Here is a 66689-nt window from a genome sequence, read left to right on the forward strand (position 1 = left end):
TTTGCGGCAGCACTTCTCATGTGGAACATTGTATGGGGGGCGGAGACATGGTCACCATGGAGACAGCAGTGTTTTCGAGAGTGACCGGTTACCTAAGTGACGAAACGCGTCCGCCAGTGGCTGAAGGTTGCCCACTTGGATCCGTCGTGAGGATAGAAAGAGAGCGTGCTGTTTTATTTCTCTCACTCTTTTTCTTCTTTTGTTCCCGATCAATACGCGGGATGTCAGATGGCTCGTGGAAATGCTTACCAGATCAATGAAGCGTTCCACACTTAGTAAGTAGGCACTGTAACTGATGGACTCGTTGCAATACGTCACCGAAACCATAATGTTCCCGACGGGTATATAACCCCCAGTGGGTCAGTGTGTTACGTAATAATGGCAGTCTTGGACCAGCTGAAGAGGATGACACCAATGTCTTAGAGACAGACCATGGCATCATCATTACGCTGTCCGCCGATATCTGTGTGGGATAACCGGCACCCTTCTTTTCCACCAGACAGGCGTCATGGTTGAATGTGGAACTCTATCGGTTCCTATGAAGGTAGGTCTCGCATTCTTTCAGTTTTGTATATCCGGAAACACCCCAGACAGTAACATTACATAGCTACTAATCCGAGGAAATGGCCACCATGTTTTGTTATTGTCTAACCCCATCGGTAACACAAAATTTGCATCTTGCGCGAGCGTCTCTTTCTCCTGGACAAATTCAGGCAATACAAATCTTCCGGGGTACATTGTCTCTGATTCAACTAGAAATATGTGCACTTTTTTTTGACAGTAGTGTATAATAGGCTGATTTCACTTTTGAGCAGGATTAATTGTTAATTAATCTGAAGAGTGGATAAACTCTATCGGTAATACTCCTAACAATAAGGCCAATTTAAAATCTTTTAAAATGTAAATTTGAATATGTAAGTTTGAAAACATTTTAAAAAGTACACTATACTTTTAATTGGAGAAGCACCAATCAATGAACGTCATCTCAGTTTAACTTAAAACGCTTTCGCACTTTGTGTGGTCCATCATCATCATCGGATTGTTAATTTAACCAAGGGTGGAAAGCGGAAATGTGCAAAGATTCGAGATTTTTATTCCAAGTAGAAAAATCTGATCTTGTTTACTTCTAATTACTGAATGTTGGTGTTTGTTTTAGAGCAGTTGTTGAGTACCCAACCAACGCGAGTTAATTTCCCTAACTGAAAATTAAAACATCAAAAATAACATTTTTAAATCGACGAAGGAACTGTCTCTGAAGGAGCATCTTTTTGGGATAAAATGAAACTAAAATAACATCTTAAAGCGGTGATGGGCAACCTTCGGTCCCCGGGCAGCGTGTGGTGGCCCTTGAGAGACACTTTAGTTTTTATCTAAGGATATTTTCCAAAAAAAAAAAAAAAACTGCAAATATTGACTCTTAAATTGTAAAAAAAAATAAAAGTTTAACTCATAGAAGTACGAAGGTGAATCCAGTGAAAACTGAAATTACTTTTTTTTGTCAGTAGCTAGTATTTATTAAAAAAAAAAACAAAAATACACCACCACAATTTAGTCCTTGTGTAATCTGTACACACCGGGTTTTCATAGCTTGCTATTATAAAAGTTTTTTGGTTGCTGTTGGGTACCATGTTTCGATAATGCACAATTCTCATTATAATGGACATCCTACCAATCATTTTTTCAGTCTTCCAAAAGCATGAAAATCTCAAGGCGATAAATGCGATACTCAATTATACCTCAGTACACCTTCTAGATGGTTGCTTTAATGTATTGAGTTGGTTGGTAACAAAAGGACACCATCGGTCAAATATCCGGAGTCTTGATGGCACGCGGTAAATCAACTCTGGAGATTCGTGTACTTTTATGTGTTGACTTTCGTCTCTATATGTGAAATGGCGCATCTATTTTGCACGTGTTAAGTACCTACACTACTTCTCATCAGGTTATTATGAGATCCATTTATGAGATTTTTTTTTTTTTTTTTGTAATTTTACAATTTTGAAATTTTTCCTGCGCATGACATAAAAAAAAATAAAATAAATAATTCTATTTACATGTTCGTAAAATATTTCTTTTTTGATTCAATCAATTCAGCGAGCGCAGTTGCGAGTGCTGCCCAAACATGGGGAAATTCCGACTTACGTAGCGTTTCGCGGAACGCAACCCTTACGTAAGTCAGGGAGTTCCTGTTTAGTATTATAAACAAAAGAAGTGTAAAATTATCAGGGTACGTTATGCTAAACTGGAGTCCAATTTTTAAATTTCAACTCTTGGATTTTTTAAAAGCTAAAACTGCCTTTGTGAGGGGCTCGGAAAGTCCACAAAGATCTCAATGCAGCCCCAACAAAAACGTTTCTTTTTCTTATCCTGTTTTAGAGTCCAAGTAACTGAGTCCACGATGGGTCAACATAGCGTTTCTGTAAATTGCGTAGCTTCTGTGGATTGCTTGAGGGATGAAAAATCCCTTTCTTCAGATCGACCAACTCAGCCACAGTATAAAAAAAAGCTCTGAAAAGTTCCTGCTGTCCTGATAGAATCGAACCCAGACTTTTGCCATCCGCGGTCGGTTTCATCTGTTTTGCAGGATGAAATCAAGACAAGAAATTAACTGGTGGATAAAATGCTGAAAATTCTATTGTGGTGAAAAAAAAGATTTGCAAAGATCATCACATACAGGTTGGAGCAGATATGGGATGTGATTAGATCATTGTTTTCTACGGGTGATATTGCAACAGAACCCTTATGATCTAAAAGAAGTGGAGGTTGTAGAAATACAGCAGAAGATACGACTGCTATTTGGACTCAAGGAAAGTTTTCTACAGTTACCGTTTCAAAATTACTTTTTGAATTTTCATAATGTCGAACAACATGTTGTGCAGGTGGAAAAGGAAACGGGACATTTCGATTCAGTTGATATGCGTTATTCTCTTATCAAAAGGACGCGGCATATTTTTTAAAGAGAGGAAGTTTGGATAAACTTTTTTCCGACAGAAGTTTAAAGGATGGGACAAGGAAAAGGTTTACGCAATGAATTAATTTGAAATACAATGGGTGTTTGAAAAGTTCGTGGTCTGAGTATGAAGGGTTTATTGGAGGAGTCTGGTAACATGGTACTTTCCAATATATTCCCCTTTACACTCAATACACTTTTGCTAACGATGCTGCAATGAGTTGATTCCAGCTCCGAAAATTCTCCTGGGCCTCCAAGAATGCATCCATTGCAGCAATGACATCACTATCAGTGGAAAATGGATTCGGGCTCATTAGTACCAGGATTACCTGGTACTAATGGGCCTACAATATTTCTTTTCAACAAAATACTTTATACAGAAGCTTTTCTGGCAGAAAACACGGCATGTTGAAAGACAATATTTGTGGATGCCACAAATCGATTGGAGGGGTATCTCCAAGAAAGAAAAGGCCAGGTTTTATCAGCCCTTGCGGTTGCTGACTAAAGACCACCACCAGTTGCAGAGCTCTCATTAGGAAGAAACAACTCATTTTGTTCCACCAGAGCACCGCTATAATGACACTGGTTTAGTTATTACTGTGCATGGTTTATTTTATGTAACTGCATTTTTTTTTATGTGCGTGATGACGTAAAAGGAAATCTTAATAATCAGTTGCCATAATTTATTTTGTGTACCGAATGACTGAATGCTTATTTACCGATCTTCAGGAACGTGCTGTCTGATTTATGTTGGTTTGTTTACTTAGCATAGACAGTTGTTTTAACTCATCAAGGAGATAATTGCAAAGAAATGTTCAGTTTTGTTTCTTTATCGTTGGTCCCTTACACTTCCGATGTTTGATAAGAATTAAACAGTTGGAGCACAACGAAATTTTTATTTAAACCAAATACAAAATTTAATTTATGAAATTTTGTCAACTGTTCAAACTTATCTTTCTACCAAGACAACGCGCTGCTTCAATGATAACAAATATCCTGGAGGATATGAAATGGGAGATGTTTCTTCGATACCCTTCATAGTCCAGTCTTGTCATGTTGTCAGTTTATTAGGGGAGTTTCAAACAGTTTTCCGTTTGCTCGACAAAAAACCCGAGTTTCCGGGAGTGAAATCCTTACAAGGCTATGTATGTAGACGAATATACAGAAGCAAGGTTGGAAGAAACCTCAGAAGAAAGATTGGAGTCACTTGCTGCTTAACTTTGCAATATACGACGATCTTAGGGTGAAGCTCCGGACTGACGATTCAGATCTCTCTCTAGGGCGGAGGAGTTGCTTCTGCAGAATAAAAACCATCTTTCAGCTCTTCAGAACTTTCCCTCCGAGGTCTTTGCTCACAGAAAGAGAATCAACACCGAAGTAGCGAACCAAAACAGTCCACCATATGCGGCTGTGTGAGTGGGACAACAGTTGCCCCTTTGCTATCCTGGATGACAAAACATGTACTTTCAGAGGACACTCAGAGATTTATGTGTGGTGTTGGGCTGCTCGTGAATTAAGCGTAGCTGCACCAAAATTAGCTATATTTTCTTCTATGGTTCATATTCACAAAAATTGTCATTGCACTGATCTTAAAGGACATCAGTTCGACTTCTGAATTGTCCTGGATGCTAAAACAAGAGTTCTTATTGAAGACTACTTTTTTATTTTATTTTTTTTTTTATTTTTAGTAACCAGCACCACGGGGTTTTTTTTTTTTTTTTTTTTTTTAACTGTGGAATGGGCCCCAGAGAATCCTGGCCCACCTAGCAACATTAACTTGCTCACTCTCCTTTGAGACGGTACGTGCTCAACTGGGACTGGCCCATCTTCCCGTGGCGTGGACGAGTACCCAGAATCATCTCTTCAGGTGACTGATGCTTCTGGGCCAAGTGACCACAACAACAGAATATGCACATCACTCGCATAAACCTACACTAATCACATTTCTGGCCCTTTTACTGTTCATTCTGTTCTTCACAGAGACACGAGGGGGAGTTGAACAGACGTTCTAGGTCCTGCTCTATACACATGTCCACATTTTCAACAGTCACCAGACAAAACGACATTACGCCAACCTCTCAATACACTTCTGCAGGCCACTTTTGTAGAATTCCTCTGACTGTCCTTCAAACCACGCCTCAGCAGCAGAAATAACCTCATCATCAACAGTTGTTCCCATGAAGAAAGGACTTCGGGGCAGAAATACGAGGGTGAAAGGTCGGGTGAATAAGCACGATGCAGCAATACCCCATCTTTTTTTCTTTTATAGCAGTACGTAGCTTTATGGGGAGGTCGGTATAATACTTCACCGTCACAGTACAGACCTTTTGAAGGTAAGTTAGTGTCACACCATGTTGATCCCAACAAACTGATAAAGTCTGATTCAGTGTCCCATCGTGTTTGCCATTTGTTTATGATTTCATTAAAGACACGCTTTCTGTCACTATTAATACTAGTAAAATTATTAAGCAGCAGCCATTATCAACCCACTGCAGGATGGAATCCTGCAGTGGGTTGATAATGGCTGCTCCTGAACAATTCATGCTGAGAGAAATGGACCATAGTCTGCCACGTTGATCCAGTGTGGGTTGGCAGATCGATCGTATTTAGCAGTCAGGGGCTTGAACGCCGGTCTACTCAAAGAGGGTGTACTACTGCACTCCCGTTCCTGACCACTCGGCTACGGAGTGGGTATCTGTCTCTTTATACAATAACACAATCCACGGTATACATGAAACAAGTCCAACGGAATCTCTCCGGCCAAGACTTGCACAGCAGCTGTTGAAACTGTTCGACCTCCTCTCAAAATACTACGAGTATCAACCGTTGAATTGAATTTAACTTAGTTTGTATCCTTACAATCCTAGCCCAGTAAAACCAGGCTCCAGCTGCATACATTGTCAAGGGGAGGAAAACTGCTGTGTAGTACAAAAAAAAAAGTCTTCCGACAAACCGAAATCTGCTTTAGACACCCTAATAATTGCACTGGAGAATTTCCTTACTTTATTACTAAGATATTGTAAATGTGTATTGTAATTGTAAACGTTAATTAACAAGCCCAAATATTTAGCTTCCTTCACAAGTGGTATTTGTCGTCCGTTAAGCTTAATTTGCGGAGGTTGGTTGAAATCCAGACTATATTTAAAAAGCATTATCATTTAAAAAGTCTTAGTAGGACTTGTAGTCAGCTCGTAATTTTTTGCCCAGGAGTACAAATTATTCAATACCATATTAGCCTTATTCTCCAGATCAATTCTTGATCTACCAGCAATTATTATTGTTAAGTCATCTGCAAAAGGAAAGACTGAACTAACCAATTGTGCAATACTATATTCCAAACAAGGGGTCCCAACATTGATCCTTGCGGACACCCTCGCAATACCTGCATTTTAACATAATATTGTGATTTTACCACCACATATCTGTTTGTGAAATCACTTCTAAACAACTTATATAGTTGCAAGGGGCAGTCAGCAACTCTTACTTGTTCAAGGGCAGACTACCACCATAGGGAGTCAAAAGCTCCCTCAAAATCCATGTAAATCGTTAGTTCGTACTTAGACGTAGAACCTCTAATATGTGTTATAAAGTCGACCAGAGCATCCTCACACGATCTGCCAGGTGTAAATCCGTACTGACGCGTAGGAACCATGTCACAAGCTGTCATTAACTCAGAGACACGAAATGCCATAAGCCGTTCTAAGACCTTACCAAATTTAGCTGGTTTTCATCACTGGTTTTCTAATTAACTTCAATAGGCCAACTTTCCATTCGTCAGGAAAATATCCCTGAACTAAACACTTATATGCCAGAAGCAAATGTGGAAACAATTTATGAAACCTGAGTAGGAAAGCGTTTTCAATGAGATCCATACCAGGACATTTAGTAACATTAACTTCCTTCAAAACGTTTGTTAATTCTTCAGAGGTAAACTGAGCCGAACTGTTTGAGTTCGATATATTTCATTATCCATACGAATAGCTGACTGGTCATACGTATCTTTCTGAACATCATCTGTTGGAAACAATTTAGTCAATATTACGTCAACGGTATCTTCCCAGCCTATCGTCTCTTGAGAATGTAAATGACCCAAATACGTCCGAAGAATGCAACTTGTTCCTGGAAATTTTATACAACAACCCTCATGGGTTTTGAATTCCTGATTCTTTGACGAATACCCTCCAAGTTTTTCGTTTACGTGCCGCTATGGCTCTACAATAAGTGAACAATACAATGATATTAGTTAAAATGTCATTGATTTAAATGTAATCATCACCCAGGTGGCATTAACTATTACAACATCTATGTCTCTGTTTACCACCGCAATTCCTGTTTTAGATCCTTCCTGCACAGGCTGAACAACACGAGGAGATAAAGAATAAACCAATATCTGAACAGATTGATCAGACCGAACTTTGGCACAGTACGGTTCTTGCAGCGATAGTATACCTAATTGACTCTCCTCAGCCGAACCTCATCTGCAACTAGTCTTGGTCTTTGCCCGTTAATTTTTAATATCCTAATACTTTTCATATCAGCAGAAGCAATAACAGATACTGTAACACTCTCCACAGAGTCACAAACTAGATTCTGGTTGGATACACTGTTCATAAGCAGTTCTATCTTTTGCTAATTCAAGTGCTCGTTGATATTCTGGACACCGTATGTCTTTCACAGAAGGTTGATAATCCCTCTTCCTACGTTTACAGTTGATACAACGGGGTTCCTGTTCTTTGTTGGGGCAGTCCGCATGCACATGGCTCCCAGTTGCACAGTGACCACAGGATGGTGAATTATGAGAACAAAATTCGGTTGTATGGCCATATCCTAAACTGTTTCGAGTAGAACTCCCTTATTACGAATCAACCTTAAGGTTTTGACTTCTACTGTTTTAAAATATGATTTCAATGTACTTGTAACAACGTTTCTAACGTCCGAACTTGTTTTGAGATCACTGTTGTCCAAAGCTCTCAGGATCATGACATGATCTCCCGAGTTTCTTTAGTCTTAAGCTGAGTCTGTACAATAGCCGCGTTATGTGCGCGTGACGTCAGTGGTCGCGACTGAATACATTCGTGCTCAACCATACTTTCCCCTCCTCCAGATGTTAAAAACTCTCAAGAGGCTTAGTATACTCTGTATGTCTAACAGGGGGAGTGAAAAATGTCTGTATGATAGTCTCTAAAAGTTGTGCAACTTCATCAGTAATTGCCTTCAACCTTTCATTCTCGATTAACAAGGATATTCCCTTACAATGATAATTATACCGACGAGATGTGAGCAAAGATTGGGATCGTAAGGTTTAAAACAATAATCCAAACCAAGAAAAAAAGAAGAATAGAAATCTCGCAGATCATCCCAACTCTCATTCCTGTAATGCCAAACAACGCGAGGCCGAGAAGGGCTCCATTACAGAAAAGATCATCTCCAAGTCGTGATCTGAGTTGCGTGAGTGTATAATCAAAATTAATTGGGCACTTCGAAGGGTTTTGATGAAGAAATAATCAAGGGTGCTGGATCATCCGGTAGGTAAATGAACAAGCTGAGTGAGGTCATTAGTAATCGTAAAATTCTTGCAACTAGCAATTTGAAGTCAGTTGGAGCTGTGAACATTAAAATCACCAAGGAACGTAACGTCACTTTACTGTTGTTCGATTTGAAAAAATCGATTTCAAAGCAAAGAAATCAAAGTGCTGGCTGATTTTTAGGGTTGGGAGAGCGATAGAAGCAAAAGGTGAATTTTACAGGATGGGTAGAGAGAGATTTTAAGCCAGGGGAGATCAAAAAGGAGTTCAATTTTAGGAAGTCTGACAAGGAATATCTTACTTATCCACCTTTCAAGCGAAAGGTGGTACTTGAGATGGTCCAAAGAAGTAAGCGAGGTTTGAAAGACTGTAGGTGTGTTTGGCAGTAACAGAATACAAGTTCGGAAACCAAGGTAATCAGATCTCACACGCAATGATCGTTTACTGTGTGAAAGAAATCACAAGTAGTGAACAGAAAAAATTGCGTGTCGATCCCTGATTACGTAGGGTGAAACCTTGAAATATTCAAAAAATGTTTGTGGCCATTTTGAACAGTATATAACATACTCAAATTGTCTTGGTGGTATTTATCTAAAAATTACCACGTGATAAATATTACTCTTACCTACTGTAAACTGTTTAATGGCTAGGCTAGAAAGGTTAGCTTTCTCAACCCATAACATAATCTTGTGAAAATTAACCACGTAAAGAATTAGCGGATACTCCAAATATTCTTAGAGCCCCAACACTTTTTCGGGCCCGCTCTGCAGAGGTTCTGCACCAACACAGATGAACAAGGTTGAGATGGGCAAATGCCTAGGAGCCACCAGCGATACCACAGTGGTATCGTCACCGTCCTCCCCACACCGGGTGGAAAAGGCCCAAGTTCGAATCCCGTCGATGACGGGATTCGAACTTGGGCCTTTACTCTTTCACTCCGTAGCTGAGTTAGTCGGTTTCAGGCGTAGATAGCAAGGTTCCCCCCCCACCCAGAAACTGGGGTTTTTCGTCCAGCAAAATAGACAAATCGACCATAGAACACACGCAATTAACAGACATAAGACACAGCCCCACGGCAGATGAATTTAATTATTCGGGTTACTAACTAACTATTAAATATAATAGTTAGTTAGTTACTCCAAATATAACTTAAACCTACGACTTGTTCCTAAGAGAAAAGTCAATGTAATTAAATACAAAAATAAACCGCTGAAGTTGTATCCAGATGTCAGCGATGTTGACTTTCATGGTCCTGAATCTTCTCCTCCACCGTTTAGTGCAGTGGAGGAGAAGCAGCTCGAGACCTGAAAATGAGTTCGAAACAATTCTCCTGTTTATTCTACTCTCCAGAACACGACGTTCTAAACACTCCACACCCTACTTGCTAAATTACTAGTTTGCTTATTTCAGCCACTTCGACTTGAAAATTTGCAATCATTAAAAGTTTTTGTTTATTTGGTCTCTCTTCTGAAGAGTCTTTAATTTTTCCAGCTTCTTTTCAACTTTTCCTCTCATTATTACGTCTTCTGAGTTTGTTGTGTTCTTTTGAATCAGTCCTCTTTCTTCTCTTCTGTCAATTCTTTTTCAATCGCTTTTATCTTGCTCCTTACGAAACCCAACTCTTTCTTCCCCAGGATCAATATTTTCCTTTATTCGCCTGTTTGTTGCTATTGAAGCCTGAGAAGTTATTTCTTTTCTTCTACCTCCTTCCCCATAGAATGAAGAGCCTTAATGGGGGCAGCTTTATAATGACTTAAGACCGTAATACAGCAGTACGAAAGCGAAACAGACTCTCTCAATGGATACATCCCAAACAACAATAGGTGGAGCCTAATGGTTCTTGTAGTAAATATAAACAGCCATCTTACAGTTCAGCTATTATCCTTGTTACTAGATCAGCAACATACTCGCCATTTCGCTCGACGTCAAAGCGATATTAATCTTTTGTTATCACTGACTGGAACGTCATTTTGGATCGCGTGCACCAATCATCCCTCCAACAAAATCTGCAAACTCAGACTCAGCGATTATCCGACAACGTTCAACTATTTTTGATGTCTTCCACCAGTACAGTAAAGAAATATTTCTTATTCTTCGTATTCTTTTTAATCGAAGCAGACGGGTTGCCAGACTGCTGACAAAAGACTTCAACTTGAAATTTGCTATCGATAGTTTTCGAATAAAAAAAGGATTCTTGTAACATCAATTCGAGTACTGGAACAAACTTTCCAAGAAATAGTCATTTGACATTAAGGGAAAACTTGTACTAAGTTTTGATTCCATCGAGTGTCTGTGGGATCAGATTGAAGTATACGATGTAACTCCATCCCTGCCATTGTGGGATGCTCAGTAGACACCAAAGCTGGTCATATCACGGGTTATCCACATCTCTACGCTTTTAAGCAGTTGTTGTGCTCGGGAAAACCCAACGTAGTGGTGATTCTAATTTTATGGCTACTGCGTACAGTCAACTGAGAAATTAGCAGAATACTAAGAGATAAAGTATTTATTTGGAGTAAGTTTTCGTTTTTGTTAAACCATGAAATGGCGTTTCCTTCGGAAAAAAGTCTCATAATGGTCAGGGCTTTCTGGCAATCGTCAATCATTAGCGTGCAAGCGGAATAAACAAACACACCATTGGCCTTCATAAAGGAAAAAAGTTGTATAATTTAAATCTTGCACGAATGGAACAATACACCTCCATAGATTTATGTTCCTCTCAATGCTTATCGCATGAATTCTAGATATTAAATCGAAGAGAAAACTGAGCTGTCAAGGATACAGCGTACATGTGCGTTTTGCCCACTGACGTATTACCCTCGCTTAACCCTCCCCCCCATATTTGCGCTGCACAAACATTTCAAGATTAGTGTCAGAAAAACCAGCACTTGGCAGCTCGATTTAAAACCGAAATGGACTGATTTGTAAACGGATATTTTAAACACTTCAAGTGAAGTGTTGATCTTCATGGGTACGTAATATTGAGTAGAGAAAGAATACTGCCACACTCTGTAGCTAGAAATGTTACATCTTGGAACGAATCTATTTGTTTTTTTAAATTACAAGACACTTTGTATCTCCTTATTTATACTGCGTGGAAAATTTAATGTCTGACTGGTGTCTTCTCCGTCCTGGACCACTTGTAACTCTACTGCCTCTACCTTGTAAGTTACTCCTGGATTTCTGTCCCCAGAGGACAATTCTTACATTCAGCAGCATTAAAACTTCAAGTGGAATTTTTCGGATCATTTGTGTTAAGTGATTTCGAAGCCAAAGGCTTGCTTCTGATAGTTAACCACTCTTCCTTCCTTTAAATCATCAGAAAATTTTGACAACCACTCTTGCACTCCATCAGTGCCATCAAGGAAGATAAGAGACAGAGATGTCCCCTAATACTAATCCCTGAAGAACTGAGGTCTTTCCATTTATGACTAGAAATGAGCCCCCTCTCTCTTGAGCCTTAGTTAATTGAACCATTACGAAGAATGGTTCAATTAACGAGTGTCCTACTTTTCTGAGAGATGCAAGGCGGCGTGGTCACTATGTGCGTGCAATAACTCTCTATTGTTGCTCGCGTGTGGCACTGCTTGGATAACAGCACTCGTACGCACAAATCTCTCTAAGCGAATTCAAGGAATCGGCGAGTTGGTTTATCGACTGTCCCAGGAAGAGCATTGTCAACAATTTCCATTTTACAACCGATTTGGGAATATAAGGAAGGGCACATTCAGTTGTTGAAGGATATGGGATCAACGCGTACCCTCAAGACATATGTCCATGAATCGCATATAGAAATGACCATCTTTTATTGCGGGATAGATGATTATAAATTGTTGTTCTCTTTAAGAGTAGTCCACAGTTGTGCCTCTTCTACTTGAATGGAGTTAGGCTTCAGGCGGTGAGTGTTAAAATCAACTGACCCTTTTAATTATACTTACCCCGAAACTCTTTATCTCACTCCTACAAATATATTAAGTTCCTGTTTTAGGGTTCGGGTAGCTCGTCATTCAGAAGATTATCTCCTGCGTTGTAAGAATTTTTGTTTATTTCGACTACAAACTGGAATCAAATTTCAGGGATCCCATCTGCTTAACTTTGTAGAACGAACAATACGAAGGCGGCGTCCTTTATTAGGTGTCAACGTATTGTGTTTGAAAACTATGTACACTATGATTGGTTTGACTCTCTCATCCTGTCTGGTGTGGGCAGCCAGGGGGTAGTGGTGATGGTTCCCAATGGTATTGCACTCCATCCCTTGGAGTGCAATACCATTGCAACCCAATACCAAAGAGGTGGGCAATGGCCTGTTTTTTTTTTTTTTTTTTTAGATTTAATTTAATACAGAATATATGGTGTAGATGGACACTTGTCTAGTTGCCACCATGGGCAATTATATACAATGTCAATGACTCTCATCCGATGAAATAAAAAAAGCTATGCAACCATTGATTGCGTGAGACCAACTAACTCGGCCACAGTGCTGAATAGTCCATAAAGATAATTTTCCATGTAGATGGCCTCCAACCCAATTTCTACTTGGTGGGGAAAGAACAAAGATCATTTTTAAATTTCTTTTTCTTCCCCCGGATCGTTATATTCATTTGGAATTTTCTTACAGTTGTTCAGTAACATAATGCGGTCGACCTTTTCTGGACTTGCCCATTTATTATCAACGGAAGCATTTTGTCCTCAGAATGAAGGACAAAAGGAGATATCTTTCTGTCGTATCGGACCAATTGCACTCTCCAATGCTTCATTTTTATTCGAAGTGCGATGATTTCTTCCAAGACAACGCAACTATCCATCTTGCAAAAGATGGATCTAAACGGATCGAGTAACGTTTCCAAGATTTCCAACATCAACCGTGGCCCTTAATTCTCCAGCTCTAAATCCAATGGCGAATGTCTGAGATAAGCTGGAAATGGAAGTTTGGAGTCGCAGTTTTCTACCAACCGCAATATAGCAGCTGACGAATATCCTGATGGAAGAATGGTCAAAATATGTAAATGGGCTCTCTCAGACACCTAGTAAATCCATACCCCAACGCTTAGGGGCTGTAATTTGAGCCAATGATGGCCCTACTAGGTACTGAATAACAGTTTATAATTTTTTGTCAAAACGTTTTATAGTCCACAGTTTTAAGTTTCCAAGAACTCAAATCGACCGCTCTTTTATGTTTACACCATCCATCTTCCATAAAATAGAAAATTACTTCGATATTCATGGACTTCTATTTTTGGATATTTATTCATCAAACATTTCAAAGGAAATCCATTGAGTTAACACAGGAGAAGCATTATTGGCATCTCTCTATTATGTATAACGTACGCTCTTATTGGCGTTCCGTATAAACGCCAGCTCTGTCGAAAGTCATTCGTATGTGCGAACATAAAGCACGTGATAATTTATCGTGTCCATTTTAGGATCCTAGATGGAGCTTGCTCTCTATTGAAGGGTCACCTGATTGTCCCGATTCGCTGGTATGGGAGTGTCCGCTCTATATGAACAACTTCTTTTTCAAAGGTTTATAAAAAGGCAAAACACCAAAGCCATACAAAAATGAAAAGATCTTTCTGTGGTTGGACAATATCTGAATTCATTGGTAAACGCCAGTCGTACGAAAGGTCATTTAAGATAAAAGAAAATTACTTCGACACGCTATGAAGCAGAAATTGGACTTTTACTAAAGCGTTCAAAGTGGTGCACTTAAAGGGAGGGAAGGCAAATCCAGGTGGGTGGACGGAAGAGATATTTCTAAGTGTCTGGATGTAGTGACTCTGGGCTGAATGCTTTTAAGAACTCAATAAAACTTTGTTGTTTCTAAAAGAGCGAAGAAAGATGGCATGAAAACAGCGTGCGAATTAATAAGTCACTTGACTCGAATGACCCTCATTCACATCTCAGTGGGATGAACTTAATATACAGGGGTTCAACTCCGTTTATAAGAGGGAAGGAACCTTTATTGATCCAGCCAGAAGGAAAGATCTCGGGAGGTGGGTGAGGAAGGACCTGCAGTTCCTTTAAGAAAGTGGTAAACGAAGTGATGTATTTCTTCGAATGAAAGTCGCAAATGTTTTAACAGGTCTCGTGAATCGTTAGGTCACTGATGCAGCCTCCAGATGTCTGCGGGTGTCCTTGGCAGTTGTCATAACAACGCCAGCCGGGTAAGTTGTTCGTGACCCGTATGCGCAGAAAAGGTTCGCTTCTTCCTCGTGACCAGAGGAAAGGTTAGCATTTTCACTGCTCATAAAAATCGGCGTTGTCAGTCACACTTCATCTTGCATATCCACGGGGGGGGGGGGTCCTTTTTTTTTCTTTATATCCGTCCCGAAGGTCAACTATTTTAACTTTGCCATCGATCATTCGCAGCTAATGGGCCGAATACGGCTGGCTGCCATAACTGATTTGTAACGTATCTGACCACTGACATCTCTGATGAATACAGATACTCTAGAAATCCGCTTTACGTGCAGTTCGCTAACGGGAGGTAATACTCTAACGAAGTGCGCGTGCGTGTTGGTAGTATCGGTGATGAAATAGTTGCCAGTCTTGGCGTTTAATACGTTTGTGCGCTCGTGCATGTGTGTGCGTTTCGTGTGACCATTGAGATGTCAACTGCAGGGTGGCTTAAACAACTGTAAACAAGTCGCCGTACTTACTGAAATGGTTGCCAAAGAAACCACAATAAACATTACAGATGTATACTAGAGTGCACAAAGATATTGTACAAACACCCGCCAAGAACTCGTATATTGCGCGTTGTGTAATCATTAGGAATAACCAATGACTTAGAAATTAGTTCCTAAGCCATTCAGAAGGTTTGTTTGCTTTTGAGCTAGGGGGACTAAGGCCATGAGGATCAGTATATCGTGTTCGTGATTATAGCAGTGGTTACGATTACCTCCATGAATTATTCGGGCGGTTTTCAGCCCGCACAATGTCTAAACCAGCCGTTGAACACACTTATTCGAAATAAAGTTGAAAAGTTCTTCATATTACACGAGACTGTGGAAGCACAATCTTAACCACTGAGCTAGCTGCGACGACATGTAAGAAGATACTTCTTATAACTGAGGACATGGCCATAATATTACTAAAGCAATAACAAAGACTCCAAAGAAGACTTATTCTTAAGTAGACAAGCAATTATAAACAGTAAGATTTGCATCAAGTGATGTTCTCTGTTACAAAGTGTTCAGTAGTTTCATTAATTGTATTTTGTTACGAAGTTCAATGTTACCCTCTCCTAAAAGCCCCAAGAGTGGTAGAGTTTTTCATCTCTGATGGCCACCGATAACTTAAACTTATTTCTGTTTCAGGTGTCTACACCTGCAGCTGTTGTGCACGACCACACTGGCTCATCTGCTCTCTGCCTGGTACTTCTGGTGAGTAATATAGTTTCTTTTTCGAAATAGTCCTATTGAGTTCAACATTACGCTCAACTACAAAGAACTGCGTACTCAACATCTGATTCTTTTTAAAACTTTTCTTTAATCCTTCCAAAACGACAATAAATTCGCCTCATAACTGAGGATAAAGAGCATCGAACAATATTTAAACAGTTAACCCTTTCTTTTCTTGTTCCAGGATTGCTTTGCTGGTGGTGGTGTGTCTTCTCGTGGTACTTATAATTGTCTGCGTCATGTGTTGTCGAAAACCTCGCAAAGGAGTGATGGCGCATCTCGTTCATCCGCTGCCGAAAACGGTGTTACGAACAGGTAAGTATCAACCTGCCCCCTGCTCGTTCCCCCATAAGGTTTAGGCATGTAGAAACACTAAAAGAATTTATTTGTTTCCCTCCAGGATACACACGACAATAACGCTCAGATTTCATAAAATAGACTGCTGTATAAAAGTAATTATTTAGCGAATCTTTCTGAGAAAGATCTTCACCCAAAATGGACTCTGACCTCAACATTTTTCTTTCTTTCCCACAGCTCAAGATCCCCAAGGAATCATCCAACCAGACGTGATGTTTTACAAGCGCTGTCCAATGGAAGCTGCTGTCATGGCAACATTTCCACCTCCTGTAGCTACTTTGCGAGTTTCTACCCCGATCAAACCACTCACACCGGCCTACGAACCAACTCAACCGGTGTCCATAACGACAACCCATGTGACCCCCGCCACCAGCAGTAACGAACTGACTCTCCCTCCTGGTTACGTGGTACCTCGTGACCCCAAGTATCGATGATAACGGTTGTCACCCACATTTGTAACGACTAATGAAAGTGTCGGAACTGTATCACAGTGACAAAAACGGCCAGGAGTGGGCGCCATCTAGTGGTAGCTACCTGAACTCTTAAGATGACGCGAACAGATTTCAATTTAAACAAACTGCTCAGTCTAACGAGTTAATTTCGTAAGTGTTCATTCAAGTTAAGAGTACTGAAATCAAGAGAATGACGTAGAGACAGTGCTTTTAACAGGTACCATCTTTAATCTATTTTGGAAAAGTGCAAAAGACACCAACTAAACACTTATGTGCCTTAAGTGTATTATAAATGACGTTTGTTGAATAAAAAATACATTGTATTAGATACGTAATTAGGGTTAGCTACATTTCGTCAGGATTAACGAGGTACAGCAACCACCAGTAAACAAACTGATGGAAATAATTAGGTTTACATTTAAGGCATCGCCTTTCAAGCATTGTTACGAGGCTAAGCCTCGCGGAGTGACACTACACAGTAGATATTATGGCCACTTGTGGCCTTGGCACGCAATCTGATTCTTATGCACATCTTGGAGAAGCGGTGACCTTGTTATTTTTGCCACCCTCTGTAGGGAGAGAGAGATCTGTTTACAATGCATGTTCTCCAGAGGCAAGCCTCGAGGAATTCTATTTTTGAAATGTAACACGTTGTCACGTACATGTTGTTTATCTCGTGTTATTAACATAGCTAATAGCGTACAATACAGTTCGAGTACAGCGTTGTTTTAAGCGTACAGCAATTTTACCGTTTCTGTAAAAGTCACTGTTTCTAATCTGGAAAGAAATATTTATTTTTGAAACGTGTCGTACCGTATTTCATTATTGTTGTAATACTCTGTTTTACGCACTCAAGGGATAAGCCAAAAGACGTGTAAAATTTAAAAAAATAAAAATGATAATAATCTATTTGTCAACAAATTAATGTGATGGCATTGTTTACAAGGATAGAACTTCACTTCTTTACGTAACAATGAACTTTTAACAGATTGCAACATTCAGTCACTATTATTATTGTTGTAACACGTGCACACATAAAAAGAAAATAAAATATGTTTTAGTAATATCGTCTGCTTCCAATATCTAACAATTGTTGCAAAATATGTATTTAGTAATATCGTCTGCTTCTATTGTTGCAAAATATGTTTTTAGTAATATCGTCTGCTTCTAATATCTAACAATTGTTGCAAAATATGTTTTTAATAATATCATCTGCTTCCAATTTTTAACAATTGTTGCAAAATATAGACTGCTTTTGGTAGTACGTTTCAAGAACTGATTTTAGAATTATTTGATTTTGTTTACGTCCATTTTTTCCTACCACATTACATGCGAAGGCAGTTATCAAACTATTAACTTAAACGAGATCAATGTTATGCACCGCGATGATGCAATCTTCTTCGCTTTATTACCCGCAATACAATAATTTATTCATTTGCGAAGACCCCAATTGATATATTATGCCCACGTAGCTATTAATATCTTCAGCCAATGGGAGGGTGGGTGCCTACAGCCTTGATACCTATCTCAGTGTCGTAAAAGGGTTTTCATACAAAAGAAAAAGCTGCTGATTGATTTTCTAAAGATATTTGATGTTACTGTAGATGCTGCCATCTATCGGGAAAACGAAGTAGTCTGTAGAGGACTTAACGAACCTAGGGAGTAGTCTGCCACGTCGATAACCGCGTTTATTGATATATATTCAATAATATTGCGCACGCGCAATCGATCCTGCCTTAAATCAATCAAGGGAGGCAACGTTTTCCTCCCGAGATTTAAGATTCGCTGACTGAAAATGTTAAAGACTGCGACATTCCTCAAGTCAGCCGACATACCACCCACCAACATCGATCACTTTGATAAATGATGCGTCACCTGGCGAACGCCGAAATATCAGAGGAATCGTAAAGGTCACCAAGAAGCCCAAAGGGAAGTTGGTTCCATTACATCAAGAAAAATGATATTTGCTCTCACAAGTTTGTTTCATTCTGTTCAGATGTTCTTACCTGTATCAGGCAATGTCATAAGCCATTCGTGTTAAAAATAATAAATAAATAAATAAACTTAATGCTGATTGAGCCAGAAATTGAACTGATCATTGAGCAACAATTGATATTTTAATAATCTAAATAGGAGAGGGATTAAATTTCTTTTTAAACAGGAATGAAAACGAAAAGTCTCGAATGTGTTCGAGAGGCAGGAAATTCAATTTCTGGTTCTCCAGACTGCACTAACCTGCCTTTTCAAGGTCTAACAGTTACCCTACTCTTTGAGGCACCCGAAAATGTACCAGTGAGGACTCTAAACTGGTCTTTGTAGAGTTAACGACTACTTTCAAGGGCTTGTAATGGCCATTACAAACTATTGATTTTCTTGAACTTCGACCAAAAATACGCAATTTTCAAAACACTGTTTATTAACACGATTCCATTAAAATGCCAGTATTTTCTGAATTATTCATCAATCAGCAAAACATCGTTTGTTTTTTTTTTTTCTGTTGGCAATGTAAAGTTCTTTAAAGCAATTTCTTTTTGCTCATGCTCTTTTGGGTACATTGCTCAATGATTCCTTCGTGGTACGAGGTCAGTTCAATAAAGAATTATCATAATGTTTCACGAACAACCGTACTGCTTCCTATTTCTAGCTGAGTTGCGGAATTTAAGACCAGACCAAGCTACATGACATAGCAATTGCGCAATTCACTCATGCGCACGATGTGATCTTGGCGGTCAGTCAGGTTTGTCGCCGTTCCAAGACTGTCACACCTGAGCAACAGCAAGTTCGCATTGAGATTTGTCAGGAGCTGCAACGGATGGTTACTGAAGATGGTAAGGTTCTGCACAAGGTAATAATGGCTTCATCGTTTCGACCCAGAGAGAGCAACACCGAAAAAAGGCAAAAGTTATGGTTTCTGCAGGAAAGGTTATGGACATCTCTCTTTTCTACATTCAACGAATGGTTTACCAGGTTTAACATTCCAAGGAATGGTTTTATTGGTTGTGCTACATTATACGACTGTTACGGGATCTTACTACAGAGCTGTACTGCACAGCGGGATCGCATTCGTCACACACGACCACAACTGCATTCAAGTGGGTGGATGCCTGCACCATGACAATGAGAGACCTCACATTGCTCATACTCTCATCGAGTACTTAGCCATCATTCATGCCAAATGTCTTCCTCATCCACCCTACAGACTGACCTTGCGCCCTGCGGTATATATATATATATGTATGTATATATATTCTTTTTATTTCCAAAGTTAAAGAAGGGGCTGAGGAAATCGTTTCTAGTCGTCAGAAGATGTAAAGACATCGGAGGCGATTCTCAAATGCATGTCAAAAAATGGCAGAAATGTTGGAGTAAGTGCATTTCATAAAATGGGGGACACCATGAAAAGGACCATCTAAATATTGATGATTAATAAAGGTACGCTGTAAAAAAATGATGACCATTCTTCATTGAACAGCCTTCGTATATTATTTAAATTTCTAAACATTATCGTCGTCTATGTCATAGTGGATATGTTCTCCCTCTTTCCTTCACCACAATGCCAGACATCGCCTCTGAAGGTTGCAGGAGGTATGTTGTTGGCACGTTACGCCCACAGATCCCCAACAGTCCGGGTCTAGAGGTATGAAAACTCTAAGAGATTCCCAGGAAAACATCCCAACAGGACATCGGAATGATTCCTTCCCGCAGTTTGTTGCCATACCCTCTATCCACCGTCGACACAGATTAGCCAGAAACATGATTCATCGGAAAAGGCAACTTTCCCTCCAGTGGTCAATGGTCCAATGACTGAATTCAAATGCAAACTTCAGGCGTCGTTGACGATAAGCATGGATACCTTGACCGAGCGCCTACCACGAAGGTTCAAACAGAGAAGGGTTCATTGGACAATGGTTTTAGAAACACCACTGGTCGTCCCCGTAGTTAGAGTCCACGGTCATATGTATATGTATGTCGATGGTGGCTCCTAGACTTCCATCCATCTCCACCTGTGCTCTGTAATTTATGCAAAACTTCTACAAAGGGCCCTGGCCTGAGAAGTGTGAAATGAAAGTAAAGTGTAATATGTTGTCTTGTTAGTCAGGCCTCTTCGCTACCAGGGAGCATTTGTCCATATGGTGACTGCTCCCTGGTGCCCTATCCTGTCACGAGGAGCCTGACCCGAATCTACTATTCTGTCTGTGTGACTCGCACACTATACCGCACACACCATAAGAAGTGCAAGCCTGGTCGCTTAAATACTGCAAGTGCGACATAAAAGTCAACCGATTATCAATAACTAAACCCAAATGTTTAGTACAAGTAACCATAGGGATACGGTTACCATACAATTTTACTACAGGAGGTCTTTCAATATCTAGTTTGCCTTTAACCAACATCATGACTGTTTTCTTATTTGAAATCTTAAATTTATGTTCTTCAGACTACCCAAATAAACTGTTCATGACCTACGAAGCAGTCGCTTCTAATTCTCGCCTGGACCTTCCAGGAACACAGACCACCAGATCATCAGCATAAGCAATTCTATGACAATTATTGTCTTCTGCGACCATAAATTCAGCACGAGGTTCCAGAACACGGGACCCAGGACATCCATAACTAAGAAGTTTAGAAAAAACCATATGCTGAGAGCTGATTACTATTTTTCTACCAGTGAGATAACTGGCCATGGCTCTATACAAAAGATCTGGGCCTTCTACTCGTCTTAAGGAACAAAGTATGCTCTCATGCATACTTTGTTCCTCGAAGGCGCCCGCGAAATCGATGTATAGCGCGAGAACATACTGGCTAGATGAATAATTAACATCATCTACTAAATCCTTGGGCGCCTCCGTAGCCAGGTGGGAAGGAGCAGCAGTGCGTAGCACACGCTTCTTGATTAGACCGGGGTTCGAGCCCGTCACCACCAAATACGGAGGATGCGGAAAGGTCAGGGAATGACCACCGCATATCCCGGAGCAATATGGCCTTAGTTGCTAATGCTCCTAAAAACTAAATAACAAACAAACAAACTAAATCCTTTATAGCATCCTCAGTTGAACATTTTTTTAAAAACCATACTGAAATTGCAGCTGAACTCCTTTTTGAAATAACCAATCAGTCAAACCTGCGTAATAATAATCTTTCATAAATTTTTGCTATATTAGACAATAAGGAAATTGGCCTATAACCTCTAGGGTCAATAGCCTCTCTGCCCGGCTTTGATAACAATTTCACCAAGGTAACCTTCCAAAATCTTGGAGAAACGCCATCAATAATCAAAATGTCGACAACCAATCCTTCGTTTCACATTCCCCCTGTTTCACCGTGGACATCAAACAACCGAATTGTAATTTGTTAGTCACTAATTTATATACGAGGCCCCAGGGGTCAATATTCCCAACCGCCAATTAATTGACTTATAACTAAACCCTCAGTATTTCTAACAAAGATTGATCAACAGCACTCTTCACACCTAAATTCCTCAAGACTTATGCCCCTAGCATCATTCGACTTGAAATGCCACAAGTTAGACTTCGCATTTTCATCCACTGTTATAAGAATATTGTGTACTCCCACAAATGTTTTCATAAGGAGAACAACCACCCTATGCTGACCAGAAATCAGCATTTTCCGTATACCGGCTCGAAAAGGTCAAAGTAGCCTACATTCATACCACTATCGATGAGACGTGAGCACCCGCCATTAGTCCAACGACTGCTTCTCTCTCTCTCTCTCTCTCTCTCTCTCTCTCTCTCTCTCTCTCTCTCTCTCTCTCTCTCTCTCTCTCTCTCTCTCTCTCTCCCCACTATCCGTCCACCCTTGGAACACTTTAACTGTAGCACTTCCCGAACAGATTTGCAATTCAAAGTCCATAAATCACGTCCCTTGCCCATGTCAATTAAGTACTTTGTATAGACCGAATACCATGAGCCTGAAGTATAACGGTTTATTCGATTGCTAAAACAGGAAGGTGGTCTTAATGTTTTGACTGGGCAGTGTATAATCACCAGTTCCAAAGAATTTTAAATACTTTTTTGCATTTTTATGTACACGGAATTTGATGTCCCCAAAATAAGTCGAGTAATTCCAGTTCAATGTCGTCATTATAATAGTTACGTTTCGTTAAATTATTTTCATCCCACGCGCTGTAGATTTAAATGGACTTTTGTTCTAAAGCAACCTATTTTTGACATTAAAAAGAAAATTTCTCTCTGCCAGAATCAAATAACAAAAAGAGGGACAACAAAAATCACTCGAGAAGCCATTAAGAAGGAAAATGGATGCAGCAAGGGATTAATAAGATGAACTTTGCGACTCGTACAAATTATTACGTTAAATTTCAACAACGGCGGCAAATTGTAAAGAGATTACCGTAATCTTCCACAAACATCACGCTAATGAGGACACGAATGTCGCAATAAATATGGCCCACAGGACGCGGACAAATCATTTGTTGCTTTTGTTGGCGCGACAGCAGCAAAATGAAATCACACGGACTCACCGATTTCAAAGATGGCGTGCTGTTCATTTTGGTTATTACGAAGCTACTGAGATTAACAGCTACTTAACACGATGAAAGGTAAGATACTGCAAAGAAGCACTAAAATTCACCACTTTTTGAAGGTTAATACTTTCACAAAATCCACATGATTGTGGTAAGTTATGAACCTCACCACAATAATGTGGATTCTGCAGCGCTGATACTTGTTTTAGACACGAATTGCTGGAAGAAATTTGGGAAACTGTACTATAACTACAGTGGTGTTTTAACTGTGGGGCAAAAGTATAGTAAGATGGACCGGGGCAAAAGTATAGTAAGATGGACCGTTTTGCTGTGGAGAGCAATCTGGATTACAGCATCAGATTTTATAAATTATAAAACACCACTTATTGGATAATGGAACAATACAGTTAAATAAGGGCCAATGTCGGATATACGGGACATCTGGCGACACTACTCTTTACTTCCTTCGTTCACATGTAATGTACAAATAAACTTCAAAGTATTCGAACAGGGCTGCCAACACGCAGAAACTGCTTCTTGACAGCCTTGATGGATTCCATCAAAATCCCGTTTCTGTTCATGTACACAATCTCTCATTGCAGTGTCCATTTTACACTTAAGAAGTCTCAGTATCAATTGAGTTCAGTCACTTCTGTAAATACAGCGTAAGTGTAACCAGATTGAAGAAGCGTGTCAGGAGTAGATATATAAAAGCAACGTGTTCTAGCAGATGAACAAAATACAATAGGTGGATCAAAGAGTTCAACTTAGCAATGGTGGTAATCAGAGGATGCCATTATTAGCCCATCCAGACCAAGCTTGTCTGTTTTTGATTTTAATTATAATTTTGGCGATGTAAAAGCTTTTCCTGATGCGAATGAGCCCGGAACTTTTCTGAAATTAGGACAACATAAATTGAATTTGCTTTCTGAACTAACCAACCGTGGGAGGGGATGCTCGTCGATGTAAACTTCAGAATAAATGGCAATAAAAATTACTCCAGAGTAGTCTGTACGCCGGATCGAATTGTTTTTCTTCTAGAAATCCAAGTACCACGATCCGAAGAGTAATGTAGGCAAAGTGCTGTCAGCTGACAAGTAGAAGAAGTAAGCAAAGATGATCCTGTTGCACGCAAACGCAATAACAGAAGCACGTGAACCTCGGGTATCAGAGATCGGCGTATTTTATGGATTGTAAAATGCTTTGGGATACAGTAACCTCTCATCAGGACACAAGCGCATCGCCGGCATCCGAAATGTCTGTTTGATTTGAGAAACCAATATTTGATTGCACGTTATCCTCTACCTTCCCTCTTTTTCTTATTTACTGTAAATAGCGATTTATTATTGGGGTCTTCTTGTGGGATCTCACAATCTTCGTACTTTTTGGAGGAAATGGCTGAACAGAGCTTAACAGGACCTTGTTGAATGTATTCTCGCAGATGTGCGCGCTGAGTGGAGCTGTAAGCAGATAATGGTGATGGGTTTGGCAAACAGGCCAGAAAATAGATATTTGCAGCCTTCGTCGTATAAGTGGAGAAAAAGAGATGGGCAAATCGATTGAACCAAAACAACCTCAGCGGACCATTTTCCCACCTTCATTTTTTCTCAAGACAAGAGGCTGCTTCGGCTAAGAATCGAAGTGGGCGTAGTGAGAGTCTTCACAGCCGTCTGTAGCTGGTAAAGACGCCATTAATCTCAAGGGTAAAAAAATGTGGGAAAAGGTCATCGATAAAAAAAAAATACATTTCGTGAGGAATTTAAAAAGGGTTTAGTTTTGTTTTTCTTTTCCTGCGCTTTATTAATCACGTGGATAAAATTGAGAAGAATAAATGGGAAAAAAAATGTGATATTAACTTATGAAAGAGAAAAGAAAGGTGGATATCTGAAAACAGTTCGTGACACGGATGAAATAAGATGCTTTTGTTGTTGTGATTGGGTTTTAGGAGCATCAGTGACTAAGGACAAATGGCTCTGTGTATACTGTCTGTAAATTGGGCGTTCTGAGGTCGGTTTGCTGAATGAAAAACCAGTTTTTGAATGAAAAGCATACTGTCCTCTCCTGAAACCGACTAACTCGGCCACAGTAGAGCTAGTCCAGAAACAAAAAATGGTAATAAATAAATGAACGTAAAATCCAGCCAAGCTTTAAATCCCCCCAAGTTTCAGCCTCAACTACCCACGGAGGTAATTTGTTATCGTAATTAAAAACTCGCTGGCTATAAGAAAAGAAAACTTCCCACAAAACAGTCTAAATATGTTTCGCGTAATTCGAATTTATGGCTCCTAGTTCTGCAATCAACTGAAAACAGTGAAAACGTCGCCTTCGTTCACTTTAATGTCCCTGCTCAGAGTCTTATGAACTTCAACTAGGTCCCCTCTAAGGTGCCCCATTGCCAAGCTCTGATAATCCACATATTCAAAGCCTTTCCTCATACAGGTGCCCTTTTTCAATGTTCCCAGAACCAAAGACTGGGGGAATCCACGTCTGATATTAGCCAATCTCTTAATCACAACCTTCCACCTTCTGCCCTGCAGTCACCCTGCCACCCATCTAAGGATTTTCGTCATCATTCCAACTTGTACAGTAACCTCTGGTTAAGGACAGAGTCAAATGCTTTGCTGAAATCTAATTAAAGGATGCCAGAATTATTTCCTACATCCAACTCATGAACGATTCTGCCAAAACAGCTAACAAGATTGGTTAAGCATGATTTCTCTTAACAAAAACTTGTTGTGTACTCTTCAGAATTAAATTCAAGTGTCCCAGTACTGCCTTCTTTTATCTTTGCGTGGATTAAATTCAATCTTTGCGCTATTGATGCGATACCACGTGAATTGAAATTACAATGCACGCCGCTTATTATGATCGCAGATATGGCAGCATTCGAGTAATGTCATCACTTTTATGACGTCAATCTTTATCAGGCTGTTTACGCATGTGCAGTGGAAGCGATTACGGAATATCCCAATTTGTTCGGGGACTCCCACGCATTGCGTGTCTAGTTACTGCTGTTGCTTCGTATAGTTCACATTGTTGTCGGCATTCAGCACGTGGTTTATCCTATTATGAGATAACCTTGCACATTTTATGGAAAATATGCAAAACGACTTTGCCCAACGTCAAACCGCGCGTGCTTCCTTCAAAATTAGTAAATTTTCCTCGCGTTTCGCCCCGGCGTGACTTCAGTCTTTATCCAACAGCTCCGAACTTGTTTCGTAAACAGAACACCTGCAGCACCCACTTACACTTCTCTGTTCAGCGAACAATATTTGTCGTTTTCACTTTCATAGTGCATTTTACGTTTCTGCAATAAATCGTTTTGAAGTTGTGTAGAAAATTAACTTCGTATTCAAGATGGCCGAAAATATAACCTTTAAAATACGACAAAGCTTGCTGAAATCTATATTTCTTGTTAGGGCTCAGTTAAATAGGGGTAGGGATCGTTGTTGATGGAACTAAAAACTGTTTCCTGTTACAATACAATATTCATCTGTCCAGGTTAATTTGCGAGTTTTGATTAACTGGAAAGTGGTTAAAAGCACCTGACAGGGGTTTTCCTCGATGAGATGGCAATAATAATCGAAACGGCATCTTTCCAAGAAGGTTGGGAAGCTATCCAGTGGGCCTTACGTACAAGGGTCTGGAGAAGTGACACCGTGTATCAATATTAAATAGACGTACAGGACTTTAACACGAAAGCGCTATTTATTAGATTCGTTAAAGATTAAAACGCTCTTTAATAAGATTAGCGCAAACAGATCTACCAAGCACATGCCATTTTGAACGCTTAACCTCCTTTACTTAGCTGAATATTGTACGTATTTAATTGGTGTAAAAATGCTCCCCAGGTTGTTGGTAGAGTAGATTCAGGAGCAAGTGGAGAGCCAGACACGCAGTCTGGGATCAAATAATGGAGTTAAGATGCAAGCGTTTATAAGAAGCATCGGAATGTTGTTAGGGGAGAGGTGTGTGGGGTGGGTAGGCTTCCGAGTACGCTATTAAACAGGCCGCTTTACCCCATACGGTGACTTCATCTATCTTACACTCCCACAACGTACTCCAGCAGACACTCGCGTGCCCCTATTACGGATACCCAGGGATCCGATGAGATCAGTCAGCCGTAGGGAATTATAACAGCGTTCCCCCTTCTCACAATGTACAGCGGGCCATTGCTGATGGGAACGCGAGCGTTGTCCATGTGTGTGTGTGTGTGTGTACGCGAGCGCGTGCACCCATCAGAGACAGAGAGACTTTCTTCGTAACAGTTCTGTTCTAGGTCGTCCATCTACTTTATCCACCAACGCAAACTCATTACAACCCCGGCCTGCTCCCGACCTTAGCTGATTACACATTATTCCGAGGTAGGTGGTGGGGTAGACTGGGGCGGGGGTGGATAAGAATGACTCATCCCAAAGATAGCTGGCAAACAAAAAACTCAGTTGGCGCACTACTCTTCCAGACCTCCCTCCGGCTTCTCCGTTAGTGATTCATTTTTTAAACCTTTTTAAATCGTATCGATTAGACACGCTAACCATACGAAAGCCTTCAACCCCCCTCTCCCCCAGTCAAACTGGGCACGTGGACGCGCACGTGCGAGAGGGCTACGCGCAGTTGTAGCGAAAGAGATAACGTGCTACGGTGAACTTTAAATTACGGAGCACACGCGAGGGGGTGCGCGATGTTTGCGAAAGTATCACGTGACCAGACGCTAGCCGCCGCCGCCGCCGCCACCACCACCACGACGAAAAACCTTCAAAATAATGCAGTTCCGCTAATCGCCACAGAATCACTCATTTACGGAAGTGCGCGAGCCCCCTGAACATCAAAAGCGACACCGCAATAACAGAAAATTGGACGACTTTGCGTGTGTCCGAGGTTCACGAGGTGTCAGTTTTCACATTCGTAACAAAATTCGCGTTCGGGTGAATGTTACAGTAGCATTTGTTCAACCCAGTTATCGCTTTCTCCTCCTCATAATGAGACTCTCCCTCCAAATTCTTTTTTCTTCAACGAAATCCTCAAAAAGGCCATAGATGGCAGTCGAATCCCAGTGGAAATTCGAAACTCTTCTATACTCAACCATTGTTTGCAACAGGAGAATGAGAGACTTTGAGAGAGGGTCCATGACTCGTCTTGATCTCTCCAAGATAGGCATATCATATACTTTCTTGGAAAAACCTGATGCCCTACCTCTAGAAACTTACAAGTCTATCTTCATCTTGCTGGATTTTTCTCCCAGAATTCCCCAAATCTCAAATAAAATACGAGTAATATAAAGGCATGATATAATGACGCCTCATAGCCTAATGTGACTGATGCTTAATCAAAAACAATAAAATCCCTGCATGGATCTTTGCATATGTAATAATAAAACCATAAACTGTTTTTACGTATTCGCTGTTCCCCGTACACTTCTGCCTTTATCTATGTACACCATCCCACCAAAAATCCTGTGACACCTCTGTGCCCCCATATCTAAGCACTTTCGAGTTCTCTTAGACGTAATGAGGTATGAAGAATGCTTGGAGATCGCGTTGACTCGTCTATGACGTTCGTAGGAGGTGTCATGATCCGCGGGTGTTTCTCGTGGTACGGATTAAGTCCACTCATCGCAGAGCAAGAACCCATAGATTTTGTCTTACTCGTCTTCTGGGGATTTTTATAACTTATACTGTATCGTTATCGAAGCTGCCCTTAAGCGCTTTAACTCAATACTACTCCACTTATCAATGCAGGGATTGCAAACGCGTGGCTGGAAGAGAATAAAGTCAGGATATTGGAGTGATCAGCGCAGAGAGCTAATTTCAACCCAATTGAACATCTTTGGGATGAATTATAACCTTCAATAAGACAGTGTGCATAATTTATCACACGGACCATCTCTGTGGAGATGGAACGATCAGGTCCATTGAACTGGGTATGCTGGGAAAAATGGAACAGTACGCCACTTTCCTGTCTTACCAAAAAGATTGGGATTACCCTAATGACCGAATTGCAATATTCCATGCTGTGGCCAAAGTGCAGGACATTAAATAGTAAATAAATCTTTATTATGTTTGGTATGTAACCGTATACAAAGGATTATACATCAAGAAAAAGTAGGGAATCTATCAATGATAAAGGGTGGGGGAGTTTTATGTTTGGAATTTTTTTTTTATTTTTGCAAGGTGGAGACTTTATCCCAATATAATTAGCTTCTGTGTGGTTCAGATATGAACTACAATTGCAGTACAGTTTTCTCCAAAGATGAAATTGGTTGTGTAAGTTTATTCTTTCTCTCTAATTCTTTACTGGTAAGAAGAAAAGAAAAGACTGAAAAATCAACTTTGCTTACCTTACTCAGAACTGCTAGTGATTGGACAAATCCGCTCTGAAGAAGGGGCGTGTGTTGAATGGTAAAAATCAAAAAAGATTAAGCATATACCTAACAAATTATTTATTCATAATAGGTACATGTTTGCTTATTTTTACTAAAAATTTGTAAATTTCTGTTGAAAATTCAAATTTAAGATGATTTGTCCTAATTTTGAAGACGTGAAATAATTTATGTTCCCTCAAAGGCCTAGGTTCACAATTGAAGTTAATACATGACGGTAGCGATGGAGAATCTATTTTGCCTTGAACAATCGAATGTACCAAAAGGGGTCCACACTTGTGTTGCGTACTCCAGAATTGGACGAACATATGATGTATAAGCAAGTTTTGGGATATCAGGGCCAGCAAAGTCAAAAGAAGACCTTTTGATTAAGCCAAGTAATTTAGAGGCTCTGGCAGTTACTTTATTAATATGAGTTGTGTAAGATCCATTACTAGTTCTTAAAATTCCTAAATCTTTTATTTCATGAGTTTTATTAAATATGCAAAGATTCTGAAGTGTAATTGTAACAGATGACAAAATGTTTATGAGGATCTGAAAATGGTAATGACACGACATTTATCAATATTAACATCTAGTCCATGACTTTTAATCCATTGGTATATTAATTGAATACCTTTTTGTAGCTCCTCACAATCCAAAGACTGAATAATTTCTTTTTTATGGGAAATTTTATGGGATTTCTATGAATCAAAAGCTTTTTGAAGATATGACGTCCAATTGTCTGTTTTTGTCAAGGGCTTCCCTAATGTCTTGTCCATTGTAACTAAGTTTGTAATCTTCGACCTCGCTTCAATAAAACCATGATGAGAGAAATGTAATTTGTTGTGGAAGAAGGCAATTAGTTGTCTAAAAACAATATGTTCCACAAATTTAGTCATTGGGCTAGTTTTGTGGATAGGCCCAAAAGAGGCAGGGTTATTTTTGTCACCTTTCTTATATAAGGGACAAATTGTAGTTACCTTGAGATTAATGGGTAAATTCCCAGTTTGAATATAGTGTTAATAAAGTGTAACAATTTTTCAAAAAGCCCATTGGAATATTATCCAGGGTTGTGTTATAATTCAAAAGGAATCTACTAATAGTTGCAAATGAATTTCTTTGAGTTAAATTACGTCTTAAGAACATATTAAAAAGATGATTAGAAAAGTAACGATTTACCGTAGCAAATCTCCCCTTATTAGGGTCCCACAGAAAAGGTACATTAAAATCTCCCATCACAATTGTAGTAGTATCCGTATTAACAGAGTTAATAATTGACTCCACGTAGGTCTCAAGTTTAGTTATTGTAGAAACTAGAACAGGTGGAAGTATATATAATAAAATCAACAATAAAGAACTTTTAATTTTACCTTTATACCCTCAAATTAGATTGTGCCAAAATACTGATATTTTTGCTAATAAATAAAGCAACTCCCCCCACCTATCTTCAGAATTCTATCCCTCCTGATAAGATGGAAATTGTCAGGACATAATTCTTGATTATTGAGTTGTCCTCTTGAAGAGTGGTTTAATTGATATGGGGCTATATTAACGTTATCTTTAATATTAGTGATGTGAGTTTTGTTATAAAATACGCGGTTTTTATTAAACTTTCTTCTTGTCTTACACTTTTTGAATTTAAAAGAATTAATCACGGCACCTTCAGGAAAGCTATTCTCAGATAAGAATTGTTCGAGTAAATTATAATCAACTGTAATTTTAAATGAGGAATAATCCTCTTGGTATTTAGATGTTATTTTCTCCACTTGCAATTTTGTCTATTAACAATGACAGTTTCTTAATCAACTCAACATCTTTATCGTATTGAGTAGCTAGGAAATCCTGTAATTCCAACAAAGTTTCTGAGAGAGAGAATAGTCTGGAGTTAAGATCATAATCAGTGAGTTGAGAACCAGCTATTAAGTTCTGCCATATTTGATCCTGGGGAAATCCATTATCATGAAAATGAGGAGTCTCTTGATGTGTTCGTCGAGCTTGAAGGTCCAGGAACTCCTTTGCACATTGATGTTTATTCATTGAGTCCGCTTTATGAAGATTACATTTATAGGAAGCTCGAGTAGCATATGACATTTTGCGATATGATTTAATTCCAGACGACAGATTCCCATATGTCGATGGTCCAGTGTTGGTGCTGACGTGTCCTTGCAAGGGCGTCGACCCCGTGTGGTTGTCCCACGGACGACCTTTGCAGACTGCTCAACCATGTTGTCCATTGTCAAGATACTGGCATCTGCATGTCTTGCTCCCACAAACATTTCACATTTGGAGTCGGAAAGATCTCGATTCCACCCATTCTTTCTCGCAGACACTGGAAAGCTGATCGCTACGTGTGCGATCTACAACCTTATAGCCGTTAAACCAGCGTCACAAAACTAGTCCATTCCTACACAAGGGGGAGCTATTTCAAAGCCAACTCGATGTATATTTTATATTAAGTAGTTTGTTCGAACAAAGAAGGAACTTCATATTTGTCCTTGTTTAATGTTTGCCAATGTTTTGTAGATGAGGTTAAGACCTAATTTACGTCATTATAGAAGGGTATCCAACCAATACAATTTAAACGAACCTTCACAGCGAGAAAACAATGACACATCCTCATTATTCTCTTAATTCTAGAGTGTCTTTCGGTCCAAAACCATTTGGAAGAAGACACTAGACGAAGAGAACAATGGAAGACATTTTCCTTGTAAGATTTTCTGAACACTGCTGATCTGTTCATTTCCAAGTTCTATTAGATTAGGTTTTATATATTCTCCCTCTCGCCTCCAGGTTCTATAGAAGACTTCGTTTTCGTTCAACAAATCCCATAACCATTAAAATAGATTTTTTTTCTTGGATTATTTGATAAAGAAAATCTACCTATCAATCTAAACTGTTATATACCGCGTAATACGTTTAGAAGACACCAACACAATCTATTTCTGGAGTGTGGCTTTGCTAAACGCAAAGTCCTTACGTCAGATTTCATTTTGTGTGAGGGAGATTTGATTGAGGCTCGTCACGTCAGAAGAAAATTGGGAAATGTCTGTGCGAGCAAAACAAAAAACTTAATAGAAAGAAGAAATGAAGGAAGAGTAGAGATTGCGTCAGAAAGAGATTTTTAAGCTCACGCCAGTCGCTGTCTGTCATGTTACAAAAATATCAAAGAGGAACTTTGCATTTATAGAAGAGTACTCTTTTACCAAGAGTGAAAAATGCTTTAATCTCTACTGCTGGCATGGTCCAGAAAAATAACTTTACGCTTCAATTTTAGAAAATCCTTTTAGATAAGAAATATATACTGTGCGTGTGTGTGTTGTTTCCAGCTGCAAATCCAGAAGATTGAAAAGTAACAGCGTTATCGTTGGATGGACTACGTTTAATAGAAATTGAGCTGCGCACTTTTTTAAAAGTCTTTCCAGTTCCATTAATTGAAAAGTTAGATCCTAGACCTTGGCTTTTTAATGTCCTGGGTAGGTTTTTATTTATTTTTAGCCAAGTTAGATTAAAGAGGGCGGGTTAGTCGGAAACAAGATTTCTTCTGCCGGAGATAAACGCGTTCCACTCTACTAGTGGAATTGTTCGGAGTTATACAGGGGCATGTGGTGCATGCCCGAGGCGCTCACGAGACGCACAGCACCAGAAGCATTTGGTTTTCAGTGTGACAATTGTGTCCAGAGTCTTCTGTTCAGACTCCGGACAGATACATAGGGTCAGTGGAGTTCCGTGCAATCTGATCTAATTTGTTTTTGGTTATAAAGAGGCGGCATATAAGAGGGCATATTCTTGGTGTGTGCGCACGCCCTATCCAAAAAACAGAAGATATAAAAACGCAGTAACGAAAGTGAAAATCGGAAATTGGAATGCATTGAGTCTCAGACAATAAATTAGTTCTTGAGGCTGTCACAAACATTTGCTCGGATATGACAAGCTGGGCTTGCTACCTGGGAGTCTAAAACGTTGATGGAATTGATATTGAGGGGACACTTGTCACCTCAATATCAATTCCAAGTCAAGTGGCCAAGCGGACCGAATTTCAGCGAAGTTTGTTTAGTGACAACCAGATCCTCTGCTATCATCTTCACAATGGTGGGCCTGTTAGCAATCCAGGGTATATCTCCACTGTGCAAGTTCCGAAACATTGCACCTAGTACACTGGACGTAACCACCCAGGTGTGAACCAACGTAAGCAGGTGTCAAGGTATCGTGACCACACCACACAGAAAAATGTCGCTTCTGTGTTTTCGGGCAACGCTAGGTGGTAGATGACTTTCATCAGCCGGTTCAATGTCATACTTTGCTTATGGGAGGCTTGAAGTGGTGAAACACAAGGATGGGAGGTCTCCAGAGCAAAGCTCCAGGAATCTCCAATCTCTTCCATCATGCAGTATGATTGATGTCTTTTGAGGTTACGATGAGTATCATTGCGAGAGCCACACTTGCTTACATTTCGAGGATACAGCTCTAAAAATGCTCCCAGGCCCGATAGATAGTTCATCGGACCGTACCCACTGGTAACTTTCTAGGAGGCATCAGGATCAGCTAGTGTATAATCTCGCTGCAGCTACTCTGCCAGATAGAGACTGGAGAGAGAGAGTCCGGTCACTATCTGAGGGAAATGTCGAGGTCACGTTCTGTCAAGGAGCTGGGCATATTCTTGCTGTGTGCGCACACCCTACCCAAAAATTCCATTACTTCGTACAACATTTCCTCTGCATCTTTTCTTACTACATCATCAATAGTTAGACTAATAGAACAAACTTATCTGCGAAAAGATTTAACGCTCACAAACACTTTTTCATTCATTTCACAAATATTTGGTCTCAGTTATCATCTCAATGATATCTATTTCCACTTACGGTCTGCTAAATCCCACTTACTTTTCTGAGAGAATCACAACTATCGGTTGCCCTAACTATTGCATATGTTCACTCTGATATTGCTTGTTCAAGAACTTAATCTCTTCTTTTCGATCTTCTCTGGTTAAAAATCTCTCTATTCAGATCTTAGCAATAAATAAACTCATACACCAACTATAAGAATAAGTATTTTACTGTAACTTACAAAAACTGATATTATAATAAATTAAATTATGTACATTGTGAAAACATTAAAACTGTAATAAAATATACTAAAATAAACCGGATTAAAAACGATAAGAAACCTGGAGCTTTCGGAAGCATCGGCTTCCTTCCTCAGTAGCAACAAAACTTCCTGCAACACTTCCTTATATAACAGGCTCACGGCACTTATACACGTGGTTCAGTCGGCGCATGGTCTGAACTGGAAGCGGAAACAGCTCGGGAACGTGCCAAGCAAAACCGTTGATCCGTACTTAGGACAATGGTTTCAAACAGAGGATGCATACGCATACCTCTGTCCCTATTCATGATATTGTTGTCGGATGAACAGATTCGTAAGCTCTCGAGCCATTTACGGTCCCAGAACCCATGCGCTCGATCCACAATAACTGCATCCTCTGGGGAGATTTGATGCTGCTCTCCCAAAAATGCTCGGCCACAGCAGACTTGTAATCAGCGGTTTTTATAGCATTTGCATGCTCCCCCAGACGATCCTTGAGCCGTCGTTTTGTCTCGCCCACATAACATTCCCCACAATCTGGGCATTTTGTCCTGTATACTACTCCACTACTCAGGTCCTTTGCTATTGGGTCTTTTACTTGGGACACAAATGTGTGCAACCTCCGGCCGGGAAGCTGCACACAGCGTGTTTTATAACCACCCAGAATTCTCGCTAGATGCTCAGTAATGCCCGGATAGTAAGGAATGTATGCGGTAGCCACAGGAACAAACGGTTCCTGACGGTTGGACTCTGTTCCTCTACTAAATCTGTCTATGATCCTCTGGGGGTATCCGCATTTTCTAAGGTCTGCTGTGACTCGTCTAATTTCACATACTTTGTCCTCAGAGGTAGTACAGTGTGACTCTGCTCTATCTAGTAGAGCTTTTACCACACTATTCTTATGTTGTCCAGCTTGTGCTGAACTATAATGGGTGTACTGCCCTCTGCACATAGGTTTTTTATACACTGAAGTTTTGAGCCTAGGGCCTATCCTAGAAACCAGTACATCCAAGAATGGAAGGGTACCTCCTGTCTCCACCTCTGAGGTAAATTGTATAAATTGGGAGAAGCTATTAAGTCAATGGAGTGCATCATCCTCTCTTCCCTTCTGGACCACGGTAAAGGTGGTCTGCTCCGAATGCATCAGCCTGCTCCGAAGAGGCAGGTGTTAATTAGGGATCAGTATACAAAGTGCTCTAAGGTATAAATTTCATTCTTTCACTGGTAGTTCAAGAAATATGATTGAAGAGTTGAATCTTGAGTGTGGGTATTGTCACTGCAGTTACAGAATCTGACTGTTCTCTCTCATATCCAACTCCTACGATGAGGAGGAGTTCCATAATGTTTTATAAACAGTTACTGATCCGGTTGAGAATCGTCTCTGAGTGGAAGACGCCCATTTTTAAACTGATCCATTGATTCAAGCGATTCTGGATCCATATATTTTTAAATAAATCTCTTAATGGCAACTTGGATCTGATAAACATTTTGAAAAGCGTGTTGGGAGAATCACATCGATTAAAAACCTGCTTCGATAAAACTGTTGGGAAAGAGAATTAAAATAAATGCAGTTAATTTAGGTGTGCGCTAAGCTAAGGCACCTAAGGCCATGGCGCGTGAGTATATCGTCTCTGTAACTGCGTGTTGCAGATTTTCTTCATCATTATCGATTTTTAAACTTCTGATTTTTGCAGATGAGTACAATGGTTCTGCGATCTCGCTTAGTACGTGACAAAAATAAGTGGTTACAATGGCAAAACGTTTGAAAACTAAGCAGAATAAACGTATTACTTTGGGGAAATTTCCATTCACTTATACGCCAAGAAAAACACCAAATTCCAATTGTGTAGGTGACTTCAAATTATCCTCGAACAGCGCAAGAAATTGTCACATGTCAGTTCCTGGAAAAGAAAGGTGGGGGGGGGGGAAGCACGAAGAGCTCTCATTAAACTGGCTGACTTACGAGGGAGAAGGGAGGTCTAATGACAAGATAATTGTGTAATTGCAGAGATAAAATGACAAGAGAAAGGACAGATAACGTCAAGAAATGGAAGACGTTTTGAAACAAAAAGTGAGCAGAACTTTTTTGCGATACCTGAAATTTTCTGATTAAAGTTGCCACCAATGGAACTCGGGTGCTTTGACCAACAGTGACAGATGAACGGAAAACGAAGTTAAGGACAAGGAACTTATCTAACTTTGCCCACTTTGCAAAGATTTTTGAAAGTTAAAAAACAGTTGTGCTTCATTCAGTTGCACTGATCATTTCCCACACGGATGCTTTTCCAATGCTATAAAACGTGTAGTTTGGAAAACGCCCTGTTAGAAACGCTAAAGAATATTTAATTCATTTCAACTTTTTGTTTTGGCCATTGCAGCAAAAGCCTGTGGCTTCCTTGCACCATGTGGCTAGTAGAAGGGTTTAGGAGAATCACCAACTAATTGATATTGCTTCCCATCTATTGTTTGTAAATTGCATGTGTCCCAAGGTCGATTCTTCTGTTTGCTAGATAAAAAACCCGAATATTCGGGAAAAAAACATGCTGACCTCGCCTGAGACCGACTAACTCGGCCACATTGTGAAAAGGCCCATAAAAATTCCTCACGTCATCGACGGGTCTCGAACTGAGGTCTTTTTTACACAGGGTGGGGAGGACAGCGTTCTTACCAACTGTGCTACCCATGACCGCACTATATGGCTGATACCAAATGCTAATTCATATGAGCAGATCAAGGGAGGAGTCTTACAGGAGGTCAGTTTGTCTCACAAGCCGTCGCCCACGTACCGTGTGAGAATTTCTAATTACGTCACTGCAAACCCCACCCACGTTACTTTCCTGATCACTTGCCCTATTCTCATAACTGTGGGATCCTCTAACTTCGCGTGTGTCAAAAAGTTAAGTCTTCACTGTCCACAGCACGAAGCACGTTTCCTACCAACTCACATAAGTCTAAACATAAGTGTCATTCAGACAGATCTCAAGGTCACAGAAATCAATACGTCCTGGAATACTCCGCGGAACATCCACAGCTCGACGTTTAGGACAGAACAGTAGTAGTAGAAAAATGTAAAAGCATGATGGGGGAAGAAAGAGAGAACGAATACACACAGGAAGCACGGTTATTCAAAGTACTGACAGCGGTTACCAGACTGGAACAAAAAAAAAAAAAAAAAAAAAAGGTACAAGAATTCGTGTTGGAATTTTAATGGACTCGCCCATTCACTAACTGGAATATTTGAATGCAAGTGTTTTTTTATGCCCCTAATGATAACCAAGTTATGTCCAAAATCACCAGATCCTAAGGATCAAGGACTGGTCTAAGTCCGTTACTAAGTCCGTCTTTAATGAATATTTGGAACAACCCCGATAATCCGCAAGTTCAATAAACCGATAAAAGACATTACACACACCTGGATCTTCTGCTCGTTTATTTTTGAGTTGGACATAACCAGTTGTGTAACACTAAGTGTCACTCACTGTGACATGACCTTCATCCTGTTCTCTACGAGCTTGTCGTAACTTCCTTAATAAAGAAAAGTCGCCAGTACTTGACCTACGTCACCAATGCGTGATCCACCAACCGTTTTATCACGAACAGAGGAAACTCCTGCTCTGACCTTTGACCCAGTTATCCAATAACCATCGAGTTACGAATGGGTTTTCGCGAAGCCAAGACACACACACACACACACATGCAGTTAAAACGCACGGGGTTGCGTGAATTTTTTAAGCATCCACGTATGCTTCACGTGCGGATAATGAGTCCCTACACAGCCCTGTTCACCACGTGTCTTTCATCGCAGACTTAAGCCCGATGATAAAAGGTTGTAAATCTGCACCGTCCAAAATATTATGGCGGGGGGTCACTCGGTCTCAAACCTCCGACGTTCCTGCGAAAACCGTGTGTCCGTACTAGTAGTATCGCCCAATAAGGAACCCCATGACGTCACCTCCATCCAGTAATACGGGAGTAGCGGACTGCGCCGAATGTAGACCTCACCGTCGCTATGGTAACCGGAGCTAATGTAAATCCGATTTCGATCGGCACGGAGCGGCGCGGAAGCAAGACGACATATTCATTTCATGTATTACGTGTGTACGGTTTGGGTGTCGTCGTAAGAGGAGTACCGACGTCTTACCTGCCGTCCGTGAATTTAGGAATGTTTTTTTAATGCGCAAATAACGTCCATGGATATCTGTATCCACCAAGGATCCTCGCTGTGTCCATCGCATCTGCCGCTCCAAGGTCCGCAGGAAAGAGAGGACTACGATCTGACCATCCCACCGTACCGTTAGGCCTAAGCGTGTAGCCAGGCAATGGGCACCGTGCTGAGTTTCTCTCCTCGTGACAGGAAGCCGACGTATGGAGACTACAACCTGAACAGTTTTAGCTACGAACAGCTGAACAATGCGAAGAACAAGGAGAAAAACATCGACAAGGGGACTTCGACCAACAACAATGGCAACCATAACATCAAGAAGCACTCGCTGTTCATCAATGCCCTCAGTTGGCGACACTTCAATGTCAACAACAAGAAGAAAGCGGAGAAGAACAAGAACATCGGTCCTCGTCAACCTCTGGACAACATCCACTCATTGGTCGACAACAACAAGAACATCCAGAACTCGCTGACTTGCTACAACGTCAAAGCCAGTGGATTGGGTCCGTTGGACGTTGTGGTGAGAAACAACAACAATGTGGACAAACAGAAACCGGCCCCTCCACCTCTCCCGCCCAAGCCGGCAATTCTTACAGCCCATAATCTGGTTCGACCCGCGAACCACAACGCAAACGGGCCTCTGGCCGCTTTTACTTCTAGTAGTAGCAGCGTGGGTCCCATTACAAGCACGAAGGCATTGAGTACAGTTAGCGGAGGAGCCAAAGACGCCAGCAACCACGGAGTCACTCCGAGCCCTCATAAGAAAACAGTCATTCAAGCATCCACCTCAGAACTCCTCCGTTGTCTGGGAGAATTCCTCTGTCGGAGATGTAGAAAACTCAAAGACTTTCAACCGAGCGACGCTGTTATGTGGCTGCGAACAGTGGACAGGTCATTATTGCTGCAGGGATGGCAAGACATTGCGTTCATCAATCCCGCCAATGTCGTCTTTCTCTACATGTTAGTCCGGGATCTCGTCCGAGAGGATATCGAAACGGAACGTGAGCTTCAAGCAGTTGTGCTCACTTGCTTGTATCTATCATACGCTTACATGGGCAACGAGATTTCTTATCCCCTGAAACCCTTCCTGGTCGAAGACAACAAAGAGAAATTCTGGGATCGTTGCCTGCTCATTATTAATCTTCTCAGTGGGAAGATGTTGCGTATCAATAGCGAGCCCGGTTTCTTCACAGAGGTGTTTACAGAACTCAAAGCATGTTGCTCGGTGGCTGCATAACGTCCGTTGGGTTTAGATACAACGGGACTCTAAGCATCTTTGAGAAGATGTCCGATGGAATCTAGGCACTAACTACATTGCCAACCTCTCACCCCCTATAATCACACGATGGACGACTGGTGTTGTCGACATAAGGATGAGGGGGTGGCCAAAGACATCTTTTAGTGTTTTCTTCCAAAGTCGTTTTAGTGGATGGCCTAGTTTGAATGTGAAGTCAAGGTTCCAAAAATTAGTCTATAGCCATATAGTTCTATTCTATTATACTTTTCAGAAAGACAAAACATTTATTACAGAGGACTCGGAGGATTCTTTGAGACAGTATTGTTGGAACTACCGCGCGTCTGGTACTATGTGATGTATACTTTATTTACGATTTGTTGATTGGTCCATTGAGTATCCTTCGAATATTATTAACATCTAAACCCTGCTCACTACCAATACGGTAAGTGAAAATGTATATAGAGATTGTTCAACTGTTACAACGTTCATTCATGTTTTGTTCGGTTCCTTAACACATTTTAGTAGTTTATATAAAAAGTGTATATTATCATTATTAATGGACTTTGTTCTATTACCCATAATTCACACGATAATCCCAATCACAGTTCAAGGGTTCGGAAATTGATCTTGAAGACGACTTTGATATTCTTGCACATCGAATGTCACAGAACAGTACATTACAATCTACGACGTTAATATGATCACGTGACTGCTCGATGTCAAGTTGTGTATGTGTGCCAATGACGTCACTGCTAGTACAGACGGCACAGTAAGCATCTCCCCCCTCCCCTCCCCTCCCCTCCAATCATGTCCTTCCCTGCTGACGTTTAGCTTTTTTCGATTATTTTTGCTGGTAGGATTTGGAAATCGATTTTTATTTTATCTTTCGAGTAAAAGTTGTCTTAGCAATACCAACAAAGATATTCATTCACCTTAGTTTCTGGGAAGGCAGCCACGTCAACCATTTCTACCGCTTTGTAGACTCTCTTAAGTCTTTTCCAAGAGGGACTGAGTTAGTTGGTCTCACAGAGAGACACTGACCTTAGCGTATATTTAATTTACGGACATTGTCCTCGGGTCCCCTCATGGTTTGAGTTGCCTTCAGTGCAACTCAAATAAATACATCATGATGATTTCATTGTGAAATTTTGAAACAAGAAACTTGAAAACATGGATACAGCATACAATTATTTTTATAAACCAAAGAATTTCACGCTGTACTTCGGTTTGTAAGACTCCAAGGTCCCTCCAGTTCTTCATAATTAAAAACATCCCGATTCCAGAATACATCAAATTGTTGACTCTTACAGTTCCTACAACAACAGTTCCTGTAAAAACTACCACACACACATCGAAGCTTTTGGTATAAACAATTCCTGGATTAGAGATTTTTTTAGAATAAATGAAATTGTTTTATTCACTCTTTTAATATAACAACAAAGGAATGATAAAGTGTCTGACTAATTGTCCTCGATTAAGAAAACTATTTTAACACTTTATACACTACAATAAATAATTATCTATCGTGGTGTATAAAGTGTTAAAAATAGTTTTTCTTGATGGATATCACCAGCCAAGAAAACGTCTGATTTGGAAGAGCATTTAAAAGTCCTGAGGATTCTTTAAATTCATTTAGTAAAGAAATTGCATCCAAAGATATATGCTGGAAAATTACAAACATTTTTAATGATCGTGTGGGGATGAGATCTCTCATCTTATGGAATGTGATATTTGAATGCTTCTTCTTTCACAGAGGATAAAAGAACTTCCCATTAACGCTAATCTCTCATCAGTAATGAAATCTGATTCTGTCTTAAACAATTCTGCCATTTTCATTTACAGAATTAACAATTAATGGTTACTTTATAATTTTAGATAGCCACAGTCCGAGCACGCGGGTATGCACTGCCTCCATACCTGCAGGTTTCTAGTGTGTGTTCGTTTCTCTCTTGTCATTAGTCTTGTCTTGCTTCAGAATCAAGGATGCGCTAGCTTGAGGGACTCCTGACAAGGAGTGCTTTTAAGGAGCAACATCCTTAATTTCCATTTTAAAACGTGGCCGTTTTGAAAATACCTTTTAGAATGGCATTGAAGGGCATACAGACACTTACTCCAGATTCGTGATAAGTGTCATGTCCCTATTCTAAAGGCATCGATGATTTTTTTTTTTTTTATGAAAGATGCGTCACTGAATAAACAGACAAGTTATAATGTACTTGTGATTTACCCTGCAGAGACAAAGGGGAAAGAAGATGGCCTTAAAGTTCGAATAAAATACAACTGAGGATTCATTATCAGATAATCTCGGTCTCTCTCCACCCAACCTTTGCCAATCCTTTGACTACTTTAGCATCTTCTAAGTCTAGATGTACAAAATTCGAAATAGAATTCAAATATTCTCGAAGTCTGATGGAAGAGGAAAACTATCTAAAGTTCTTTGTTATTATATTCATTTTGATGACCTGGAGAATGTCCGTTGATAATTTAAAATGATTATTGATATAATAGGCTAAGTGCTCATCATTAATAGCGTATTTATTCAAAAGATTAAAAATAAATTGTAGAGATATTTTAACAAGGCTTGACAAAAAACAAAAATAATCCCATCAAAACAAGTTTAAGGAACAGGACAGCTCTGAAAACGAATTCGAGAACTTGAAGGTGTGGAGAAGAGTATTTATAATTTTAATTCGCCAAAATAGCATTTCTGAATATAAATCAATACTATCCTCATAGTATTGCATTGTCTGTTTTATCCTAATGATGGACAAAAGTCCATTAACGGGACTTTTCTTCTCTACAGAAAAATAGGTTAGCAACAAAATAACAAAATGTACAGAGTCATTTCATTAGCATATAGCCAATTACTGAAAAAAGAAAAAAAAATGGAAATTCGCAATTTTGTTCTTTGGATATCATAAAGACAATTTTTCCCATCTTTCAAAACAATGATCATTAAGTAAATTCAACATATACATTCGTTGAGTCTATCTAACGCTACAAACCTTAGGCTGGTGAAGCATTATGGATACCAGTGTTTGAAAATAGTGTCCCCATCAAACTCTCTCTCTCTCCTATGATTATCTTACCTTCGAAATGTATTTTGCATAATGGTTTCTATTGAAAGTCTAACGCGAGAAAGAATTATCAACAGCATATATAACTAGATCATATTTTCCTTATGATCTATGGACTCCAACAGCTGAAGTTCATCAGCTGTGGAGTCCATAGATCTTCAAAGTCCATAATCTTCAAAGTAGAAGGTGGTATCTGAAAGGGGATTCGGCAATTTTTTCCAGCTTCATTAATTGAACGACAAATTTAAAACCCAAAACATGCATTAACTGAAATATAAATGAAGTCTTCAAGGCAATTTTTGGTACTTTAACTGTGATATCGAACAGAGCCACTGAAGATAGCTCAAGATTCTATAAATACGACTATTGCCGGCAGTTGCTATTGTATTTAGTAACTGTTGGAGTTGTTACCTAGTTGCAAGTGATGAACGTTAACCTCTAATCCACCTGACCCCCCCCCCCCCCACAGTACCAACAATATCTCGGCTCTTAGTGAACAGAAAGAGTTGCATCCCTTCCTCCCTTCATATTAAATGACAAATTATTGTTATCTTAGATACCAGTCCATACTCACTACCTACAATACGTTATCAGGAGGATGGAGAGCAAAGCTCAGTAGAGATTGAAAAGCTAAGAAAAGGAAACTCGTTAACTGAAAGCTGTTTAAAATAACCGTCTTTTTATGTATAGAAAAAGACGTCCATTATAGTAACGTATACCTGGTGAAGATATAAAAACCTGTTACTTGGAACTGTATGTTAGATGACACACTCTTATGAAATTGGGTTATACTTATGTATATGTGTGAGCGCCTAGGCATCTGTACTTATGTCAGAATGTAGATAGAAGGCTCAGAATTCCCTAAATGTGTGATAGCAGTCTGAATTGTTAAAATGTTCCTAAGAGAATATTAACAAATTAATGTTTATCTGATATCCACATCAAGTGTAGTCATCGAAATAGTTATCCAATGACTAATTCATTATATATCTCTTACACACGTGCAATCCGGTGTTAAATAATACATTTGTGTTGTGCTAATAACAGATTATCCCGGTTAATGCTAGTCTCTACAAAGTGTATGATTTAAAGTAATTTGAGGTTAGGATGAATAAAGGTTTCAGGGAATATATGCAATATGGAGCTCTTGTTAAGTCCTAAATGCTGGTAAAAAGTTTTATTTGTAGATGATTTCAATTCGTTTGTATCATCGTGGAAATAAAGGCTTATCAAACTGACAATAAAATATATTTTGTCTAAAATTTGTTCGTGGAGTTAAATTTATTTCATAATTATTTATGGTAGTTATATTTATAAATATTAAGTTTATTGATAATTTTCACTCATTCAGTGCAATTAATCGACAAGTTCTGAAGATTTTGTTTATCTTTGTGAAAGAACGTTTATATAGAATCTGTAATTGTGAAAGGGCAGATTTTAACCTGTTTAAAGTGATATAAGAAAGAAAGAAAGAAAGAAAGAAAAGAAAACCATCAAGAGATTAAAAATACGATTGCACCAATGCACAAATATATACATGGTGCTGTTTTGACATGTTCGCTAATTCTCGTACATTTAATATTTCTATAACTAAAGAATTTAATTCTACCTTGGATGATCTGAGTTAAATTCTATTGCGTCCAAAATTAGTTCCATCCAAAAAGGTGTTCTTTAATTTGAGAAGTATTGGGTGAATCTTCATGTTTTCTGAGATTAGAGTGGCCAGTTTGAGGTAAAGGACACCTCGTGTGATGAGCCCAGGAGATACTTGAAGTGGAGATACCAGGAGATACTATTCTGCTGATGCCAGATTTATATATTTTATACGTGTAGAGATGAGAGTGATCCCAACCTCTTCTTTCGCATCTTACTGTGTTTTTGTTAGAGGAAAATCACAGTAACATGCCGAGAATTGTTAATACCTCAAGAATAAATTGAAAGCAGGCCACTAATTACGAAAATGAAACATTTAAACTCAGTAATTTGATATTCTGCTGATTTAATCTCTAAATATGTAAGATATTTTCCTGCTAGATTTTTCTTTGAAATCTCAATCTTAAAAAGCGATGTATTTTAGTAGGATACTTATAGTATATTGAGTGCAAGCCAATGGAAATTCTACATATAAAATGACTGTGGTTAGCGAATTGTTCTCTAAATAATTACATTTCAGTATATAATTTTAAGAAACTTTCAGAATATACCAGATACTAATGCGACAAAATTCTGAATGACTGCTATCACACAATATACTGAATTATGACTATTAATTATGTTCATTGGTTTAAAAAAAAATGTGTATTTCTATGTAAAAGTTGTAAAATGATGGTCCTTCTAAAAAAAGGCAGCTAGTACCTGTGCAATTTGAGAGAAACAAGATATAGGAAAGTAGATAGAATTAAGAACAGAATATATACATACGTATACATATGTATACATTATTTAAAGTATTAGAAAAGAACTGATGTATTAAAGTTGTATATTTGAGATTTTATATTTCAATTGCTCAAAAAACAAAGACTAAATCAATCTTTCTCAATGATACACCATGAAGACAGCGAGAGGCAATGAACCCTCTTGTAAAGGATTGTAACTTGTATCCCCAGTTGAAGGATATGGACTTTCTATCCTTATACTTGTAAAAAAAAAAAGTATTTGTTGTTGTACATTTTGTCAGGGAAAAAAACAAACAAACAGTCTATGGTTCTGTTTCCAGGAGAACCAATTGTAAGCTTAGTGTTGTAAGAAAACGAAAAATAGGACAAAAACTATTATTTACAAAAAAAAAAAGAAGTTAAATTCTCAAACGAATTAGTTTTCCAAGTTATAATTAACTGTTCTTCGCATTATTCGAAGACATTTAGAAGATAGTAACTTTTCATGTCGCCTGTATAACAATATTATATAATTTTCTTGTGTGTGCATGTGTGTGCTGTCTGTTGGTAGGAATGTTGGATGAAATTCTTGTAAACATGGTTTGCATTAAAAGGCTTAAGCCCATACTGCCTTTAAGTGTCACTCATTAACTCAATCTCGAAATACCACAGCATAATCACAAAGACAAAGAGAATAAATAATACAGAGGAAGACTTTAAGATTACAATATTTAAAGTCAGAAAACTTAATGGGAAATATTGTTGATAGAGCAAAAATAATTGTACGAAGAATATAGGTTATACAAAAATATGATTATTCTACTTTTGTAAATACCAGTAGAGGTGACTTCACCGCAGAGCTCCTCTGCTATGAGGTGATGCGACATTTACAGGAGAAGTGTGATGGTGAAGATAAATGTATTATTATTTTTTTTATTAATTATTTTCCTTTATTTACCTCAACAAAAGTTGAATGCATAAATCTTTTACGACCTTTAATTTTTCTCTTATTTTAACTTAATCTGCGTAAACAACGCACAACTTTTCTTGATTTATTACGTATTATAGACAGACTTGATTTTTTATTTTAGAAACTATTATAAAAAGTTAAAATAATTGAAGAAATACCATTTATTTTTAATCATAAGTTAATTGTGTTTCTGGAGATCGTCACTTATTTTATAACCAATTATAATTACGTAATTTTACCCTTTAACAAAACTATTAGTCAGAAAAATAAAGTATGTATCAAAAGGGCATTGCTATAAACCAGAAAATGGCGTCATGTTCTTTGAATGACCTTCCTCTCTCCCTTTTCAGAAATCGATCGTCTGCAGAAATGCGCGCATGTGCAAAGCGTTTGCATAGGCACTCGCTTTCTGACATTTCTTTGGTAAAATTACAAACTTACGTAATGAATTAAATCGGGTTTCATTAATAGATAACCTCTATTAACAAATGGGCAATTCTCTTCTCTGCCATGTAAATTCTCCTTTCGCTCATTTCGAAAGGCACACTTGACAAGAAAAGCGGTGAGATGTGGTATTCAGCCAACAGAAACATGAACGGAGTCATGCCAACGCCTTACGCCCTCATTTCATATAGCGGATCGATCAATAACAGTGACGAACTCTCAGTTATATCCTCTTCCTCTGCACACATATTTCTCCAATTCAAACTTCGTGTTTGTGGTTCAGATTATGGTCCTTCTCTGCTTAAAAAAAGTTAAGCGGGGAGCTCACAGAGAAAGTGCGGAGGGAAGCCAAATTCCCTTACACTTCAGTCTCTTTCTCTCTCTCTTTCGACATATGAGGTATATACAAGAGATCTTTGACCTTTTAAGGTTAAATTCCAAATGCTTGATTTTTCGAGTTGAAAGTATGATCACAGAAGGAAAAAACGGATTCTCGTGTTTTATATTTCTTCTAGTCTACACTCTAATTTTGATATGGAATATGTTGGAGTGAGAGTGAATCCGGAAACAGTGAATGACAGGAACGTTAAGCAGAGATATTTCTACCGAAGCACAAGTAATTTTGAATACTCTCAAGGTATGATTATCAAAGAATATTCATATTTCGTAGATTCTTATACAGATAAGGAAAAGGATCTCATTTTAGAGATAAAATTGTAAATCCCTGACGAAGTTTAAATACCCGATAGCTGGAGCGCATTACATTTCAACGAAGAAAACCCGAGAACAAAAGATGACGAATAAAAGTTGAATACATAAACTTTTTAATTTTTCTCTATGTTAACCTAAATTGTGTAAATATTGCACAGCTTTTTTGATTTGTTATCTGTTATAAACTAACTATAATAAGAAAATAATAAATTCTTTTATTAAATTAATATAATAACATAATTTAATAATAATAAACTAAGAAACTTTAGAAACAATACGCCTCTTGAATATTTAGTGTTCATCACACAAGAAAATGACACAATACTGGTTATGCACAAAACTGTTCAGAGTTTGTTTGATGAAATGCCACATTTATCCGTAATGTTGCTGCTGGTGGCATAAAAAAATTAAAAATTTACGCCACCGGTAGCAACGTTTAAAATTTTCTCTACATCATTTTGTGATGTTGATAATTATGAGTGTAGATAATCTTTATTTTTGATATCGTGTTATCTAACCGTGGAGAACAGATACTATAATTATTGATAAATTAAAAAAAAAAAACACCATCCTAAATAATAATAAATCCATGTGTTATTTTCGTACATGGACTATTTAATTAATGTTCCTTAAAACTGAAATGAAAATAACTCTGTTACTGACTACGAAGCATTTCTCAGGATTGAAGCCATCAACTGTCGCATTAGAGCTCATAATTTCAACAATTATATCTAATGTCCTTCTCCAGTTGACAGACACCTCGAAAACTCCAGCAATTTTTCCTTAAAACCGAACCACTCATCCATCGTCCTGAGAAGGTGCTCATCTGCAGAGATTAACATTCATTCATCCATCCATCCAAATCCAGGGCTGTTTCTCTCACAAGAGTTCAGAATTTAATGGATCAATTAGGCTTGTTCATATAAATCATAGTAGTACAGCGAGACCTCTTTTTCACCCCACACTCACATATGCCAACGAGAGTCCTTCCATAGGTCCATCTGACCAAAAAAGCACTTTCCTGCAAACTAAAGATATCACTAGGTTTCAAACCAGATGGAGACCATCCCCCTAGATTCAATTTTAGAGAAGCAGATTGGATTCTGCTCACTTGCGTTTAGAAATCTTGAATGGAGTAAGTTATTTTGTGCCAGTAGGATAACGGAGAAATTTCTCAAAGTTATCTTTGAAGTTCTCTTTTATTTCATTCTTTCAATATAGATGCAGAAAAACAAATATCCTGTATGATTCTTATTAGAAACAAAAGGACTTATCAGTCCAAAACCCATATGTAGAAAATAATTCAGATCTACAGGAAAATATCACTATCATCCTCGCTTCATGAAGCTCAGAGTCGATATCAAACTGCTGATTAACCACCAATAAGCCAACTTTCTGAAATCAAAATATTACCTTGGATCCAAAGGCGACCTGAAAACCATTTAGAGCTTTCAGAAAGGGAAAAAAAAGAGCAAAATTTGCATACGGTCCCTTTCAATATTCTGAAGACACATCATTCCCATCATCTAGAAAAGGCAAAACTCTACTGCTTTCTTTTCAATAAGGCTAACAGAATCAACTGCAATACAGCAAGGAGCTGCAACTTTCCCATAATCTAGGTGGACGTTGATATTAATCATAAGGATATAGTATCTGTACTATCAAAACTCGCAAACGATTCCTCTGCTGGATCCAACCAGACTACTGGACCAGCCTTCAGTCTGGATGTAGCTCACCGAATGGAGTCTTAATGACGACACCTGGACTAGACTTTTCCAAACATGACCCATCCGCCACTTACGCCGCTGGAGCCTCCACTCTGATTTCCATCAAGCTGTCGGCTCCTATTGACTGGCCGTACCTACCCTGCACTTGCGGGGTATCTTCCCCTTTTTTGCGTGTGGATGGTTTTAGTCCTCCCCGCCATCCCACTCTTCCCTCTGGTGAGGCATTGGGCATGCCACACTGTCTGCAGGGGCCATCTTCCCTGTGGGCCCCTTCGTTCTATTTCCTATCATCCAGTCTTCTGTCCTCCCCTACATTTCTCTTACACAACATTTTTTTTATGCCCCACAGGTCTAAATCTAAATACATCGAAATTATTGCCCGACCTATTAGGCCCTAGAACAAGTTATCAGCGAACAACCCTACGCTCTGTAAAAATTACAACCGTTGCTCAAGAAACAGGGATCATCTCATTCCCAAATCTGGTCCTAGCCACTGAAATCCCAGGAAAGTAGGTGGCAGGACCCACCAGAGTACTCTAGCATCAATGGTACGCCCGATCAGCCTCCCCGTGGCACGGTGTGGTAACGTTGGGTCCCACTAGGGGCTCGGCGGCTAATACCGGAGGAACAAAGGGCGCAACACAATATACTGCACATGCCCCCACACACCTTCAAATCTCTGGCCCGATACAATGTACATCCGCGGAGATGGGAGAAATCCCAGGAGCCGTTAGACACCTTAACACCAACACTACATCTATCAGAACAGTTTTTTTCTGATGCGATCAGCTTCCCTCGTCAATGAAGTGAATTTGGATGAGAACCTCGATGAATTCATTCAGACAACTCAGACTTCTCCAGGCCAGGATATCGCGCTGTAGTTATATTAACCATGAGAAAGCGTTGTTAATTTAACTGCTTAAGATGCTGCTCTTCTGGCTTAGTGCCAAAAATCTGCCCAAACTGCTTCTCCTTTTCATTGTAAATAGATTGAATACTTCATTTCAAATAATGCAAATATTTTCTTGAACGTATTTTAATTATCCTGCTCACAATCGTAGTCCCTTCAAACGTATTTATCAAAAATGTATTTTTATTTTACTATCAACTGAATGATATTTTCTTCGCTACATACAGTTAATGGGTTCCCCGTTGTGTATACTTTTCCTGGAATAAACAGCTAAAAATAAACAAGATGCGACCTTTATCTTTCTGAATTTTCTCCTACTTTCATTTAATCACGAATCTAATTGTCAGTTAATAATTAGCTGTTACGAGAAAGATAATTGCATTGCCACTGTCGTAAGATTCATCAAAGCCTACTTCCATTACACAGATGAGCATTATCAACAAGTAACCAGCTGGATATAGCTTATCAGCTGTGTCAAATTTCGGAAGCACTCTGTTATTCCGGATATGGAATTTGGCTGATAATAGAAGAGATGCTTGTCAATCAGTAGATACTCGCGAACCAAACAATCCATGACTTCCTCTGTCTGGATTTATTTACCCGATATTATTTGGCTCGCGTTCATGTATAAATATGGAACTCGATTGTACATTCACTGAAATCCCAGCTTTTAGCAAGTAATTGTACGAGAAAAGTTGAAAACAGCATCATGTTCCAGTAAACAACCATCCGCTGGTGAAGGCAAACTTCTGCACATCTATTCTGCAATCCTTCCTCAACTTGCATTTATGCCCCCTCATGTGTGGAGTCTCAGCAAGTGGAAGAATACCATTAACATTCAGCTTACTCAATCCATTCAAGACTTTAAACACCTCAATCAAATCTCCCCGCTGGTCTCAAGACGCTGCAATTTGCAGAACTGAAGTCTTTCTAGGTAAGAGCACTCCTTTGTTCCCCTTCTCTTCACACCTTCCAGCAGCTCTACATCCTTTCGTATAGGCGACCCAAGCAACAGTGGCCACTTGAGAATGGGGAATGCAGAAAGTAAAGGGGGAGAAAGGAAAATAATATATATTTCTTAAAGTTGAGAGAGCCAACAAACTTTGAAGATTAATTCTTATAGGCCGTTCTAAAAAAAAGTGCATATGCCTCTTTAGCAGGAGTGTACGTCCATAAGGCCACTATTTGATTCTAAATAAGATTACCTTTTAGACATATCTCAATACATACAATTTAATCCCTTAAGCACCCATTCCCCGTGCTAACCAAGTGTCTTCTGTTAACTAATTCTTAATCAAGATCGCCGAGAGCCTGCACAGCATCTGAGGAAATTCCCTCACTGGGCCAGGTCGCCTTTTCGTATAGACGACCCTTTACTCCAATTTCGGTACCCTTTCACAATGCCCGGGCCTTGGGAAACTAATGAGGAAAGATCATGTTCTGAAAGAATATTCTTCGTTGGTATTCTTCCAGAACATGATCTACCTCATCGTGGTTTTTCACTTATATTCTCGAAGTCTTAAAACACATCCACTTATAACATGCTTGGAAAATCAGTAGTAACACCACATTCTAGATGAATGAAGGTTGCAATGATGGACTTTCTTTTGAGGTAAAGCCGAACGAGTAGTTGGATAATCCACCTAACTCTCACGAAGATTCTAAGCCTTATTAAACGAATTCAGGATCTTTAAAATAAGAAGTTCAGCTATCCAGAATTTAAGGTAAGCTCTTTTTCCTTCAGTTCCATCTTGTTAGAAGTATTTCCGAATTTTTCCAATTATAAGTCATTATCTTTTGATTGTTTAATATCTGTGAAAAATTACCCATTCCAAATAATTAAATCTCCCCCTTCAATAAATGTAATTTTAGTATTTAAGCGAAAGGAAGCCATCTTATAAATGAATCAAGTGAAGTAACTTTTTCTTTATAATGAAAGAAACGTTATATCTTTAAAACAATGAGTTTACTCTAAAAATTTCCAATATTAATTAATATAAATGTTATAAAATAAAAGGGAGCCGTTTATTAAACGAACGAAAGCTTTCATTGGATTGATTGTGCTCATATTACATGTTCAAACTTGCAGTGCAGTTCGGAAACTTCTGTTTCCTACGAATTTGCTAAGGAAATAAAAGAAAGCTTTAAGGTATCGGAAAAGATTGCTTCGAAAATATGCTCCCTTGCAGTGGAGACACTGCAAGACCACTCCCCAACACAGTTTTTCACAAGGTGGCCAAGTTAGTCGGTCTCAGACGACGGTATAGTTTTTCATCCAGTAAACAGCAAATAGACCACAGAACACACGCAATTTACAGACAATATATACAGCACAATATGGCCTAAGTTTCTGAAGCGCCTAAAACTCCTACAACCCAACGCACTGCAGTAGAACACAACTGGCTGTCAAGAAGCTTATGTTAATGTTCAAAGCCAGTGTGACTGGCCATGCAACAGGTCACGAAGTACTCATTCCACGCATTCCAGTCTGATGTGCCATTTCAATTTAAGCGATTCTCGCTGCCTGTTCCTTCCCCTAATTTTGCAACATCATTACCAAGGCAGAAGTATAGCCAAACACGCAATTCTGTGTACACAACTCTACATCAATAAAATATTGTCCAGCACTAATAAAATATGGCGTAGTAAACACTCTGCGATTTGTTTTTAATAAACTTAGTTGTTTAAACTTTCATAAAATAGAGTTTACACGATATATAGCTCAAGGTTTCCTCGTGATTCAGAGCTGCGTATTTTAGCTTGTTGATAATAAAGAAATAATGATGAAATTTGATTTTCTCAAAAAGGAGGAGTTGGATGGAGACTGTTTCGAAACATTTGAGTTTAAATTGGTCGGGCACATGAGAAACTGTGCTACGCGAATGTTTCTGACCTTTTCATACCAAGTTGTTTCATGTAACATAAACTATACTTATAAAAAGTAACCGGACACCTGCAAGTTTCAAATAACCTTTTATAGGCAGGATATTTAACGCCATCAATCGCCTTTGGCTTCAATTGCATATCGTATCCTCCTCGATAGACCTTAAAAAAATTGATAATAGAAGAGTGGTGTCGTATCCACTCTTTCTTCAGCACCATGATCAATTTGGCTACTCATTAAGGATGTGTCGGCCTGGTCCCAAGCCGATGTTTCAGTTCATTCCAAAGGTGCTCAAGTAGGGTTATGTTCGGAGCTCTGCGTAGGCCAATGCAGCTTTTGAAAGTCCAGGCTTTCCAGTATGACATAGTGCATTGTCATGCTGAAAAATAAAAGCATCCTCCACATACTGTTACCAAAGTGTAGGAAGGAATTGTCCAGAATGTCGCATGGCATTTATTCTTTCAGCAACGAAGGCCAATGGCTGAACCGTCTAGGGTTCAGCCATTGGCCAAACTTCACAGTTGGGACGACACACTCAAATAGCGTTCTGCAGGCATTCACGAGGCCCAAATAAGGCCATCAGATCAGAAAAACCGTGTACCGTAATTCGTTACTCCACCAGAAAGTCCAAACATTCCAGAAACATTGTGTTAATATCAGTTCCTTGAAATTCTGGTTGCGTATTCGATGAAGATGCTTATTTCAAATCACACGGTGGTTACTGAAATTTTGCTAAAAAAGAGTAAATCTTAATCCTATTGGCCTAATCTTTATCGCGTTAAGAAATGAAATACGCGGATGCATCAGAAGCAAGATTTCCTCGTCAACGTCCAATTTTCTGTTTTAATTACAACGCAAGCTGAACATGCGTAGATGTTAAAAAAAAAGATGGTAAGGAGAGTTTAGAAAAATTAAAGAATTTAAAGTCCAGATGCAGTTTTCAGCTATAAATGAATACTTAATGCAGCCTTAGTCAATTGAAGACAATCATTCCTTAAAATGTACGCTATTCCCACATGAGTTGTCATCATACAACAATGAAAGCATCTCCAATTTGGTTACAAATTTTGGCACCGACTGTACTTATAAATTATGTAGAGAAGGTACTTCCATTTTATATGGCAGAGCTCCATTTCCAACTAAACAATGTTCTTAGTTTCTGAAACAAAACAAGCGATTTTCCATGGAAAGATAGCATTCCCCGAGGAACAGAACCATTCTAATATCTTTCTATCACCATAGTAACGGTTTCGAACAAAACAAAAAGGATGAATAATCTGTCCTTTTGATGAAAAATTCGCAGCAAGAACATTTTTTTTAAAATCGTTATTCGTTGGAGGTTAGGGGGCCTAGAATGTTATTTGCACGCGTGCGCAATAAAAAAAGTTAGTTTGATACAATCTGAGAATCTCGTGGCGCATCGACAATTTGAAACACAACGAGCTTTTAGCAAAGCAACACGTTCTTGTACGTGTTATAATACCTGGATTGTAATTAATTAATTAATCGCCTCACTTAATTAGGAAAGACCTTTTCTCGTTGTTGTTGACAAAAGTGAATTTTAAATAGCGGTTGGAATGCATATATCTGAAGTTAAGAGCAACTAGACGGGAAATGTGGGGGTAATGCGTTCCAGTCTAGACCTGGTAGACGTTAAGCGCCAAATTAATGACATTTGCGTTGCTAATTCACTTCCGTTTGCAATTATTATATCACTTTGTTCTATCTTTAAGAATATTTCGCATATGCGTCACATTTCTACGTGGAAATTTAAGAATATCCTGAAAATAAATCGACTCAAGCGTGAGGAAGCTCAGAAACAAACCGATATCGAGATCTTCCACAGTATTACGTCGATATTTGTGTGGAAGAACATGCAAGCTTGAGTTTTGACGATAAAAACGTTTTTACTGGCATTATTCCAAAAAATTTGTAACGAAAAACCGTCACGAAAACTTATTCCAGTTTAATTTATCTTCTACTGGACGAAATTTAATGAAATTTTGCACGGGGCTTCACCTTTCAGTAATCGATGTGTAATCTCTCTATACATTAAAAACGTTTTCCTCCTAGTGATATTTATTCGAGCCAATGGGAGAAGAGAGCGAGGCAATTACGTCACTACGAATGCAATTAATTATTGACAATTGATAACGTTCACCAACCTCTTGCACGTGATTCACTGTCTAATATTTCATATTCCATTGTAACTTTTTGTATATTAATGAATATTGTATATTTGTAAATATTTTAAATACTGTATTTGTATAGTTTGTAAATATTTTATTCCTACTCTTTGGGATGCATTATGGGAACTCGAAGCAAAAGGCCTTTTCTTAAGTGAACGGTGGTAAATAATTACATAGTGATATTTATTCGACCTTGAGAATGCCGCGCACTACAAATGACAGGTAAATAATTACACAGGTCATTTCCTGATTAGATGTTGATCACAGGAACATAGTGTTTTTTGTATGGCGGCACCGGGGTTCTCCCCGAATTCCGCGTTTTTGCTCTGTGTAGAACACAATACTCTGCATACTACCAGGGTGTGCGTTTTGTGAAGTATTAGTGTTGGTTGTGTTGTTCCTCTGGCCGCTTAACCTGAGGGACTGTGGAGAGCCGCTAACACCCCTAGTTTCCGTAATCGCCCGGGAGGCGGGCCAGGACACGTTAGGAGAGAAGAAAGCTCTGACGGGGTGAACCATGGTGTAGCCTAGGCATCTCAGAAGAGCCCAAAAAAAGAAAAAAAATTTTTCTTACACTTTCTATTTTCTTTTATATATTAGATTCACATATATTAGACAACGACAGGGCATTTCTACGGGTGTGTCTTTTACGTGGAAACGATTTGGCTTACTCCATCATACCTCTACATATTACGTAGAAAAGCGTGAGCAGGGGGCGAAGCCCCCTAGTTTTTATTAATAAAATAAAAACATTGTTATTATTATCCATAGATTTTATTAATATCTGAAAATTAAAAAGTTTTTAACGTCTGCCGATGACTCTTAATTCTAAAACACATTAAATATGCTAGCGGCAGGACACATTATGTACCTAATTTTTTTATTAGATCAAACAAAGCATAAAAATCCAATAATTTCATTTCCCTCACGACTTAATTTGCCATCAGTTTGTATTATCTATGTTGAACGCGTGACACAAGGCAGAGGATAGTTAATCTCATTCTCGGTGTAGAACAAGTCATTAGGCGTGTTAGCATATATGCATAACATGTCTATTGTCCTCACCTTGTTCGTCCGTACATTACAACTAGACTCATAAAAATGGGTCAATCTTCGTGAAAGTCTTTTTGGCTCGTTTGAAAACTTATTGAGCCTTCACGAATTTCGTTAAAATCGGACCACAAATCCGGGAATTATTTTCTCTTTTCATAGATATCACAAGGTTATCCATATATCTTAGCTGAAGCACTGGATACTGCTTGTCGCGATGCGCTGGCTGGAGGAATGAATGGGCAATGTGAAGGATGGAATGCTCTCGATTCGCGCTTTTCCATCATATAAACCATCCTTTAAAGTATTCGCGTCCTAACTAAATTTATTCTATCCACAAACACGCACACTGGGATATTCAGAGAAACGGATTACGTCATTTTATCTTCAAAGCTCCAACTACTTGTAAATGTAATTAAGTCTTAGTCTTTAATCTCACGTAAATGATTTTTTTCCATCAAGAAATCATTCGAAACACTTGATGATTCCTATTTCGCTAATTATCTTTAGATTTCTTCGCTGTATGAAACCCTCTAACCATTTTATTCGAGTTTAATTGGAAGAAGTGCTCTCCGGCTGTGTTTCGGTGGAGTGTTAATATACAATATCACCTGGTTGAGTTCCTCATTGTTTAAGAAGGAAAATTTTTCAAACTCTTATTTTTTATAAGAAACAACTGAGAATCCTTTCTCAGTTTCCGGACTTAAGTAATGAAATCAAAAGCGGTTTTTTTTAGCTTTTAATTAACTAAGTGAAGATCATTAATTTTATTCCCTTTAGGGTTGCCGACAAAAAAGTTCGATGTATCACTAAAGAGTTTTGTAGTTTTATAAAAAAAAACATTTGCAAACTTATTATAAAGAAACAGTTTCTTATTAATAAACGAAGTATTAAGAAAAGGGAACTGTGCAGTTATAAAACATTATTATGCTCGCGCCATCTTGGATAAACCAACTGAGGAATTTCCTCCGAAGATGTTGCTAATTAAAAACCAACAAAAGAAAAGCACGTTTCATTTTACCACCCTTTTATGGAGTTCCTGAAATTGGCAGAGCGTACTCAGGTAATGGACCAGAGAATCTTCACTATCGGCTCCCACCAAAATAATGGAAGGCAGTAATTTTCTCAATCCGTTTGATTTGCTCTAATCAACCTAGTAAAGCTCCGTTGCTTTTCTGGTCGATTTTAACTCTTTTCTTCAAGAAGGTGGATAACTTAGAATGTACTATCGAAGTAAATAAAGTCTATCTGCAACCTTCTGTAAAAAGAAAGTGCAGGACAGTGGAAAACCAAAAGAAAAAAGTCAACTGCTGTACTGTGTTATTAGAGAGCTGCCAAGCCCAATTGCCAGGTATTCTCGGATCTGAAGAATTAGATGGATTCCAAATTTTGGGAATGTTCCTCGAACCAATTCAGATACATGGTGGATAGTTGCATTGTCGTCTTGAAAGAATCCTTCTCAATCCCAGTAAAAACATTGTAGGGCGAATGTTTTTCTGATTCGACAAAGATTGGAAATAACAACACTACCTTCTGGCAGCATGAGCGGACCCAGTCCGTATCAATAGAACATCCCATACCATACCATGTGCCATTTCCTATAGCTGCTTGAGTGAGGGGACCCGAGGCAGTTTGGATGCATGGCTTTATGAAGTTCAATTCACACTTTCACCCTACCATCTTGGCGTTCACGACACCACTCCAGTCGAATCTTTCGATTTTTTACACTCTCTAGTCCCTATACTACAACGCACAATTTGCTTTAAATTCCCAGTCTCGTTCTTGGAGTACCAACCTTCTGCCACATTTCTTTCTTTTAGAGCTGCATTCTCCTTTCATCTTCCACTCATTGTGTGCTTTTGAGATGGTTGCTTTCCACACACACCAGCGATTTCCTTGTCTTCTCAATTGCGACTCCTGCTGAACGTTCTCTAGTTCTCTTGTTCTGAAAATCGGAAAGGTCACCGTCTTCCCCATGATCGGATCCACTTAGACGCCCCAGAAAAATGTACAGTATTTATCTGATACAAAAAGGAACTTATCATACCACGTGACAACTTACATTTGAATATAACGTACAATGACGTCACATTATCCACGCGACTCGTGAGAAATGTGATGTGAAATACTAAAATTAAAGCGATAGCATACGGGGCCACGGTGGTCTTGTGGCAGCGTTGCCGGCTTGCTGGATAGCTGATCGAGGTTCGATTCCAGCCACTACCCTTATGGGAATTTTCCCAGGGGCATTCAGCATTGAGTTTGGCGGTCTCAAACTCAAACCGTGGTCGTGAGGTTTTTCACCGGGATTGACTCCGGTTTTCCCCTCACAACAGACAAACCGCTCTTCGCGACGAGGGGTACACGAAAATTTGATAGGGCTAGGGACGCGAGTAGACTAAACTTCGCAGCGTTTTCGCTGCGGACTTGACTCTTGAGGGAAGGGGGTTAGTGAGGCAGCCGCGCCACCATCATATGGTGGGTTGTGAGCGGCCTATTTAACAGACCTGTTCTGCATCCTTAAAAGAATGCATTGCATGCACTAATGATTTCAGCTGCAGCTAAAATGCGAATAATTAGTTCGAATAGTTCAGCAAAATGCAATTGCTGGGGGTTTGTTACAAAAAAAAAAAAGGTAGTTAATGTGCACAGAGCATTTTCATTTCGTGCTTTAGCAAACGTTAATAGCTGTTAATTTGTAGCAGAGTTTTTCTCTGGCTGTCCTAAAGAAATGGAGTCCATGTTTGATCGTGAGCAGATAAGCCAGTACGCGTCGAATCCTTTCTTATCTTTGTAAAATAAAACTATTCTCTTTTAGACAGTGCTCCGTAATTGGCCGTTTCTGTAAAATAAAATGTATTTAGTGACATACTTCTAAATCATTATCTTAAATATCATCAAAACAAAAAAACTCGAAGTTGATGATTATAAGTTGATGATAAAATTATGAGTTCTGAACATATTAAACGTAACGAATGGCAATGGGTGTATGAGCTCACGTGGGTCCATATAATGAGCGGTGATGGAATCCTAACGATTAGTTTTATTTTAATATAGACAGTGGTAGTACCGAATTTCGCAATTGGTAGCGTTTTATTATTTTTTCAGAACAAAGGAAACTTGCAAATTTTTAATCAGTTAAATAGTTAAAGTACAAATTGTTCATCACAAAAAAATGCCTTATCAACTTAGACAATTGTTAGTTAACGTCTTCCTGTGGCTCCATCTGTGAAGTGAATGTTGAACTATTCTCGTTGGTAGTACAAAACCGGTCCGTAAAATAAAACTATTCGGAATTTTTAAAATTTAACAACTTTCTGCACACCTAGGAAGAAATATCTTCAATTTAAGACCACTTTCAGCACAATCGGTTAAGCCTATCGTTCACACTGATTGAGTAAAGAAAACGAAAATGGCTTCCGTATTAAAAATATAGATAAGGTGATTTACTATTTTTGCGCGAACAAAGAAAATTTCGTTTTTGCGCATGTCAGCAAGCAGAATATCCAGTGCTTCAGCTACAGTATATGCATAGCCCATGTGATGTACACTGCCCTACCATTAATATCCTGCCTTTATGTAAGGCAATAGGCGCATTACACATATATGCTAACGTTCTTAAAAACAGGACCATATTTTACAAATCGCTCAGTTAATTGTATTGTTCAGGTAGGTATGCTTACTTTTATTTTTGATGTGAATCGAAAATGGCGCATCAAAAAGTATGATTGTGACGTCATACTATTCTACAAATAGATTTTCTTAACCCATTCCAAGCCAAGGATGTTTTCACATAAAACATCTTTCGTGCGTGCAGGGTGTACATGCTTTAATTTGGCCAGTGAGTGTACATTAATTCTCTTGTACTCTCTCTACTTCTTTACCATAACTTATGTTTCCTCTGGGATTCCAAATGTTGAATTTCTTATGCCACTTCAACGTTAAAAAATGTATTTAGTCTATTAGTAATAATTAATAATAAAACCTTCCCAAAAAAATAAATTACTTTACTAATTACATTGGAGATAAAATGTGATTCATGTGACAAAAGAAGTCACTTTCTCTCCCCCCCAATTTCATTAAAAGGAATTAGAAATCAAAGATAAATTTAAATACAGATTACGGGACTCCTCTCCTGGATATTTCTGACTCCCTTAAGTAATACATTCAACAGCAAACTGCAGGAGCACATATTGCATCCTCTCAGATAAGCATGTTTATCGTCCGTTAATTACACTGTGTGCCACAGAGAACTAATTGAAGACGTAAATCATCAGCACTGCTAACTGCAAGGAACTGACATTCAGTGAGACCATTGCAACATGGACACTTCTATCCGAAGACAAGCTTCCTGGATTTTAGTATTAAGAAGAGACGACATTAAAACGATCACAAAAACCATTTAACTTCACCCTGAAGTAATTAAATTATGGAGTTTAATGGCTTCTCCAGTTTCTGTGGGAGGAAAATTTGCAGAGTGTTGAAATATTCAATCGTGTTTGCCAGGAATGTGTCTCTGAGGCCATTGGAGAATCCATCTTATCGGTTAGTAGTTTGGCAAGAGTGATTAGGTTTATTCAATAATTTTGATCTTCCATGGTCACGTTCTTATTAGCCTTCAGTACTGATCTACGGATGGTGAAAGGGTACTCCCTTTTCACAATCCTTTGTTCTTATGGCGTATCAGCAACTTAGGCCATACAACAAGTCTGCAAATTGCGCGTGTTGGTCAATTGCTGCTTGTTGGACGAAAAATCTGTGAGCTTGTAGTGGCAAGCCTGATTTAGCCGAGTGGTCAAAATGTGTGTACCAATGTACTCTCGACTGACCACTCGGCTAAATGAGACTTTCCACTACAAGCTCTTATTATCAGCCTTGTAAACAGCATGAGAACTCATTGAGTTTTTTCGTAACTTCCTTAAATACTTGATGAATTAATTGAAGTTCACATCTAGTTGCCCACGATATGATGATTATGATTAATGAAAACAGAGGTATAGGGCAATTTCTTTTAAAATTCGATGTAATCAAGTATTAAAATTATACCCTTTCACAAATGATATAAAAATATTCCTGAAATACATCAGATTTTAATGGTGGAAATTTATAAACGCAGACTTTATTTTACCGATTTCAATTAGCCATTTAAGTAAAATGGCTTGGTCAAAGAGCTATTCACATAATAGTTTTTTATAATCAAATAGAATACTTTTAAGCTGGAATACCGGACAGTCATTCCAATGAAAACAGTAAAATAATTCAAACCCGTGGTAAAACAACTTTATTTTTCAATATAGTTTCCTGGTGTTGTAATATACGCTGGCGAATAGAATGTACCTCCACTAATGTGCAGCTTAACAACTTGGAGTTCATCTTGAAACCTTGACAACCAAGCCAGCCAAACCACGTGACCAGGAGAGACAGACAGAGGGAGAAAGACAGACTTCTGCTAAATATCGTCTTCTGACTGCTGCGCTTCTTCGTGGCCGCCCGGAAAACTGTTCGTCACGTGAAGATGATCCCCGAATGACGGTACAAGCTTCAACCAGTGACGGAGTATCGATTGAATCCCATGATATTACCGGCTGCCGTCGCGATCAGCACAACCCTGCAATGCAGCATAGGAGAACTGCGCAGGAGCGTGCAACGGATAGGGGCTCGGAGGTCTCGGTAGCTAAATGTTAGCGAGGCAGTCTTGTAGACACGTGCTGGCTGTGGAAGCAAAAATAGAAGTCCGGGTTATGCAACTCTGGTGGAAATTAAAAACAATATCCGGTTTAAGTCATTACGGATGGCATCTGCAAGATGCTTACATCAAGATAACTGCAACTTCAGGATCAGATCTGCTCCACGGAAAAGTCACCGTGTAGTGCAAGAGGGGTGAAATAGTAAAAGGAGCAGAGAGAAAGCCTATGACACACGCAGGTTAATAATGGTGGCACTCCTCTGCTTAGCGAAATCTTTCTCTCTATGGCTGAGCTTCTGCGACTAATCTAAGGAACATAATCCCTGTCCTTTCTCATATTATCCGGAGGAATCCGGGTTCGAAGCCCTTTTCGATGGAGGGAGTTTAGTAGCTTTTGAAATCTCATCTGGTGAGTCGATCTCCGGCGAAGATTGCTCGATTCTTCTCCTTCCAAAATACATGGATTTTTCATCCCAAAAACAAAAAAAACGGATCAAAAATGCCCACAATTCATAAATTCTCCCGAGGGTTCTATTCAAGGTTGGGGATCCATACAAGCAAATTAAGCAGATTTCTGGAAAGCCAAATTCAAGATAAAAATTTAGTTAAGATTAAAAGGATTTCAAAAAATACGAATACAATAATGAAGGTGTCATTTCTATTCCCGGCCATGTAAGGAAGGAATATGAATTAAAATTAATTTATTAATATATTCTCAGAAAAGAACATTAATACGTTATTTACCTCCACCCCCCTCCAAAAAATAATAACTTTAGCGAAATTATTTTTCAATCTATCTGCGACGTGTAAGTCAAGATGACCCATATTTTTAAATGCGTTTTATTCGTAATCGGACTGAAACATTTGTCGCGTGCAAATCTATTCTTAAAACTGTCTGTTTTGAATTATCTCAGAAACTTTGGTTGAACGAACAAATAGAATAACGAGGCTCTTGTTCAAAACAAAGAAAAGCTTAAAATGCATTTAAGAGAGACAGAAAAGAAGCAAAAATATTTTCCTTGAGATTTTTTCTGAATTGAATTGCTAGCATAGGGAGTCAAGTTACTGCAGCTAGTCTGTCCCGGGTCTAGTCTAAACATCCCCACCCTTTTCCTACGATTTATAGTTTTGTTTACTTTCCCATCTTTATTGTTTTCGTGTTGAATTATTAACACCTTAATTCTGGCAAAGAGCCTGCGTTTACACATAGCAAAAACAGAATTTGATTTCTGGATTACTTAGTTTTGTTTCTCTCCTGTCCTGCCTTTTTTTAAAAAAATCTTCATTAGTCAGTACTGCGTGGTCTGTTTGTTTAAATAGAAGAACTCAAAAAAATAAAGTCTGTTCCAAGATCATGTTTGTCGATTCAGTAACTCATTCTTTGAACATTAGACTCGGTTATACGATTGCGCATGCGCCTAAACGTATAAAGTTTGATGTGTGTGTTAAGAGGCAAAGCGACTAAGGCTAATATGGATGATTGGCACAAAAAATTGTTGACGATTAAGGTTTTCAATCTTCGAAGAGCGCCATGTTCCTCAAGATGCAGTGGGATGAAAAACTTCAGGAACTACTTTTATAGATGATGCGACAAGACATACTTAAGCATCTTAAATAAGTTTTGAAAACCAGATATAATTTATAACGTAATCCTTGATCTTATGTCTTAATTCCCAACAGAGCGGGTTATCGAACTTCAAGACAAGAATACGAACAATAAGTGCCCAGGAAAAGAAACGCCAGAGTGATATTGCAACACGGGTTTAAAATAAATCAGCTGCGCATTGCTCAATAACACAACTTGACATTTGCGGAAACAAAAGATTAACAGAAATGTTCGTCTGCTCGTTGATATTCCTTAAAGTTCTAAGAAAGGATCCTTTGGTATAAGATTGCAGTTTGTAGCCGAGATGTATAATTTTATCAAGTGCAATGCCAGCGTTCTTATTGGGAACACACGAAAGCGGCAGTTTTAAAAAATTGCAACGGAAAATATCAAATATCATTAACAACGTAATTTGCCTCGTAATTCTCTCCAAGTTTTCGTTGCTAACCCAATTTTCAAGTTCAAAATGAGAACCAGCGTAATTTCCGGTTGACTGTTTCCTTTTCAAGGTGGCAAATCTGTTTCATTGTCACGTCACTGACTTCGTGTGGCACGCAATTCGCCAAGCGTGAATTTCTAATGGTGGATTCTGAAACTGTTAATGAACATCTGGTATTTGCGAACAGAGAGAGCAATGGAATTCCCTTGCAGTCCAAACGAAATGATTATTAACTCTCAACGATCGAAGACCTACGTTCAGAAAGGATTTTAAAAGCACTTCCGTTTGCTTAATTATCAATTCTTACATTCGGAACGTTCATTTTATTCGACAGGAAGTGAAAAAGATTTGTAGATAACAGGGTGCAGGTTATTACCCTAAATATGACCTTTAGGCATGAAATTGCCTTCTTGAAGACTTAAAAGGGAGGGGGGGGGGAAAGAAGCAAATCTTATAATATATAAATCAACATCTATATATTTGTAAACAAGGCCATCTGAATGGCAGAGGAAAGTAATAGAGGGATTAATAACCCCTTAATCTCCTCTAAACCCCTCACAAACATCGCTAATTATAGATAATTAGTGACACTTGTAATGAAGGTAAGTTCTGAATGCAAAGTAAAAAGACACTTAGATGACAGATTTAACAACAGCGACATGGGTAAACGCAATTGTAAACAATAGCTGGAAATGAATGCACGAATGTTAACCTAGCGCTTTTGTCTCGAAACACTATTATATAGTATTTAGGGACGGTAGATACGTCCTCACCTAGAAATATTTTAGTTAGGGGATTGAAACTCGGCTGGCAATTTCATTCTTCTCTATGTAGCTACATGTTTTACCCCATTTATGGATTAGCTCTTAAATAGAAATATTTTAAGCAGAAAAACGAAGTTAAAAACTTCCACTTCATTAATTTCCCCCTGATCAGTCTAAAATCTGCGATTCCATAATGGCGTCTTCATTTTAGGGAAGATAAAGTCTGAAGGTAAGAGGAAAAGAGAATAAGGTGGTTTTTGAAAATTTTCAAAGCCACACCTGATTGCAAAGTCTGCTGCGAGAGCAGGTTTGTAAGTAGGAGTATTGTTGGTCAGGAAGCGGATACCTTTGGAGAGCTTCTCTCGACTTTCCCCAAGAGGTTTCTCTAGTAGTTCCCCGTGATCCTGTTGCATTTTGGGTGGTAATCTAAGAGTGAGACCTTTAAAGCTCCCGGAAGATTAACAACATGACCTTATTGGCAGACAATTGAGCCCTGGTCTTTTTTGCTGGGGGGGGGCTGAAAACTAACGTTTCCACTGCTTGCTCATCTGCTTCGTTTCCGAGTCATAGTGATATAACCAGCATTCATCCATAGTCACATATCATATCATATCATATCATATCACATCATGTCAAAATATCATCAACGTTCTCATTACAAAGCTCCAACAGCTGTGGAACATCCTTTCCTGCGGAGCTTTTGAGGCGTAAATCCATCAGGCTGCCACTCTTGACGTGTGCAGAAACTCACAGATTATGGTGAAAACAAACCCATGGCCAATGTTCACTTAATTTTATATGAAATTGTAATTGCACATCTGTCTTCAAGGACCAGCCGGTCCATTTTAGTCACAATAGCAGGGTCTGTGACTGGTCTTCGTTCTCTTGGGTCATCGTGCACACTGCTTCACCCACACCTGAAATGCTTTCCCAGTTTCAGTGTCATATGTCTGGCAATCGTCCTCATGTACATCCTCACTTTCATCTCCTCATGCATTTGCTTAGAAAATGAAGGTCAATCTTCTCCAGCATACTGCTTCTCACTGTATTCATGGCTCTAGTTCAGTAACCGAGGGATCTGAAAAAACAAATAATTATACATTAACTTATGAGAATTAGTAGTATAATTCTCATAAGAAACACGTCGTGTGTAGGGATTTCAATCTCCCGAATACTCAGGGAAACCTCAGGAGGAGACTGAGTCAGCATCTAGGTATATTAGGTCTCAAACTGGTTAGCACACCACCCACGAGGGGCGAAAGCATATTAGACCTTGCGTTCGTGTCAGCAAATTGTGTGGCTAATCAAAATCCTACAAGCAACATACAGTCTGATCACAACCCCATCATTCTCTCTGTGCAAATAGAAATGCCCATCATTTCTGGAAGAAGGAAAGTCACAACCAAAACAATTACAGCGTCCAAATACCTTAATCCTGAAAAGTGTGTCTATGCGGCTCAAGCAATCCCATGGGTTGTCCTTGAGGAATGTAATCCCGAACTCGGGATTGACTTGATGACAAGATGGATAGCCACTGTTTCTCTTTATGCTGCAACGAAGAAACTAACCATCACAGAGCATTCAAAGGCCTAGTGGAACCCAGAAGTCTCTGAAAGTTTCCACGTTAAACAGAATTTGCACAAAAAGTGGAAAAACTCCGGCTCACCTTCGGACAGAACTGCCTATTCCCGAGTTGGGCGCTTTTTATTCGGAACAAGAGGAAGGCAATAAAACTTCATCTAGAGGATACCATAAATAAGGGGAAGCCCTTCCATAGAATCCAATCAGAGGATGCCATTGACTCACTCAATGTGAGGAGCTGGCTC

At 39.0% G+C, this 66689-nt stretch overlaps 2 protein-coding genes across 2 annotated transcripts; both read left to right on the plus strand.

Moving 5' to 3' along the window:
• Positions 1-221: 221 nt before the first annotated feature.
• Positions 222-17412, plus strand: LOC150079366 (uncharacterized). The gene is made up of 4 exons (XM_090382611.1): positions 222-544; positions 15795-15860; positions 16063-16193; positions 16413-17412. Exons 1-4 carry the CDS (start codon positions 509-511, stop codon positions 16612-16614), a joined length of 435 nt encoding a protein of 144 aa, XP_090238737.1. The 5' UTR covers positions 222-508; the 3' UTR covers positions 16615-17412.
• Positions 17413-38688: 21276 nt separating this feature from the next.
• On the plus strand, positions 38689-41389 carry Cdk5alpha (Cdk5 activator-like protein). Its single transcript, XM_090384009.1, has one exon. The coding sequence runs from the start codon at positions 38952-38954 to the stop codon at positions 40029-40031; it is 1080 nt and encodes a 359-aa protein (XP_090240135.1). The 5' UTR covers positions 38689-38951; the 3' UTR covers positions 40032-41389.
• Positions 41390-66689: the final 25300 nt, after the last annotated feature.

The sequence above is a fragment of the Mastigoproctus giganteus genome, chromosome 10 (assembly GCF_048544385.1).
Source record: "Mastigoproctus giganteus isolate SK-2022 chromosome 10, ASM4854438v1, whole genome shotgun sequence".
NCBI classification, from domain to species: Eukaryota; Metazoa; Arthropoda; class Arachnida; order Uropygi; family Thelyphonidae; genus Mastigoproctus; species Mastigoproctus giganteus.

Bases quoted from the DNA above. Each gene is read 5' to 3' on its own strand.
- Cdk5alpha (XM_090384009.1), top strand. From the start codon at position 38,952: ATGGGCACCGTGCTGAGTTTCTCTCCTCGTGACAGGAAGCCGACGTAT.
- LOC150079366 (XM_090382611.1), top strand. From the start codon at position 509: ATGGTTGAATGTGGAACTCTATCGGTTCCTATGAAG. The intron at 545-15,794 runs GTAGGTCTCGCA...TTTCTGTTTCAG, and splicing joins CTCTATCGGTTCCTATGAAG to GTGTCTACACCTGCAGCTGT. The intron at 16,194-16,412 runs GTAAGTATCAAC...TCTTTCCCACAG, and splicing joins GAAAACGGTGTTACGAACAG to CTCAAGATCCCCAAGGAATC.